This window comes from Mytilus trossulus, unplaced genomic scaffold (genome assembly GCF_036588685.1).
Source record: "Mytilus trossulus isolate FHL-02 unplaced genomic scaffold, PNRI_Mtr1.1.1.hap1 h1tg000398l__unscaffolded, whole genome shotgun sequence".
NCBI classification, from domain to species: Eukaryota; Metazoa; Mollusca; class Bivalvia; order Mytilida; family Mytilidae; genus Mytilus; species Mytilus trossulus.
Window position 1 is genome coordinate 455320 of NW_026963347.1, and position 72089 is coordinate 527408.

General features: G+C 31.8%; 1 protein-coding gene across 1 annotated transcript; it reads left to right on the forward strand.

Moving 5' to 3' along the window:
• Positions 1 to 24753: 24753 nt before the first annotated feature.
• On the forward strand, positions 24754 to 28856 carry LOC134702096 (uncharacterized). Its single transcript, XM_063563188.1, has 5 exons — positions 24754 to 24847; positions 24959 to 25038; positions 25778 to 25942; positions 27543 to 27638; positions 28045 to 28856. Exons 2-5 carry the CDS (start codon positions 25029 to 25031, stop codon positions 28854 to 28856), a joined length of 1083 nt encoding a protein of 360 aa, XP_063419258.1. The 5' UTR covers positions 24754 to 24847; positions 24959 to 25028.
• The last annotated feature ends 43233 nt before the right edge of the window (positions 28857 to 72089 follow it).

Below are 72089 nucleotides of genomic sequence, written 5' to 3' on the forward strand. Positions count from 1 at the left end.
AAACCAAAAAAAAGGTTTTTTTAACAATAAAATTGAAAGTGGGCATGGGGCATATGCCAATAAAACAACAGCCATACCAAAGACCAAAAAAGCCGAAGACCACCAACTGGTTGAACTTTGCGAGTAATCTCGCGCCTGAGACAGCCCTCAGATGGTTCCCCAATAAAAGAAATGTGTACTAGTTTACTTGAATGGACGTAATACCAAAGGATGCTTTAAATTCAATATTTGTTTATTGATTTATTAAAACGCGAATAGGATTAACATAACCAAAGAAATTGTCTCTTCTATTGTAATTAAAGAAGACAGACATGTTGGTTATATTTAAGTCATGTGAGTCGAGTAATCAATTATTTTTCTTTTAATAAAGTTTAAAATATTAATCCGTAAGACAAGTATAAATCAGCAGATGCATGCATGTATTTACACTCTGATCACTTTATGGAATGCACTTTGTAATTATATACAACACAGTACATGACGAAAGACCGAATTAAAATTTTAGCATATTCGATGTATGATTCAACTCACTTTACATTTTAAGAGCACAGTAAACCATTGCAATATAACATACTATATTTGTATGACACGTAGAGCTACACCTTTATTTTTTTATATAAAATAATTTCAAAGGTACCAGGATTATAATTTTGTACGCCAGACGTGCGTTTCGTCTACATAAGACTCATCAGTGACGCTCAAATCAAAATATTAATAAAGCCAAATAAGTACAAAGTGGAAGAGCTTTGAGGATCCAAAATTCCAAAAGTTGTGCCAAATACGGCTAAGGTAATCTATGCCTGGGATAAGAATATAAAAATGAGGTCCAACTGCAGCCGATGTTTTAGTCCATTTTAAACGTAACAACCTAAAGAATAAATTCACACGAATTGCTTGAATTGTAAATGAAGTAGGCCAGTAAGATTGCATCAATCAACCATACCAAAATTTATGCAGTCAAACTAATTCAGTTATAAATATGACATAAACTGGTTATCTTTAAATTGCTTTTCCTGTGTCTGCTTTGACAACTGGTAAAATTGTTGCCGGTTTGACGTGCATTTAGAAAAAATGCACTGACAAATAATTATAACTTATATATATAATTCATCAATATTAATTGCCAGAGCTGCACACTGGGTGCCGAAGCTGTTTGAATAGGAAGTTCTACTCTGTGTATTTTTGTGAATAATGTTTTATGAGAATGAATACAGATGCAAACTGGACTGGTACATATTTAATGGTCCCTACTCGTTTTGATTTAAGATGACAAAATACAAGGAATGTTAGGTCTAGAATTTACTGTAATTCGTTTGTTCAGAATGAGACTACAAACGTCATAAACTTTATATACCGATACAGATAAAAATTGATGTTTAATTTTCAATTTGATTAGATAAATATTATAGATTGAAATATAGAGGAAAATTTTATTAACCATTTTGCAAGTACAATCCATTACAGTTTAAATGAACATTTTTAATTCAATTTGTCTTATACCACGTTCCATTTTTTGTGAATAGTAAATTAACAAAAAATACCAGGTAAAATCAAAAACGAATAAAACACATCTGACCATGATGAGATAGGTTAGAGTTCATTTATTTTGTTAATAATGTTTTTAAAAAAGTTTTAGAATGATTTTATAGAATAAATTTTTGAACTTTTATTCCTGGTTTCTTTGGGTATTTTGTATAACTCCTGACGTTTTGTTCTAATGATTATGCACAATGTTTTATAATTTCATTAATGATACATTTTTACTGGAGTTACAAAAAAGTAAACATAATTTCTGAAAACTTCAAGGAGTATGCCAGCCGGATTTTACAAATATTCTGTGCAGATTAATTCATATATAAAATCACATCTTTTATAATTGCGTTTTATATTTGCATACATTACGACTGTTACGTTATACGTTAATACAATTTATTTTGAATGAAACTGCATTGTCTCGGAGTAATAATCGTGTTATATTTACATTTAATTGTAGAATTACAATTTATAGAAAATTGTATGAAAATTTAAAAGTCCAATGTAGCAAGGGGTAAACAAATATCCCAGTCAACAGACTAACAGTGGGCCAACGTTGGCAAATGGTCGGCTCGTTGGTCGACCGTTGGTGTTGGCTTCACAACATTGGCCCAACGTTGGCAAATTGTCGGTCTGTTGGCCGCAAGTTTATGTTGGCTGCACAACATTGGCCCAACGTTGGCAAATTGTCGGTACATTGGTTGCACGTTGGTGTTGGCTGCACAACATTGGCCCAACGTTGGTCTGTTGTTGTAAATTTATATTATTATCTCATGTTGGTTATAAATAATCGGGCAACTGTTGGCATTATGTTAGTAGCAACATAGGGCCGATATGAAATTTTGTTAATAGAATTGATTATGTAATATTTTACGCTTTATTTCTCTTGGGAGGCAAATAATTTCGATTGCAGCAGGCTTTATAAAAAGTTAATGTTATACCGAAAGTGTTTATCAAATGAAATTACATTTACAACTCTATGTTGGGCCAATGCTGGGCCAACGTTGATCATATATTATACTCTATATATAAGTCAGGTAAAATTTATACTGGAATATCATTACTGTAATAAAAAAATGTATATCGTAAACATAGATTGCCTGGTTAAAAATTATAATTTATTGCAATCATTATTTATAATAACTTTATTCATTTAACTTTGTGAAACATAATAATAGCAATTATATGCAGAGTGATATTTAATACAGCCAGTCTGTTAATCAAGCCCATTCTGATAAGGTTGACCATATGTTCGACAAATTTCAAAGATAGTTGCTATGGTAATTAAGTGTATAGGAAATCTGAATGTAATGAGATGGTCACTTTTGTGATTATTTCCTGTTGTGTATTTGTAAGAAAGCAGTGATACGAAGAAAACAAAAAGAGAAAATCATGTCATCTGAGATTCAAAGAGAAAGAAAGTAACATGTAAGTTGTAACTTTAAAAAATCTTATAAATATATATATATACGATTCAGAATGACAAATACAATATGATTTTTTAATCTGAGGGATGTTGTTAAAAATCAAAACATATATTAATTTCTATCATTTTATAATGCTGATCTTGAAGTTTATACGTTTCGGGCGAAATATTTTGTAGATTTTAAATCATTTCAATCCTATTAATTATTATCAAACATTTGCCACTGAACATTAGTATCTTCAAACAAATTGTAAATTACCAATATTTTTTTTTTTTTTTTTCTAAAATCTATAACGACAAAATGTATGATCATTATTGAAGTTAATTGAATAAAATTGCATGTCTTAAGATGTACCTTATTCCGTAATGTTTCAAAAATGTGGGATAATGATTTCTACTTCATTAAAATATATATGAATTTGTTAGTTTTATTGTTTTATTGTGAAACCTGATCATATACACACTTACATGTGTAACAGTGTTTTATATATCAAATATATAACTGTTCATTAATACACATCGAAACTATTCTTTATATATCATGTATATTACGAATATATAAAGTATGATACCGAATTCTGAAATAATAATAATAAGGGTGTGTTATACCCACAAATCCTTTTATTACTAATGAATTTCTGACCATTAGACAAATAACCAATATTAAAAAAAAAAAAATGGTTATTTAAGATTTTATTTTGTATTAAATAGTGTTTAAAATATTTAGAATATACATTAATTTATATAACATATCTAGAAGGGAGATTACGCACGCATGCATTAGGCAAATACACAATGCAAGTTTACATATAACTTTATTACAGAGTCGGTCAGAAAAAAAACATAGCTGTAAAGAGTCTTCGGATAAGGAGATAGATGATGCAGCTAAAGAGTGGCTGCGCTTAAGCCTTGACAGAGAAGGTGACAAGAAACAGAGAAGGGAAAACAGAATAACATATATAAATAACAATGACACTGTTGAAGTTCAGATTGAGAAGGACACTCCTCGTGGTGACGACCAATACTATCAAATTTGAAATAAATAAACTTTCATCTTCTGAATTATTTAATTTTCATTCTGGATCTGGAACCAATACAACTAAAATTACATCTCCGAAAAAACAATTTGTATGATCGCCTAACCATAAGCCATACGTCATTTGTTCTGTTAAAGGAATAAATGAAATTGATATGAAAAAAGAAGATGTGGTATGATTGCTAATGAGACAACTCTTTACAAGACACCAAATGACACAGAATTTATCTGGTCGATCCATCAAACATTGCCAAAGAAATATCTTAGCGTCACACAATAAATAAAATTAGAGAGGCAAAGTTCAAGAAAAAAAACAAGGACAGTAACAACAATGGGTAATACAAAAATACATAATTGGTACCTTAAACTTTGGCAGTTTGGAACACAAAACAAAATCAAATGTGCTCCGGAGTATTTATCATATCCAGCTCCTCATGCAGCATCCATTGTAATTTGGTTGATACAATAGACCAACGTATTGCCAACACAAAAATGAGAAATATCTACCTTGGACCAACATAGTGCCAACATAAGAAAAGATATTTCTACGTTGGTCCAACGTTGTGCCAACATGGATTTCGTTTTTCATACAATGGGCCAACGTTGGCCCTATGTATTGCATATAACCGTACAACGTTGGGCCAACATGAAGCCATCATGTTGGGCCAACGTAGGCCCACTTTGCACTTATACGTTGGGCCAACGTAAAAATACAACGATGGGCCAATGCAATGAAATACGTTGTGCCAATGTTGGGCCAACATACTCATGTTGTCTGGGATACTAAACCAAATATTAATTACAGCGCTACACAATTATCTTACTTAAACTTCGTTTAACGCTTCCCAAAGTGGGGCGTCCGTTTGGCTGTGCGGGATGTATTAAATTTGCAGCATGTCCGATCGGAATTAGGACGTCAAATTCGATGCCTCGTGTAAAGATTAAAATAAAGAATTTTGTGTTATAATGTCAACATAAAATATAATTTGTATAATTGTTCATATGTATTTAATATTTTCTCATTGGCATTTATACATTGTACCACACATCTTCGTTTAAGTTTATTTTTTCTTTACTTAACCTTTTGATATGTTTCTCATACATATCAAGGACTTATTTAAACTACACATGCTACATTTCTGTAATTTTGTTGCGTAAGTTGTTTTACACATTATTATCAAACTTCCGATAACATATCAATAAACGGGAACTTATACGTATTAGATTGCGTTTTATCACGTTGTAAACATCCTTCGAGGTGTTTATAATAAGTGATAAAGATTGATAATAATGATAAAACTTTGAATTCTCCGAATCGAGGATATATTACATTTAATTTTATATTTTCTGTAATCCATAATTTCTCATTTGATACAACTACTTCCTAAACAAAAATGTCTTTGAAGATAAAAGAAATCGGTCTCTCTTCATAAAGACAAATTTATATATTAACTAAAGAGAATTAAGTACATTAATATTTTTTTGTAATTATCAAATTTGTTAACTTTAAATATGTAATATCAATGGTGTATATGAGTTAAGCAAATCAGTAAATATCAATTATTTCATATATTTTACATGTGGTGTGTTTTTTGTTGTTTTTTTGTTGTTGTTGTTTTGTATTCATGTAATTTTCTATAAGTTTTCATATTTTGATGTTGTCGTTTTTATTGTGATTTTAAAATTAAAGTCCAGAGCTTCACTTGTGACGACGCTCTTAAAAAGATTTAAAATGATTTTGGTTATACTTTAAGGATATATTGTATGTATTAGCATGACATCAAATGGATGTTCTTGAACTGAATCTTAAATAGTATTTCTAATAGTTCCAGGCATAATATTTCCAATTTATTTATATTTTCTGAAATGAACAAAAATCAACACGACAGGTGCTGTATACGGTGCAGGAAATGCTTACCCTTCCGGAGCACCTGATTGCATTCCCGGTTTTTAGTGGAGTTCGTGTTGTTTGTTAATTATTATTTATAACTGATGATGTAAATGTCCTTTGGTTTTGTGAATCTGTGTTTACTCCTTGGTTTTGATTGCTATTGTCTTCCTTTGAATTTAAAATCTAAATAAATATATAGAAATAAACACAAACTTTCAGGTTAAATTTCAACCACCCCTTCTCCCTTTGTCTATGCAGTTGATAGTCAGCTTGACCAACTTACCTATATCGTAAATTTATACAAACGTAAGACATTCGTACATCAGGAGACATATTCATTTATTTGGACTATGTTCATTTGAATAATTGCACTTTGAAATTACATACAACCTACTACTGCATGTTAAAAATTAGAAAAAATATAAATGCATAGACTTTAATGTGACAACAGCTCACCAGTTAAAAGTGTATGCATTAGTGCAAGTGCTTATCCGGCATAAAAAAACAAAAAAAATCGATTAGGAAGGAGTTTGACCAATAAAGTTAAGATTTTATCCAAAACGTGGTATTTTTCAACACTACCAAATGTTATATAACTACATATACAATCTAAAAAAATACTAATTTTAAACATTTTAACATTAGACATTTTGCCTGTCAACTATCTGTGTCCTGTGTCAATCAGTTATTACTGTCTGTTTCTTCTTTACAACGTTGAACAACATTAATTCATTTAAAACATGTTTTTTTAGAAACGAGATCATAACCATATGACCAGCAATGCATGTTTTCGATTAAGTGTAAAGCAAAAACGTAATATATTTCTTAGATTTCCATCGTAAGGTACCAAATCATTCCTCTAAATTGCATCATTCTTACTTTGTGTTTATTGAGTTTGTATCTGTATTAAATATCGTTTTACATATGTTTCCTTCAAATATTTTACAAAATTTCTGAACTTCAATATTATGGAATTTCAAGGTTAGTTACAACTTTGGTGAATGTATTTCTTTTATTAATGGATATTTACAAAAGTAGAATTTATTTTAAACGTTATTCCCATTTTATGTTTTTAACATGTTTAATTTATTATGTTTTTTAGTTTTAAAGTTAATTATGCATTTTGAAATAAATTTGAATTATTTACAAAAGTCTTAGTTGGTCATAGTTAAAAACATCAGACCTGATTTATTTAATTATCGTTTTGAAATATATAAATAAAATAAATTGAAGAATAAAAAGAATAAAAATGGAATTTCAAACAAAAACAAATTAATAAGTAATAAAATTACAGAGTCATATACTTGAATATAAAAAGAACAAGTCGTATATGACATCCCGTTTTGTCAGTTGGCTGCTCATTACGGCAGTACAATTTTTTTTGTATATTTTTATACATTTGCTTCGTTTGCTTATAAAAATAAAATTACATGTATGGTAATTCGGGCATATTAACAAACATTTATTATTAGTTTTGTTTTCTACAATATACAATAACATAAACACAGTTAAAATCATCGTTTAACTTTAACATTGCTTTGTATACAATTTTGGGGACATAGTATTTCAAAAAGATCATTTAGAATTCACATGTGCAATAGGTCCTATTTCTCAAAGTGAGATGTATTTGTTTAATTATATGTTTTATGTATAATCAAAAAAAAATTTATAATAAGATTTAAAAATTATTTTTCAACGTTTTTATAAAAACTTAAAATAATATTCAAATGCATAAACACACCAATACTTGTTCAAAAATGGAACTAATAATTTTGGGTGGTATTTCATTAAACTAATTGCACTGCTATGTTTTAATCGTAATGATAGTTTTTCAGAAGGGCGGGACCAAGTAGTAACTCTCTTATCCTATAAAAACTCTCCAATGTATAATAAGAGGACGTGAAGCGTTGATAATAAGGATAAAGTTATCAGTCTTGTGACTTTATTTATCTTGTTTAATCAATTTAAAGGTAGGAAGAGATGATATTTGACTTTTGCAACAACCATAAAGTGCGTACAAGTGATAATTGGTCCTCAAAAACACCCATGAAATTAAGTAGATGGATATCAGCCTTTGCGGGAACCATTCGCCCACATACATTATTGCGTCATGTGACAGTGTTATTAGTTTAATCTTAATATTTTTTTCATTTGAAGGGAGACGATCCAGATTCTTATTTAACCTTTTACATGTACATATAAGTCAGCAAATCTTTTTCTACATCTTGATACTTTTGCTATCTTTCGATTTTGATTTCGGAATCTGTTGTTGATGGTTTTTTCATTGTTTTGTCTGATCTACGTGCCGGCATTTGTGACATATTAAATTTTGACAAATCTTAAATTACAAAAAATGTATCCATTGTTGATGACTGCACTACAAAATCATTTTTTTTCTAGGGCATAAAATCGTTTCGATGCTGTTTTAATAAATTGGCCCAACATCTCCATATTATCTTATTGATCTAGATGCGCACTTCATTTATGTGTCACTAGGTATTTCCCAAAAAATCATCTCTCAATATCAAAACAGTGGATATTTGTGATAGCATTTTTCGAAAGTAATGATTTTTCACATACATTTGTAAGTTATTAAATTTTCGGGATACGAAGTTTGATTCATTTCCCGTAATTTAACATAATTTGCAAAGCCCTCTGCACTGCTTATCGGGGAAAAAAGCATTTGTTTTTAACAAAGTTTTTCGCATACATTTAGTTATTCCATATTCATTGTGTGTTCCTATGCTTATTAAATCAGCACCACTATGAAGTTCGTTAAAAATTGAAATAATTATGTCTATTGTCACTGCTCAGATATTATGCTATGATAGTAGTTTTTCAATTCGAGATGCATACTGGATATTAACCAATAAATTGTTATAAGAAGATGTGGTTTCAGTGCAAAAGAGTCAACTCTCCATCCAAGTTACAATATGTAAAAGTAAACCATTACAGGCTAAAGTACTGTCTGCAACACGGAGCCTTGGCTAACACCAAAAAGCAAGCTATACATAGCCCTATAAATGACCAGTGTAACACCATTCAAACGGGACAAGATACTCATAACCTATGGTTTAGTAAAAGTTGAATAGATGTTGTACCTACAACATGTACGTTGTTGCTATGAATAATGAATGATAAGGTTAAGAATATTGTAGATATGTTCAATAACGCTGTGTATTTCCTTTGATTCGATCACCGAAAAAAGCGATATACGTGTATAGGATATATATTCTCCCTCGACATTACAGATGTCTTTGTATTTTGATTGACCTGTTGCGACTGTTTGTTATTCACTTGAACGTTCTTACGTGTACCTACAATTATAAAATAAACCGAATCTCGAAATGCATATCCCCAGTGACAAATATTCATTTAGGATAGTCACGACAAAGCATTGCCCATCGTACATGTCTTACAAAAAAATAATGATTTTGTTCTAAGTACCAAGTTCTCAGATATGTATTGAGCAATTTATTATTTCTTTATTTTCATTTTTCTGTGAATCGTTTAGTAAGCTCATGAAAATGGGTTTTTTTCTTTCTTAATATTGTGTAATTAAAATTTTGGTTCCTTCTCATTGTTATTAGAACTCATAGACATTATAAGTATGAGCTATCTCAGAGTCTATAGTTTATTATTAATCTGACAAATTACTTATCTAAATTAATTTGATTATTTAAGGTTTATGTACCCCTCTGTGGCCATTTTTGTACGAATTTTTCAAACCTCAATTGTATCAAAACTACAGATATAATGAATAATAGAGATAGGTCATTTAGTACATATTCCAAGGGGAAACTTGATGCAAAGCATTATTTTTTACTGTTTCATTGCATGTGATAGAAAAAGAGGACTTTGTGACAAATAAATCAAGAATTTTATAGAAAATCCACAGCCTTTAATTCAGAGATTTTTGTTACAAATTTGAAACATATATTACTTACTTGATTTTCTATGATGTGCTAGTGTTTATTTTTTACAAAAAGTTCTAAGCAACCTGTAAATTCCAAAACACCTCATGCTGAGTCACTAAAGTCGAGCGCACCCTAAAAGGTGTACTTGATTTTGGCCAAATTTATTTTTGTTTTAACCAATTACTACATTTATAAACTTTTTTTAAGGAAATCAATGCTAGCAATGCATGAAATAATCCTATATCGATCAGTCATCAAATTGCCAAATATGAGAGTAAAAGGATAAAGGCTGTGGATTTTCTATAAAAATCTTGATTTATTTGCCATAAAGTCCTCTTTTTCTATTAAATGCAATGGAACAGTAAAATATAATGCTTTGCATCAAGTTTCCCCTTGGAATATGTACAAAATGGCTTATCTCTATTATTCATTATATCTGTAGTTTTGATACAATTGAAGTTTGAAAAGTTCGTACAAAAATGGCTACAGAAGGGTACATAAACCTTAAACAAAAAAAGCTTTCTTGTGTTTTATTGAGTTATAACGGATGAAGGGAAATAACCTTAGAATTAATCTAGAGAAATAAAGTTTTGAATATGAATTTGTTTCGATTTAAGATTTGTTTTAATTCAGCTTACTCTGCAAAGCTTGAATCCAAACAGCATGATCAATGCGTTTATTTAAGTACTTATAAACTATCAGACCAAAACAGATCAGCTGTGGGAATCAGTTCTTACATATATTTTTGTCCGAAAGCGAATAAATCTTTTTCCAGTAGTACATTTGAATGAAACGAACCACTTTTTATGTTTAATATATATTATCTGTTTATTAAACTCATTGTTCAAACAGTTATATTCATTGTTAACTTATTGAATATTGGATCCGTTAAAACACTACTAATTAATAAAAGGGTTAAGTGAAACTTTGAATGCTTAGTATACTTTTTCCCTCATATTTTCTGGGCCAAACAATAGTCAATTTGCCAGTTTGTCTTGAGTTTTATACATGAGTTGATTGGGGATTATTAATTTAAGTTTTGAACACAGTTGGTTTACAGATAAATCTGTTTATGCATAGAACTATTGTCATCATGTGTAGTTATCTAATTTCAAACCGCTTTTTTATTCGACTTTCATAATGAAAGTAATGGGACTTAGACCATGTGTTTGCATATGTAACGCAATAACACCTTGTGAATGGAAATCCTCCGAAACCAATTGACAAATAGTCTCGCCAAATTGGTTTGAACAATTTTTAGTTCACCTTAAATTGATGTCTATTTGAGTTGACAATGACACATTGTAAATGTGTGAACTCATCTGATACCATTTTATCAAAAGGCAACTGCTCATGTTTGGTAAGATAGTTTACCAAAACTCGTAATTGAGCATTTCATACCAGTACTGTGATTCAAAACTAATAAAAATAGGGGCGAATTGTACCAAAGAGAAAGTCAAACTCATCATGCTCATAGATCGAAAATAAACGGACAACGCCATTGTTCAAAAGGGAAATGACAAACAGACAAATTATAGTACACGAGACACAACACACAAAACTAGAGACTAAGCAACATTATTTGGAATTTGGAATTTTCATTTTTACAAATCCAGTCGGTATATCAGAATTGGTGTGTTTCGGGTTTGAAGTGTAGTTAGAATTGTCTGTGCTGTCGTTAATTCATTTGATTTCGGTAGTATTTAACATTGCCATGATAGCGGATCATTCAGCTAGCCATACAACTAGGTTCAAACCACCATATGTTCTTAAAATATCATGTAAAAAGTCAGAAATTTGACAGTTGTTATCAAATTGTCCGTTTCTTTGTATGTTAGGATGGTGTTTTTTTGGTGGTTTTTTTGGTGTTTTTTTTTGGCATATCATTGTTTCAAAGTTTTAGTTTGTAACCGGCATTTGTTCTCTCTAAATCGATTTATGACTATTCGACAGCGGTAAAATGTTGCCATTATAAATGATACTTTCGAATACAAAGTACATTTTTCAGTAGTTCAAATGCAGGTCAAAATATGCATGGAATTTAGTGTGGAACTCTTCGGTAACAAATCTCTGTTTTCTGAGAATAAAATCAAACTATACAGAATTACCACATTTTCTCTCTATCCGATTTGAAGAAAGCAGATATGAATGGGAAGGAATATCATATATGTTTGTATTTGTCCTAGGATATATTTTTTTCAAAATCACAAGTCAAACAGCTTCACTAAATTGATTTAAGTTTTCAAGATTCTTGGTTATTTTGCCTTTTTTCTTCTTTCTAATCTCGCAAAATACAACAGAATGAATACATTAAGGACAATTATAAACACATAAAACTGAAACCTTTAACGTAATGACAACCCAATTTGTTTAACCCAACCAATGTTCCTCTCCGAGAAAGGCTTTAAGGTTTTATTTTTTACACCACATCTGTTAAAAGTGTTTGACAATGAATTGTAAGATTGAACTACTTGATGCTTCCAATTTTCAACAAGTACATGTTTTACTGTATGAAAGAGCCTATGGGTTATACAAAAATGGCGGTTATAATCATGACTACAGGTAGGATATGGGTGAATGTGTATAGAAAATATAGATCCTTAAACACTGATATCACTTAATCTTGCCGACATTCAACGTTTGCATTACTTTGCACAATCTGAAGTTCAAATTTGAGATTAACACGCATTTGGCTTCAAACGGTTGAAATTTTGAAAAAATTGTTAGTATAATATCAAAATAAACAACATTTGTTTTAAAACTGTCACACGGAAAACTTGCGTAAACTGGTTGATATTAAAAGTAGGGATTAGTATCAAAATATGTATTTCATACATGTAGATGAGCACCCATTGATCGAAATAGGAATGCAAATAGCATTACGTAAAAGGTTAGGGTTGGATAAAAAAAAAACATAAATCATTTTACGAAAACTTTTAATACGATTAAATTCAATGATTTTGCAAATAAATGTCGACTAAAATATATTATACAAAAAAAGCGCACTTCACGAAATTTTGTTCTTGTTCAGAAATTTTAAAATTCGTTATGAAGGAGACAAGCTTCGAATTCGTAGCCTTCGATATGTTTTTATTTTATAAAAGAACAATTAAAATTTGATGGCTCATGAAAACATTTATTCGGTATATTTTTAAAATACTATTACTAGTTTAAATAAATACATTTTTTTAAATAATAATGATATTATAAAATATAAATTGTATATTTTTTTATTTGTGATTTGTGTAATAAAAAAAGGTGAAATCAAAATAATACTGAAAATTGATATTTTTTCCAATTGGCAAGCGTGCATTGTACCCCACATGTTAATTTAAGTTAATTGTCTTCTATTCTTCACCTTTTAATATGTCCTTCATATATACTGAGGACTGATTTAAAATCAGTATCTGTGTAAATTGTTTACACGTTATAATCAAACTTCCGATAATATATATCAGTAAATGGAAACTTATATGTATAAAATCGCGTTTTATCACGTTGTAAACATCCTTCTTGGTGTTTGTAATAGGTGATAATAATGATAAAATTTTGAATTCCGCGAATCGAGGATATATTTGGTTGAATTTTAAATTTTCTGTAATCCAATTTTCTGATACGATACAGCTACTTCCTTGACCAAAATGTCCTTGAGGATAAACAAAATCGGTCATCCTCTATAAACAAAAATTCATTTATGTACACTAAATTTATGTTTTTTTAACCCTGTATCTGTACCTTTTTTTTTTTTAACTTTTTTTTTTTTACTAAGTCTTCTTTGAGTAAAAAAATGTAAGTATATATGTTTGTCCAATTAAGATTCGGTCGTAGATTGTAACTTTGAATATGTGATATCAATGGTGCGGATGAGTTAAGTATACCATTAAAATAGTAATAATTTTCTGTCTAATATATGTTGGCTTTTTAAGTTTGGATTTTTTCAACTTTCTAATTTTTTCAATATTTCAATATTTTACTTATTGAGTTTTTAAAATTTAGGTCCTGACTTTGACTTGTGATGGCTTCCAGAAAAATGCATATACATTTGTACATGTTTTATGTTTTAAGAGGAGATGTATGTTGACCATAACAGCAAATAAATGTTCTTCAAATTATGATACTAATAGCTTTAATAATAATTCAAAGCATGATATTTTTAACTTTATTGTAAAATCAAAATAAAATATATAAACATCGTCACAAATATTCAATTCCGACCCCACCCCCTCTTTCTTTTAAACATACAGTTGAAAGACGTTACGATTGGCTTGACCTTCTTATCTATCTCGTTTATCTAAAGTTTAGTTAACTGAGAGATGTGTTGAACTAAATCAAAAAGTCTTATAACCAGTGAATAATGAGTTTGTATTTTTATTAAAGATCGCTATTCATAATTTCTTCAAATCCTTAACGTCAAAACTGGTCTTCAGTATCATGATATTTCAAAGTTATCATCAACATAGTTGAATCTACTTCTTTTCTAAAAAATATATCAACAACATTACATGTACAATTTATTCATATATTTTTAGCGTCCAAGAATGAAAAAGTAGATCATAAGTTTTTAGTAATAGATCGTGTGAAATATTGAAATACAAAAAAAATCATTAGTCCTGATGAATTTGTTTTTCGTTTAATTAAAATAATAGTGTTTCAAACTAAAATATAAAGTTATAACCAATAAAAGGTATAGAGTAACACACTTGAGTGTCTAATAAACCAGTCTAATATGTGTTGCTGTATGATCAGTTGGCTGTTTACGGCAATTCATATAATTTTAATTATTCCATATTGCTAAAATATTAGTCGGTTTTTCTATATGAATGGGATTTTGAATAAATAAACATTTTCACCTGCGGAAAAAGGATATTCACCGCGCAATACGTCGCGTGCTTTTACGTGTATAATTTTGGTAAAATCGTTTGATGTACAATTGGTTTTGGTAAATGTTTTCCATTACATTGATTTCTCTCGGAATATGGAGTAAAACATTTACTGTCTTTTGTTTCGGTAAATATGTGGTTTTATTGACTTTTGAAAAACTGATATTCACTTCGGCCGTTGGCCTCAGTGAATATCAGTTTTTCAAAAGGCAATTAAACCACACATTTACCGAAACAAAAGACAGTAATTGTATAATGTTCACTTCGTTTGATTGTTATTATCAAACAACATACAGGTATATGGTAATTCGTGTTTTTATTTATTTTGTTTTCTACAATATTATAAATTTTATAGAAATAAACAATTCTAAAATTGATCAATATTATTAGTAAACAGTGCTTTACATACAATTATCTTTAATAAGTAGTTCCTAATTATCAAAGTTAGAGTTATATGTATATACATTTATTTAAGGTATAATCCAAAATAAATTAATTAAGATAACTCTATTTACCAACGTATTGATCAAAACTAAAATTAATAAATAAATGCACTAAAATCACAAAACTTGATTCAAAGTTACTAAAAATGAGAAGAAGACATTTGGATTGTATTTCAGTTAACAAATAAACTGCTGTGTTTAAACCGTGTTAATATTTTTTCGAAAAGGCGTGGCCAAGTAGTTACTCTTATGTCCAATCAAAACTGTCCAATATCTGATTTAATAATAGGACGTGAAGCGTTGATAATAAGAATAAATTTATCAGTCTTGTGACTTCATTTATCTTGTTTTATCAATTCGAAGGTAGGAAGAGATAATATTTGTTTGATGCAACACCCACAACGTATGTACAAGTGATAAGTGGTCATCAAAAACACCCATGACATAAAGTAGATAGATATCAGTCACCGCTGGACAGTGTTATTAGTTTAGTCTTTATATTTCTTTTTCATTTAAATGGAGACGATTCAGATTCGTATTTAACCATTCTACATAAAAGTCAGCAAATTTGTTAGTGATTGTCTTTTTGCTATATCATGTTTATCTTGATACTTTTACTATCTTTCAAGTTTGAGATTTTCTTGTTGGAGGCTTTTTCCTTTTATTTTGTCCGATCTCCAAGTCTACATTTTGGACAGATTTGACATTGAAAAATCTTAAATTATCAATTGTTGATGACTGACTATACAATCTATATTTTCCAGGACATGAATTGTTTCGATGCTGTTTTAATGAGATGACCAAACATCTCCATTTTATTGTTTTGTTAGAGATGCACATTTCATTTCTGGTAGGCTGCTTCCAAACATTTATCTCTCCTTATCGAAAATGTGGATCATTGTGATAGCTTTTTCGAAAGTAAATTAAAGCTTTTTCACATTCATTTGCATATTCATAAATGTTGGGGTTTTTTTTGGCAAAGTTTCTCACATATATTTAGTTATTCCGTAGTTTACAACTTAATTGTATGTTCCTCGTTGCTCGTTTAATCAGCATAACTATGATGATTGTTAAAAATTGAAATATGTACAATATCACTGCTCAGCGATTATTTATTTCAGTACTATAGCAATTTATCAATTGAGAGGCATAATGAATGTTGACCTATATATAGCTAAAAGAAGATGTGGAATAAGTGCTAATGAGACAACTCGCCATCCAAGTGAACAATTACAGGTCAAAGTACGGTCTTCAATATGATGCCTTGGCTCACTTCGAACCACAAGCTATAAAGAGCCCAAAAAATAACCTCCAGTGTAAAACCATTCAAAAGTGTAGACATTATACTTATATATCTATATATATTTATAAACGAGTCTAAATTGAAAACTACGTTCAAACCTATGACTGTGTTGGATAAAAACCGCAATTTTTATACGTGTGCATGTCAAACAAATTTCGTTGTAGAAGGGTCTAAAAACAGCACAAACAACATTTTCCAAAAGACCAAAAGAGTGAAAAAGTATATTTAAACAAAACGCATTTGACTAACAGGTCGAACAACTGATGTTCTTTAACCCTGCTGACTGCCATTGGCGATTGCCAAATAAAATTGATCACAAGATGTAACAAAATGGATTCTCATATAAATTTAATACGTCACAGAAAGAAAAAAAATTGTTAACTAGTGGACAGGATGTTTTGCCACAAACATTCGGTGTCAATATTTCTTTAGTACACCATATCCGGATTTCGACAATAAATGTCTCTTCAGTGATGTTATGGATCGAAACGGTATTTGGAAGGCCATATAAAAAGTACCCTCATTTTTAGAGAAAGTACCCTCATTTTTAGATTAACTCTTGAATTTTAAGAGTCAATATATAGGATGAACGGATCATATAAACCGGAGGGAAAATATGATACATGCCCAAACAAAAAATATAAACGAGTCTAAATTGAAAACTACGTTCAAACCTATGACTGCGTTGGATAAAAACCGCAATTTTTATACGTGTGCATGTCAAACAAATTTCGTTGTAGAAGGGTCTAAAAACAGCACAAACAACATTTTCCAAAAGACCAAAAGAGTGAAAAAGTATATTTAAACAAAACGCATTTGACTAACAGGTCGAACAACTGATGTTCTTTAACCCTGCTGACTGCCATTGGCGATTGCCAAATAAAATTGATCACAAGATGTAACAAAATGGATTCTCATATAAATTTAATACGTCACAGAAAGAAAAAAAATTGTTAACTAGTGGACAGGATGTTGTGCCACAAACATTCGGTGTCAATATTTCTTTAGTACACCATATCCGGATTTCGACAATAAATGTCTCTTCAGTGATGTTATGGATCGAAACGGTATTTGGAAGGCCATATAAAAAGTACCCTCATTTTTAGAGAAAGTACCCTCATTTTTAGATTAACTCTTGAATTTTAAGAGTCAATATATAGGATGAACGGATCATATAAACCGGAGGGAAAATATGATACATGCCCAAACAAAAAATATAAACGAGTCTAAATTGAAAACTACGTTCAAACCTATGACTGCGTTGGATAAAAACCGCAATTTTTATACGTGTGCATGTCAAACAAATTTCGTTGTAGAAGGGTCTAAAAACAGCACAAACAACATTTTCCAAAAGACCAAAAGAGTGAAAAAGTATATTTAAACAAAACGCATTTGACTAACAGGTCGAACAACTGATGTTCTTTAACCCTGCTGACTGCCATTGGCGATTGCCAAATAAAATTGATCACAAGATGTAACAAAATGGATTCTCATATAAATTTAATACGTCACAGAAAGAAAAAAAATTGTTAACTAGTGGACAGGATGTTGTGCCACAAACATTCGGTGTCAATATTTCTTTAGTACACCATATCCGGATTTCGACAATAAATGTCTCTTCAGTGATGTTATGGATCGAAACGGTATTTGGAAGGCCATATAAAAAGTACCCTCATTTTTAGAGAAAGTACCCTCATTTTTAGATTAACTCTTGAATTTTAAGAGTCAATATATAGGATGAACGGATCATATAAACCGGAGGGAAAATATGATACATGCCCAAACAAAAAATATAAACGAGTCTAAATTGAAAACTACGTTCAAACCTATGACTGCGTTGGATAAAAACCGCAATTTTTATACGTGTGCATGTCAAACAAATTTCGTTGTAGAAGGGTCTAAAAACAGCACAAACAACATTTTCCAAAAGACCAAAAGAGTGAAAAAGTATATTTAAACAAAACGCATTTGACTAACAGGTCGAACAACTGATGTTCTTTAACCCTGCTGACTGCCATTGGCGATTGCCAAATAAAATTGATCACAAGATGTAACAAAATGGATTCTCATATAAATTTAATACGTCACAGAAAGAAAAAAAATTGTTAACTAGTGGACAGGATGTTGTGCCACAAACATTCGGTGTCAATATTTCTTTAGTACACCATATCCGGATTTCGACAATAAATGTCTCTTCAGTGATGTTATGGATCGAAACGGTATTTGGAAGGCCATATAAAAAGTACCCTCATTTTTAGAGAAAGTACCCTCATTTTTAGATTAACTCTTGAATTTTAAGAGTCAATATATAGGATGAACGGATCATATAAACCGGAGGGAAAATATGATACATGCCCAAACAAAAAATATAAACGAGTCTAAATTGAAAACTACGTTCAAACCTATGACTGCGTTGGATAAAAACCGCAATTTTTATACGTGTGCATGTCAAACAAATTTCGTTGTAGAAGGGTCTAAAAACAGCACAAACAACATTTTCCAAAAGACCAAAAGAGTGAAAAAGTATATTTAAACAAAACGCATTTGACTAACAGGTCGAACAACTGATGTTCTTTAACCCTGCTGACTGCCATTGGCGATTGCCAAATAAAATTGATCACAAGATGTAACAAAATGGATTCTCATATAAATTTAATACGTCACAGAAAGAAAAAAAATTGTTAACTAGTGGACAGGATGTTGTGCCACAAACATTCGGTGTCAATATTTCTTTAGTACACCATATCCGGATTTCGACAATAAATGTCTCTTCAGTGATGTTATGGATCGAAACGGTATTTGGAAGGCCATATAAAAAGTACCCTCATTTTTAGAGAAAGTACCCTCATTTTTAGATTAACTCTTGAATTTTAAGAGTCAATATATAGGATGAACGGATCATATAAACCGGAGGGAAAATATGATACATGCCCAAACAAAAAATATAAACGAGTCTAAATTGAAAACTACGTTCAAACCTATGACTGCGTTGGATAAAAACCGCAATTTTTATACGTGTGCATGTCAAACAAATTTCGTTGTAGAAGGGTCTAAAAACAGCACAAACAACATTTTCCAAAAGACCAAAAGAGTGAAAAAGTATATTTAAACAAAACGCATTTGACTAACAGGTCGAACAACTGATGTTCTTTAACCCTGCTGACTGCCATTGGCGATTGCCAAATAAAATTGATCACTTATAGATATATAAGTAAAATGTCTTCACATATATATCATTTACATATATACTGAGTGCCAATGAAAACACAAAACTTGTAAATATCAAATATTTAAAAATATAAATATGTTTTTTTTAATATGATTACCTATATCGGTTTGAAAATGAATCGTCAGACTTCTTTCAACAACTTTACGCTTGAATGATTTTAGAAAAAAATTAAGTGCTTGGTTACAGAAAAGGAGGTGAGTCGAGTGCACCGATTTTTTATGCACAAGTGATTTTCTAATAGATATAGGAAGATCTTATGTTTGTTTCAGAAAGACTTGCTTAAGAATTGAACATTCAAATCCTTTTTCGTAAGCCACTGCAATAAACTTAGCCGTAAATGTCAAGACTTTCAGACAACCATAGACATGAAGTTTGGGGCATGGTGCAAGGAGACATTACAAGTCGTGAAATTTCACGCAGAATGAAATGTTCAGCCCCAACAATTACCAGACTTATCCAAGGATTCAACCAAATTGGATCTTTAAATCATACACCACGTCCCGGAAGAAAGAGAGCAACTACTGCCCAACAGGACCGATACACTCGTCTTCAGCTTCAGCGAGATCGTTTCCGTACGGCTGTCCAAACAGCACGTAAGACAGTCGGCTCTCATAGGAGACAAATTGGAGCAAACACAGTAACACGTCGTTTGCGCGGCAGTTTCTTAAGGATACGGAAGCCTTTCCGTGGTAACATGCTGACAGCAGTATGACGCCAAAATTGCCTTAGATGGACACAGCGTCAGATATGTCACACAGTCAATTGACAATTGTCGTATGCATGTTATGGACGGCACAATCAAGATTCCATATACGCCGTAGTGATTGACTAACTCGTATGTGCAGACAAGTTGGAAAATTCTATGCAGATTCGTGTTCTAGTATCTTAGAGACAGATTGTTTGGGTAGTATTAGTGTCATGGTATGGGAGGAATATCGTTCAACCCTGAAACTCAACTCATTACTATCATTGGCAAGTCAAACGCTCAACGCTACATTGATAAGAAGTTTTCCGGTCGACCGTTATCAGGTTATATCGTTTATGGCTAGACATCAAGATGTGAATATTTTTCAGCAAGATAACGCTCGTGCACATTCCGCACGACCCACAACTTCGTTTATTAACAATTACCATGTTCAAACATTTCCATGGCCAGCCTTTGCGCCGGATTTGAGTCCAATTGAACACTTTTGGGATCAATATGGACAAGCAGTGAGACAACGACAGCAACCACCAGTTACGATGCGCCAACTAGAAATTGCATTTCGGGAAGAATGGAAAACATTCCACAACACCGTATCCGACGTCTGGTCAGGTCAATGTAGCGTCGTTGTAGAGATTGAGTGGCAGCACGCGGTGGACACATTTGTTATTTAGACTGTAAGTTAGTGAATTTTAGCGTTGTGTTGCATAAACGTATTGAATTCGAAACGAGGTTATTGAACATTTTTGTTTGACTTTTATCTTTAGATAAACCCTTTAACTGTCATTAACAATTACTGTACAGAAAATATTATTTTGTATTGAAAATGTTTTTTTTTTAAACTTAGTGTTGCGTTTTCATTGGCACTCAGTATATTAAGTTTTAATAAAGGCTGAACAGATGCTGTACTTTCAAAATGTACTATGTTGCCATCAATGATGATTAATTACACTACGAGTATTGCAGATACGTTCAATAAGGCTGTGTTTTTATTTGTTTCGATCACTAAGAAAACGGTATACGTGCATATAAAACTATAAATAGGGTAAAGGTTCAGAACAAACAACATTTCTGTGATAAAAAGTGATATATACTGGTATTAAAACAGGATATCTGTACTCTCTCGATATAACTGATGAATATGTTTTTTTTACTTAACTTTTGCGACTGTTTGTTATTCACTTGTCACTTTTGTATTTTCAATTATGAAATAAACTGAATCTCGTAATGCATATCTTCGTTGATAAGTATTGATTTAGGATAATCATGAAAAAAGCAGATCTGAACGAATGAAAAAATAATAATTCTTTCGTCCTACATGTAAGTACAAAGTTCTCAGATATGTATTGATCATTCTATTGTTCCACTGCTTTACTTTTCCTGTATATCGTATTTTGGAACTTTGATATGTTTTATTACATGTAACTCATATTTACGTCTTTGTTCTTATTGTTGTATAATTTAAACTGTGGTTCCTTCTCATTGTTTATAAGACATCGAAGACATCAAAAGTATGAGCTATTTTAGATTTTATTTTATTGCTAAAAAAGAGGGTCGAATGATAAAAGAGTGACATTCAAACTCATCAATCGAAAATAAACTGATGACGCCACTGCTAAAATAGAAGAAAGACAACACACATATAATAATTCACAAGACATAACAAAGAAAACTAGAGACTAATCAAACTAAACCATAACACTTGGCTAGATCTCAGGTACGCCGGATCAGTAATCAGATCTTGTTCTACATGTGGCACCATTCGTCTTCATGTTAACGTTAATCTGACATGATATCCATATAACTTAATTTGATTATTTTACGAACCTTTTCAATTGTAAAAGCTGTCCTGTGTTTTATTGAGATGTAATGGATAAAGGGGAATAACTTTAGAAAAATAAATGTGAGACTTTACAGTCATGTGTTGCGTCTGTGGTGGTTTTTTGATTCATTAATCCGGTAGGCTTAACACTGAACAACATTACAGTTTATATAACAGATAACGCTAAAAGTACTGGAGGAACTAAAGGACCAACATGTACTAGCAGTGGGGACAATTTCTAACTTCGCAGCAAACTGCCAAAAATATAAAAAAAAATGTTTGTTTTAATATTTCAAATGTCTCGTCACTCTAAAATATAGTTTGTATCAGTATGTTCAATTAGAGGGGAAACAATCGTGTGGATTCCACAGGTTCATTAAAATGTTCAGATTTGATTTGAAAGAATGATGTTATCTGTACATTTGTATTATTGATGGGCGATGATGGATATGTGGACATTTTATTTTTATAATTTACCTCATATACTAGTACATAAAATGTGTTTTTTTTTATTTTAATCCGAAGGCGAATACATATTCGTTCTAGATTTACAATTTTTTGAAGTAAACTGCTTGTATTTCATTATCACGTTTTAAGAAACATTATTTGAATAATACGCTCACATTTCACATACATGTAGTTATATTAACGATTGCATCATTGTGGTGAATACTGACATTTGTTTGCTTTATAAAGAATATTTCCATACAAAAAACGGGAATTGAAATACCTGAAAGTATAAGAAGTCTGCATGTTAAGCTATATTTACCAAATATGGCCTTATACCGATGATAAACTTTAATAAATTTGTTTACTAGTTTGTGATATCGAAAACCCTGGTGTAATAATTTTTCAGTAATACATAAATTTCTCTCGTTAAAATCTAAAAAATCGTTACATATCCGAGCAAATCGTACACGTTGAGATATATAAACACCGTAAGATGGTAGGTCACCGTCTTAAAATTGATAATTTACAATAGGAAATGAAAAATCACCTCTTCTATCATACATTTTAGTATTAAGCATTCCTTTACTCGTATTAATGATAAAGATATCAAGATCGAGGAATGGGCATTGTATTAGCTTTATTTAAAGTACGTTCAACAGGATAAATTTCTATAGTATACATACTGAACTCGTCATTTTGTAGAGCCAAAATATCATCCAATATCTAAAAGTATTGTTAAATTTGTGTATCAGATATTGTTTCGATAGTTCTTTGCTGATTTTTTGTCATAACTTGTAACTCATAGCAATACAAAAACGGGTCCACAATGAGTGGTTCACAGCTAGTCCCCATTGGAATTCCTATTTCTTGACGATAAACGGAATCTTCAAAGCGAACAAAAATGTTATCTAGTAAATATTCAAGAGCAGATATAGTATCAAAGCATGTCCATTTGACATATTTGTCATCTGTCATCCCTCTTTTATTTCCAATTTAGCCCTCAGAGAGCAAGTTGGTTTGGTTATTCCTTTGTGACTCCAAAACTATTGCTTCAAATATATATGTTTATCTACTGTCACGATCATGCTCTATTTAATGAATTGCTATAAAAAAAAAAGTCCCGTCATTTTGTAGAAAGCAGAATATTCAATAAAAAAAAACCAGAAACGTTATAAACAGCGTTATTTTTTAATTTGCTTCATTGCAAGCTCGCTAAGTTGGTAGCATATGAAAACAACGCGTTATAAAGGCTAGGATTCTGGATTTACCTCATCTTAAAGAGGCTCTTGGGTATAAGATTTTCAGAAAAAAAATTAAACATTTATTTTTCATTACAAATTTTATTCATTACCTTTAGTAGTTGTGACATTATCATATGGCACAAAACTCATTCCCAAAAATCCATTCGTGTTGGTCCAAGATGACTTTTAAAATGTAAATACATGTATCATTGAAAATGCTCCAAATTATCTGCCTTAAGTGCAAAAATACCATTTTGTGGCATTAAGATTGAAAGAACTTTTTTAACTCATCGGTGACCCGTATTTTTTATTGTCGTTTTCAAAGGAGCTGCACATAAACTAAATAATTGTAAAATTTAAGCGATTTCTGTAATTTGTTCATTTTTTTTTAATTTCGATATAACCGCTATTTCTGCTAGTTGTTCAACAGAAAAAAGGGACATTAACAAAAATGTATGCTTCTTTCGAAGGCAGATTGTGAGCGTAAATAAACGGTGATCTAATTAGTTAATTTTATTTTTCTATTAGGTATAAAATAAAGATTATTTATAGAAAAATATAGAGAAATCAAATATTTAATAAGAAAAAAAAGGATTTAGACCCGCGAGCCCCCTTAAACGCTCAATGCCAAATATCAAGAAAACAAATGAAACAGTTGAAGAGCAATATAACCTTAAAGTAACAAAACACAATAAACAATTGCATGAACGATGAACTTTGCATGATGGATTTAAAAGCATCATACATTTCACAGGATTATTTGCATGTAAAGGGAAAGGGGAAGTTTTTAAATTAAAATTATATATTAAATTATAAGAGAAACACCCAAAGTTTATTTCCGGTCATGAATAGTTTTTTTAATAATGGATTATAGTTTAATGGTTGTAGCAGTAACATATTTGTTGCAGATATCAAGTACTCTGAGTCCGACCTCGGACAACGTTTGCCCTGAGAAGTTGCCATCAATAAATGAGTACGTAAAACTTTATTTTCATTAGTCATATGTAGCTATTTTATCAATATATTTGTCTTTATTTCTACTATTTTACACATAACAAATCGATTTATTTCTTCCTTTTTTTAGTGAATTTCGAAACATTTCAAAGGATGCGTTTGGAGTAAAATGCTGTCCAAACTTCTTGGAAATAAACGGCATGTGTAAACGTAAGTATTATCGGGCTTTTACATGGTAAAATAACGGGGAATCAAATAAAATAGTTTATGTTCAAATGACGAGTTAAGGAGAACAAAAAATATACAATGATATATAAAATAACTGTTTCATTGTCTTTTAAATCAAAATGAACTATGGTAATAATATGATATTCAAATAGTAAACAAAAGAGGGACGAAAGATACCAGCGGGAGAGTCAAACACGTAGATAGAAAAAAAAACTGACAACGCCATGGCTGAAAATTAAAAAAAGGACATACAAACAAACAATAGTACAGAAAAGACAACATAGAAAACTAAAGATTAAGCAACACTATGCCCACCAAAAACCGGGGGTGATCTCAGGTGCTCCGGAAGGGTAAACAAATCCTGCTCCAGATGTGACACCCGTCGTGTTGCTTCTCCATGTATATGTTTATTAGGTATGGTGATAGTTTCAATATAAGTCTAATTTGTTTGAAGATCATTTTGGAGTAAGGAACCAGACATTCGTTAAGAATTTTGCAATAGGTTAACTATTTCAAACGCCTGTTGGTACGTTTCGTTTCTCAATTAGGTATTCGTTGAAATTGAGGGATCGATGAACATATGTATATAACATTATCAACATGGGCATTGTTATGATATTAACCTATTCTAGATCTAGATCATGAGAGAGAGGGGGAAATAGAGGAAGAGATATGGGTTTGGAAGGAGTTTAAATTTCATCACAATGTTTTATGTTTTCAGCATGTCCAGCGGGAACTTACGGAAAGTCCTGTATAAACCAGTGCTTACCGGGTTCTTATGGAATGCTATGCAAAGCTAAATGCAATTGTAGTTCAGTCCAAGAATGTCACAATATATTCGGATGTGTTTGTAAAACAGGTCATAGAGGAGACAATTGTGATCAAGGTAATATCGTCAATGTCCTCTGGCCTTTGTTAGTCTTGTATGATTTTAAATTTATTTTTTTGTGTATAGTTCGGAGTTTAGTATGCCGTCTTTTATCACAACACTAGTATACATTTAATTAAGCGGCCAGCTGAAGTACACCTCCTTGTGCAGGAGCTTCTTTTTGTTTTGAAGACCCATTGTTGGACGTCGGCTGTTGTTTTCTCTTTGGATTGGTTGTTGGCTCTTTGGCACACTTCCCATTTCCATTGTCAATTTAAATGTAAGATCCTAACACAATGAAGGTTGTCACAATAGCTGCATAGTTTAGTGCCGAAACTGATAATATTGAAATTAATTTTTTTCTTTTTCATAGTTCTGATACATGTACTTAAGACCAAATGATTAAACAATTAACAACTAAAGGTCACTTCATCAATGAGTAATAGGTTTATTAATTACTCTGGATGAAAAATCATTAGCATACATGTACCATGCATTTAAATTTACATACCGGATTACATTTATATTATGGAATTAATTATTTCCGGAAATCCACTATCGTGTTACTATGAAAAGTGAATATAGTGGAACTCGTCTCAAACTAAACAAAATGCACATTTGTAATATCACTGCGTTAACGCATAATAGCCAGTTGTTCAGTTCCGAACATTATTTACTGGGAATGCCAGTTTTATTCTCCAAAGAAACCTGGCTTTCATTTACATTAAACACCTTCTCGATGATATAGGAAATTGCTCTACAAGGGGCTTTAAACATTGACAATCACTCATATTCTGAAATAGTTCAACAATTAGCATCACAAAGCAAAAATGTATCAACTCTACAAAAATTTTGAGGAGGTAACGATCAAACATGAACACGAATTATATTTTCCTGAGGAGGATATACACAAACAAGAAAAACAAACATTGTTTGGGGTAATAACTCTTAAAAAAAGGTCCTCGGCTAAAAAGGATGAGTTTCAAAGCGTAATATAAATGTTTGATATAATATTCAAAACATATTAAAGACATCTTGCGATACCCCTATAAACTGCATGAAAAATAGTTGGTGGAAAATTTAAAAAAAATATAGTTTAAACAGAATCTATGGATCTTCCTACATATAAGAGGTAAGACCGAATAAACGGGTTGGAAATTCGGGAATAATGCCATGTATTTTGGATAAGCAAGGAGAGTATGCATAGATAAGGGAAGAAAACATGCCTCGCAAATGGATAAATCTGGACTCTATAATATTTTAGAGTTGTACTATGGGTTCTGTAACGAACAGAGAGTGCAACAGACCAGGCTTCGGATTTAACGTTCCCCATCAGACCACGAATCGACACATCCAGCACAACAAATGAACGCCTATATTTATCAATGTTTTTTCTGCATTAACGGAAAGAGTCAAGGGCTCATCATATTTCTATATTCGTTTACTCTTTTTTTCTCCCCCCCCCCCCAAAAGTTAATTAAATCGTATATGCTTATAATTACTGAATTTGACAATTTAAACATAATAACGTCTAATGATCTTCTTTGGTATACGACAGTAATCCATGTGAAACCTACACAGATAAAAAAAAAAATAATTCTTAAGAATTTTATTGCAGATATATCCTATGAAGACAGTACTGCCACATTAATAATTTCTACTAGCATTCCGAGTAAATGTATCATTATTGGAGAGACAACAATAAAATACAATGGTAGGTAGTAGCAACAATTTGTTTATTTCAAATAATAGCAAAAGTAACTGCCATGTTATTTGCAATAAGCAGATCCAATTTAAAAAAAAAATGCGATATATAGGTTGGGTAGAGGTCAATCGGTGCAACCGATGTCATCGAACAATTGATTCTTATAGTGACTATATCAAATCCGCATGTTTTTGGAGTTGCACGATTTGGAAAGTTGTCTGTTAATCACATGGTACCGGTTGGGGTTATATGTGTGTATAAAAGTCAAAGAAAAGTATACTCACTATACCGTTTCTTTTAATTCTGATTAAGTTACAATAGTGATGCAAAGTTTCGTGAATCGCAGTTCTGTGTCTTTTAGTAAATTGTACACTTGTATATCTACTGCCGTGATAAATTGATTTCACTTTTGTAGGATCATCAAATATGGATTGGCTTTTGTATACACTTTGTATAGCTGCCGTTATAGTGTTGACTGCGTTTACTCATTTATTGCGTTCTTACCAACAGCGAAAATCAACTAAAAGATCTAAAAGCGAAAAAGTAGTTTGGGAATCGACTACAACTTCTCCGTATACTGGCACTTACGACGAAATTGACGAAAATGTATTAACAGATATCACGCCAGGTTTATGCGTGACAGCACAGCAATCTAGGATGGAAGCTGTATATTTTGTTCCACAAGAAAGTACTTATAGCACAACAATCACTGGACAAGTTAAAACCGATTATCTTGATCCTGTTTTCGAAGCTGAAATAGAAGAGGGAGAAAAATCGGAGGATCAAATTTTAACTTGCTCCTCATCTATAGGTAGCGAAAGTGTAAGTTCTTCTACATCTAAGGAAAATACGCATGAACATTCACATGGAAATAGAGTACCAGTGACGATTCATCAGTTTATCAAAAGTTCATCGGGTGATGGTGAAGATACTAGCGAAAATTTATGTTCTCATACGTATCAATCCCTACAAAAAGACAGTCAGATTTCAAGTAACAAGTATGAACAATTTCAGAAACCAGAAAGTATGATCGCACATGATACAAAATTACAGGCAGTTACTCAATTTATGTATGGAACCAGTGATTTACCGAATGTAATAAACAAGTATGCCGAACCTGACACACCAATAAACGGTTGTGATGAAAAGCCGCCAAATCACAACAAGCTGAAGAAAGGCGAAGAGAACCCTTGTGTTGATTTTAGTGTCCAGCAAACTAACAATTAAATAAAGCTGTCTGTTCACAAGAAGACAACAATAGTAACAGTTAAGCTGGTCGAAACCGTTGTTATTACAAAATATTATGCAATATGCTGACAAAAAGGACAAAAGTAGTGTTCCGATGTTCAAGTTTCACAAACATATATACAAATTAGAATAAAAATCAAAATTAAGATAATTGTATGAGCGTCTCCTGTTAAGCTGGTATCACCGGCCATGCACATTCAAGCTAAATTTAAAAAAAAGTGCTCAAGAGTAGGACACAATCGGAAAAATTTATATTCTAATCTGGTGTCTTAAGAGCGCATTTGTTTTCTTAAACGATGTAAATGGTTATGCGCGAAGTCATTTAATCCATTTGTTACTTATATGAATAATTAAATTGGGTGTCAATGTTGCCATCGGTCTTAAAACTATGAATGTGTAAAATAGTCATTAAACCGTTGGTCGTTGTTCATGCAGACGTAAAAACAACGCATTTGCTTATTCATCTGTCATTTATTTAATTGTGATAACTTGTTGGTTTCGCTAATGTCTGATCATTCAATTCCCGCGCTTGTACTTTTTTACAGTACTTGTCTGGATTCTTTGTTAGTCTCACTGCACAGGGTCACGATGTTTTTGTTTCTACAACTGACACCCACTTAACGAAAGTCCCCGGTGACAAAATTGCAGTTTTGGAACAAATGCACTATATAGCAGTAACCACTTCAATCAATATAAACAAGCGGCTACAATTGAATCTGCCATTAGAATGAATTATGTCTTAAACAGTTAAGTCGATAAAGTAAAATCACGAAAATAATGTCAATACATTCGTGAATTGGGTCGGAGAGCTTTGATTTGATACAGGGGAATATAATTGATAACAACATAATGGACATATGCAAAAGTTGAATTTTCATACAGGATGTAGTTAAAACACTTTTTATGCGTATGACCGGACGGGATGTCCCGTACGAAATAAGAAGTATAATAATTAACCTAGACAATAGTAGGAATGAAGTAGAAATCTACCTAGAACAAAGATTCCATATAGAAAGTAGGCGGACATCGTAAATGAACAAAATTCTGACTGGATTTTTTTTCTAATCCTACTACCACAATCCTACCTACTACCTAGGTCGAATTTTAAAAGTCTGTACGGATTTGTATCTGTTTTGAAAATCTGATTTGATTATTTATTTTCCTACTACAAGTACAAGCTTCCTACAAGAATTAATTTATAAATTTCTACTAGAAAGTCTTTCTTCCTGGTAACTAATCTTTGTCAATGTTTTGTTTGCTAATGACATGCGTTTTGCGCTGTTAAATGCAAGCAAGTTCCAGTTCACAAATTTTGGAAGGGAAAGAATGGAATGTTGTGTTGGAACACAATGCTGCAAGCTCGGGTCACACAACTACAATATAGATTCCTACTACTTTCTGACTGAAATATTACTCTTTTCTGGTAGGAATTCAAAGCAATTTTCCTACTATATTCCGTGTACATTACATATGGAACATTTCATACAGGGTATTAACACGTGACCACTGGCATGTGGTAAAATTGTGTAGTATTACAAAAATATATAATAAATAGATATATCATATCCCCCTGCAATACAGTAAGTTGTTTCAATAAATTGCATTAGATTTTTGTGTGTTGAAAGACGGACATGTTTTTATTTGTCAAAATGTGTTCCTGTTTCAATATTTATATTTCTTTTTGTTTAACGCACGCATTTTAAAATAATAAAAAATCATAAAGAAGATGAAGCCAGTTAAAACATCCCTATAGTTATTCACATTAGAATATTACAAGACCGTGAAAATTCCTGAATTAGAGCTTGCAGAAATAATTATTTTTTATCCATACACATTGTTTATTGCTCGTGTTTATTTCATCAGCATTACAAGCAGCAAAATGAATCAAACGTGTGTCTTTCCTACTAATTAACGTCATATATATTTTCAGTTATCCAAACATATATGCTCTAGTTGACAAATGGTTGATAAGTTTAGGTTTGCTGTCACGTTATACAATTAACTGGCAAAGATTTCATTTTATATATTTAATGAATTAATGACTCTGAATAGTAGGAGTTTTATAAACCAGTTCCTCCCAATATGTAGTTTGTCTTAACAATTACTTGTTACTTTTGTTATACATTTTTGTTCATTGGTTTTCTATTATTTACCATATAAAGGCAGCAATAATGCACCACACGTCATCTCGGTTTTCGAGTATAACTCATGTATTAAATATCGTTTAAAACGTAAACTCACAATAATATTGAACTTCGAGGAAAATTAAAAACGGGAAGTCTCTCATCAAATGGCAAAATTAAAAGCTCGTACACATCAAACGAATGGATAACAGCTTCAAAATTAGTTTTGCAATTTTATACAGGTATGTGATGCATTACAAGTGCAAATGCAGATAAGAGTGAATATATTCGCAAATCAGTTACAAGTTTAACCTTTGCACAAACCTTCTTTTAAAAATGCACGATAACAATTACTAGTAATCACGAATTAGTGTGTGCTTTGCTTTTCTTTTTCTTTTTTATGTTCAAAACAAGGAACATTTAGTTAAGTATTCTTTCTTGTTCAAGCTGATGTGTTGATTTTATATTTTTACAGCTTTTCTCCTTTTTCTTTTGTTCCGCCTCATTATTCTGAATATGACTGTACCAAGTCAGTAATATGACAGCAGTTGTCCATTCGTTTGATGTGTTGTGTCATTTGATTTTGACATGTAATTAAGGACTTCCCGATTGAACTTTCCTCGATGCTCAGTATTTTGGTGGTTTTACTCTGTATCAGTATCCTGTTACTAAATTATGTAGTTGTCTCTGACTGTTACATTTCATAGGTTTCTGAAATATAGTTTATAATTCAAATATAATATGTTTACAAGTTCTATCGCATATTACCGATATACAATTCTATCAAAGACAACATAAGTAAAGCGGTCTTCCTGTAAGTTAAGTGAGGTGATGAGGTCAAACAACTTTTGTTAAATATCAGGTCAGTAAATGCATAGAATGAAATTGAATAATAAAAATGTTAACATTTTGACGAACCTTGAATATGTGACCGTATTTAGAAAACACATTGGAAGAATATATTAATATGTCAAACTTTTATTTATAGGTTTTGGTCCTTGAACACTAATAACTCAAACAATGATATTTCCTATCGGTTATAGTATGTTAATTCATATATTTCCGTTTATGCTTAACAAATAAATTTAAAAAAAGGAAATTATTATAAACGAAAGTTTTGCATGTGAGGTTAACTCTCGTGTTACTTAGGAGTACAACTGAAAAATGTTTCATAATCAATTCTTACCAGTACTACACATAATCTATTTCGGAAAAGCATCACCAAATTGAAAAGAACATATCAATTTAATAAACCAGAGTTACGTATAGATAAATTTGCATTATGTAATATTACAGGACACAGATATTTCCTTTCGGTATTCTCGGATTTTTTTTATCAAACAACGTTTAAAATTATATGAACATAGCTCAGGGGAGTATTTCTTGTATTCATTTCATGCTGATAAATATGAATATGGAAAAAACTATTAATGCAACACTGAAGTCACGACTTCCTTTTATCCATTTTTGGGGGATATAAAACAAATTGAAGTTCCATTGATGTCTGATGTATCGTTTTCATGTAATTGAATAATGCATTTTGAATAGAGTGATGTCTTCTTCATTTTGACAACATGCATATGTATATAGAAAGAGACGATTGTTATTTAATATACACACAAAACTCTACAAGTTGATGTTTTACACTATTACTATGATTAATTCTTATATGACGTTCTTCTTTAGCTTTGGGTACAAAGCCATGTTCTAATTCGAATAGAACATGGGCTGCACGTGATTGACGTCACAATTGAAATTGCAACGTCAGATGAATTTTGAACAACCTCAGAGATCAAAATGGACATTTTTGTTGGTGTTACTCGCTACGAAATTAAATAAAAACATTCTAAACGTAAGTTTAAATGTTTCTGTTCTTTTTTTATTGATAAACTGTTGATTTTTCTATAACGTTTTTGTTCATCAAATCAAAATGGCGACATTTCGAGCGTCTACTTTGGGTCCGCCTCGAAGTACAAAAGTTCAAAATATTCCTATTAGAATCGAAATAATTCTATCATGCCATGCTCTATGCTAATTTTAACATGGGTAGGCATTATATTTGTAAACATTTAATACCTCGCTAACGCTCGGTATTAAGATATTAACAAATATAATGCCTACCCATGTTAAAATGAGCATAGAGCATGGCATGAAAGAATTATTTCTTAAGTATTAATTTATATAAAATAATTAGAAAAAATAAAAATAAAAGAACTTTGGCACTAGTGTATAAAAAAGTATTTGATAATGTAAATCAATAAACTATATTATTATACCTCAGTATGTTTTTTCTATATAAAAAATAATGAAATAGTTGTGCTATTTCATTCCACAGACTATTTGTCAGTCAATAGTTTCAAAGACTATTACCCCGGTTAATAGTTTCATAATCATCTTTCCCGTACTTTTCATGCTTATTTTTCATTGGACAATAATGATGTCATTGACTATTTTGCTTGGCAACGTCATACCCTAATATTGTAAATATAAACTGTTTGTGTCGATTGACTTACAAGAAGCAATTGTAAAAGAGAGAAAATCTTAGCACGCATTTTTAAAGATCTAAGATATAGTACCTTGTTCATAATATGGGTTTTGTAGTAGTATTCTAAAAGTGAATTTGCATTTGGTGTATCTTAGCTAAAATGTATCATATGCACGGAAAATTTAACAGAAGTATTTCTAGACTAGTCTTGATTGCAATTAATGAAATATTTACAAATACAAGAAGAACTATAAAAAATGTTTAGTTCATCTTGTGCATGTCAACACATGTGACATATTTTTCTTTTCTTTCAGATGATACTTGTACACTTTAGAAAATTAGTTAATTTGGTATATAAAAAACACCTAATGACTGGTGGTGCGAATAATAGTAAGTTTGTTGTCCCTTCGCATACCAACTATTGCTCTCGGCTTTGCCTTGAGCAATAATTGATATCTCAGGAACAACAAACTTGCTATTACCCTCACACCCAGTCAATAGGTGTATACTATTACTGTTTACGGCTATACTAATTATTGCTTGTTGCTATATCAGGTAACTGATCACGGCAACACTTGTTTAGTGACTAATTACTGCTTCTTCTTATTAATACGTTATGTAGCGGGAAAACACAATAATCCTTTCCTTTAGTATTAAAATCACCATTAATGCCTATAGAAAATACATTATCCTTGAGTTATCTCAAAATCAGCCATATTAACTGTTCAATGGATGTGTACTAGGGTGCTCAGTTTTTGATAATTCTTAAATCTTATTGATGAGTACCTTCATCTAAAAAGCTCGAAAGGCCTTTTCATAACATCTAATCAAACGAATGGCACTAGGATGACTTTTTCTTGTTCTTCTCAGTCTTGATAAATGTATTAATATAATGTAGAACAAGCTGAAATATTACGCAATCGGTTACAAAAATGTCAGTAAAATTGAAGAACTGCTGCCTAGTGATCGAGGCGTACTTAATTATAATCCTGGTACCTTTGATAACTATTTGTTCACACTCATAAAACACGGTGAATTGGATTACATGTAAGAAAGAAATTTTGCTTTTCAACAGCCGCATATGGACCACCAAATAGTTGTTGCAAGGGTTTTAATCGTTCAAAGAGCGTGGGGCTCTATACGGCATTTATCGGATTTAACATCCTCCTTTTGACCCGACGTGGCAGCGAACTTGAACATCCCTCAGTCAAACGGGTGCTCAACTTTTGCAAAAGTTTTTACAGTCGGTCTTAAAAAGACCTGAAGTGACCATATTCATATTACCAAGTCACCATTATGTGTGACACAATTAAAGTTCTAATCACAAATTATAAACTATATCTCCAACGCTGAAAGATGACAACAGTGTGCATGTCATGAATGCACTATTAGACATACTCTGCAGTTAATTATAAAGCAAGAACAAATTAGTGGTCTTTTGAAATTGATACATCTTAAACAATTTAGAACTATTTTCACTTATCAAAATCAAATTTCTCTATATAGAAAAAACTAACCGATTGCATATTAAGAACGTTAAGGTTTTGTAGAAATGAACACCCGATATATTGGTTTGATAAAGACAAAAAGACAAAGCCAAATGAATCGTGTATTTGTGCATTTTCTGTGCAAATCATTGCAGTTGATTGGTCAATAAACATTCTTCACAGGATATTCTCCAAATAGCAAAAAGGAAGTAATTGAATAATAATTCATAACATAATATAAATATTTGTATCACAGAATTGTGTAATTGATATTAAGGTTTAATCTATTCTCAAAATGTACAGTTTAATTATAGTATACATAACAGCATATCAGTTGTTGCAGATATCCAGGACTCTGAATTTGACTTCGACGAATATTTGTCCTAGAAATTTGCAAACTGTTGAAAAGTAAGAAATTTTAAAACAACCATCACAACTAAAGCACACGTATATCATTTTGTTTTTTCATATTTTTACGGGTAACGTTTTGGTGTATTTCTATTTATAGCGTGGTTCGTAACATTTCAAAAGATGTATTGATAGTGGAGTGTTGTCCGAACTATATAGAAAAGAACGGCATATGTGAACGTAAGTACAAGATTAATTGAGATGCATGATATTTAATACTAAGAATGTAAGCCTCTACCAAATTTAGGTAGATCGGGATTATTTTTTAAGCCTCTCTTCTAGGTATGATGCAAAAATACCGTAATGCTTTCACATATTTTGCCGAATATTATCCAAGACACAACAGAAACATCTAAATTCTGTAATTGATTTTTTAAATAAACTATGTGCCGTAAATATTATATCAAAGTAAAAAAAATCAATTGAATTTGATTTATTACAGGAACACTTTTCAACAAATAAGCCCCCCTTCCAATATAGGGCCAAGTGGCTAGAGGTATAGGGGGAGGGTTGGAATATAAAATAAAACATGTTCAACCCCGACGCATTTTTGCGCCTGTCCCAGGTTAGGAGCCTCTGACCTTTGAAAGTCTTTTTGATTTTATTTTCTTGTGTATAATTTGAAGTTAAGTATGACGTCCATTATCATGATTATCATTTAACTAGTATATATATTTGTTAAGAGGCCAGCTGAAGAACACCTCCGAGTGTGAGAGTTTCTCGCTGCGTTGAAGACCTATTGGTGACCTTCTGCTGTTATCTGTCTATGGTCGGGTAGTTGTCTCTTTAAAAAAACATTCTCTCTTTCCATTCTCAATTTTATTCTCGACATGTTGCTTCAGTCTTCAGTCGTTGCCGTCGTCCATCGTTGTTTACTTTTATAAAAATCTTCTCCTTTGAAACTACGTGGCCAAATTTAACCATACTTGGCCACACTCATCATCGGGGTATATATTTTTAAAATGTGTCCGATTACCTGGCCAACCAAGGAGTTATTGCTCTCTAAAGTCAAATTTAATTACTCATACATGTTTGTAATCGTTTACAAACGTCTTCTGCAGAAACAACTGAGACAAATTCAACAAAACTTGGCCACAATAAGCATTATAGAACCTAGTTAAAGAAATGTTTCTGGTGACCCTTCTCCGCCAACCAACATGGCAGACATGGCTTAAAATATAACAAAGGGGGGAAATGCAGGGGCTTTTTTTACATCTCTGAAACAAAAGCAAAAGTATAACGGTTGCATTATTGCATGCATCAATTGTAAATTAGAATATCAGGTAAGCAACACAGGCGCCTTACATGTAGTTCATCTTGTTCTTTTTCTTTTGCTTAAGAAAATATGAAAGTAACTGTTATTGTTTCCTGTTTACAAAACTTTGAATTCTTCGGAAAACTAAAGATTGTCATATCCCAGGCATACAACAAAATGTAGATTACTATTTGGAACTTTGGATCTTCAATGCTCTTTAACTTTGTACTTGTTTGGCTTTATAAATATATTTAAATGAGCGTCACTGATGAGTCTTATGTAGACGAAACGCTCATCTGGCGTACAAATTTATAATCCTGCTACCTTTGAACTATTATTGAAAGTTACATGATGGTGTAGATATAACTAAAAAACATTTTGTTCAACTATAATTGATAGGGCGTGGTAAAATTTCACATTAAATGTGTTACAAAAACTTGAATATATGTAATTAGAATTTCTTTTATGATTGTCTACCTTAGGAATAGCTGTGGATGTTGCCAATACTTTCGGAAATTCGGTTCCTTTGTTGTTGTTTTTTATTACTTTGAGGTCTGCTGTGAACAAAGTTAATTTGGTATACTAGTATACATGTATGATGGGTTCATATAATTGAGAATGGAAATGGGGAATGATTAAAAGCGAAATCAAGCTGACAAAAGAGCAGGAAACACATAAAGACCACAAATGCATATTCAAAACATCTTAAATTTACGCACCCAGAGGTGTGTGTGCTTAAGATGGCCCCTAAACAAAAAATATGTTCTATTAGTTCAGGCCAAAACATAAAATTTCACTAAAACTCAAAACAAATACAAATCTGTCAAAGGCCAGATGCTCCTAACTTGGTACAGGCACAACAATGTGGAGGGGATACACATGTTGTGTGAGATCTCGATACTCCCAAATACCTCGAGCCAAGGGGGAATGAACAAACAAACAGCAATATGAATAGTTAAGCTCATTTTCAAAAAATTCCGAGTCTGATGTCAGAATTGGTAACAAAATAAACTAAGTAAAATTTCAATGATACATAAATTAACAAAGGACTTCTAGCAGTTATCAATTACTGATATGCTTCCTCAAGACCTCAATTAAAGGGATTGAAAGATTATGTCCTCCAAAGGGGGGTTGTGTATCATACCGTCATTAAATATATAAAAAGACCACAACCTGTACAATACCAAAAACTGGTCCTAGAATGAATGTAAAATTTTAAATTTGAAAATTGGGAATGTGTCAAAGAGACAAGCAGTCGGCCAACTAACACAAAACATCCAACGGCTACCGATGTGTCTTCAACCAAGCGCACTTATGTTTCTTATTCAAAGACCCTATGTGTTAATCAATATTAATACCAAAATATTCCATCTTTGATGACCGGACGCACAGTATTGTAACTATATCCCTTCTCAGTAAGTTTGTTAAAAGGTTTGTCTGCTTTGTATATATAGAATATCACCATAAAAGAATGGATGTGAAATATCGGAAAGTATAAGATGTCTGCATGTTGATTTATATTTTATTGCAAACTTATCTTTAAATATTTTAATTGGTTTGTAATTTCGAAAAACAATTTTTCAGGAATAGAGACATTTTTTTTGCAAAAATCTAAATTTATTTTTATAAACAGGTTGAAATTAAAAAAGCATTATAACGCTTTCACATTTTTGTTTTCAAAAATTTCATTTTGTTGATTGTATGTTTTGAGTAAACCATTATAAATTAACCCATCTGTCTACATTTTCTTTTCTACGTGTTGGAGTCGGGAAGGAATTTATAAATTAGAGACTCGTCCAAATTTTGGCTATAAATCATAATTGCAGTATGCAAAAAATAACAAACAAAGAACGAACGAACGAGAGTGCACATGAAAAACATATAGTCGGATGATTTTATTATTGTCTATAGCATGTCCAGCAGGAACTTTCGGGAAGTCCTGTGCGATTTCCTGCATATCTGGTCAGTATGGTAAAATGTGCAACTCTACATGCAATTGCAGTTCAGTTCAGGTATGCAACGATATATTTGGATGTGTTTGTCCAGAGGGATTAACAGGAAACAAATGTGATAAAGGTAATATTGTAACTGATACATTTAATTTTGAGGAATGTAGTCCCTTACTTGAATTAAAGATTAAAACCGAAATTAGCAAACTCAGATTCAATAGTTATCGTTTTCACTCGTTATTGGCATAATATTGTTATTTACACAGTGTGCTAGTGACCTAATACGGTATATATGGGTTCAGTAATTTACATATTGTAATTTACTGACCCAATATTTACCGTATTACGTCACTTGCACACTATGTAACGAATTTATCCTACCGACTATCTTAAAATGTGAAATTTAGACTAGTAAACTATCAAAATGAGCAAGTGGTCGATACTGTTAGCATTAAGAAATTAGCTACTTCCATTTATGATACAAAAACAGATGCCAATGATGACAACTTGTTAATTTTAAATGCGTTTTATGAATTTATTTCTGTCTGAATCTTGTAATTTTTATCTCAGTAACGATTTGTTTTTACAAAAGGAATAACACCACTAAGTTTAATAACCGTGTTTGAAATAAGCGCCGCCTCCCTACTAACCTAATATCAAATATACACGGTCTCCACGAGGACTCTTTTAACCAATCATATTCTTAGAAATGTATAGGAGGTAAGATAAATTTGAGAACAAGGATTGATTGAGAAACTCTAGGTTGTTTAAATGTTTCCGCTTTGTCCATGATTGGACAAAAAAGACGTCAATATTATAAGAAGGCCCTATAATAGGGGTTCGACTAGGATGAAGGGCGAAATATGTGTAATGCCACTTTAAAATCAGATCTTGATAGATAAGAACAGACATGTATCATAAGTTAAAATGATACCTACTGTCGCTTCACAAGTGTTGCAATGTTTATTTAACATACGGAGAGTCTGACACTCTCTCTTCCTATCCGTAGCAATGAATTTTAAATCTCCAATCTGACCAAACGTAGCTGCAAATTTATTCATGTTGCTCAGCCAAATGGACGCCTTACTTTAGCAAGTTGTTTTTTAACGTCGTTCGGACAAATACCAACGATTAAAGAATCGGTCATTTCTTTGGAATATTTTTTTTATCTTTTTTAAATGTACATATACAGTGTAATTCTTATACGTGGTTTTTGTTGAAATTGATTGTTCGTAGTTGTTTGCTTGACATCAGTTGGCAAATAGTTCATGCATATTTAGGATGAGAAAAACTCAAATTGCTAGATTTATTTTGAAATATGGGTCGACGTTTGTGAAAAATTGTGACTGGCAGTGTAAGATGAAGAAATGTTAAGATTAAAGTCCACAAAAGTATATCAAAGAAAAGCAAAGGGCCTTTTTCTAAAACATTGCATTTACTTAGTTAAAAAAATGTGTGCACATTTTCCAAATATTCCGTTATTCTGCAAATGTAAGCTTTAAAGGTACTAAATTAATATGTAAATCTTTGAAGGTATAATGATAAGGCGACAATTTGTGTTAGGACCCCATATAAGGGACATATACTATATAACTGTTTAAAGTCTTTAGATATCGGCTGTATAAGAAACAGGTGTAATGCGGGCTTTATTACTCCTTTTTCGAGCCGAAAGCAAAAACTCACAGTACACATATATATGCATTTACGTGTGCACAGCTTTTCTCATGTATAGAGTACAATAAAACTCATCATCGATACCAGGATAAAAATTTCTTCTTTACGACATGTACAGACGCGCGTTTCGTCAACAAAGGACTCATCAGTGACTCTCGAATCAATACATGTTTAAAAAGGCCAAATAAAATACGAAGTTGAAGAGTATTTAGGACCAACAATTCCTTAAAGTTTTGCCAAATACAGCTAAGGTATTCTATTAATCAAATGCATTATATTTTTTCCCCAAAAATGTATTGTATATTGTTTTTTTACGCAACAATCTTTATCCGGCACTTTAACCTTTAGGGGTTTCAATCCTAAATATGGTCTCTGTTTTTTTCACAGATATCTACATCGTTAAAACTAGTAGGGACCAAAAACAAGATGCTACGCAAACACAAATACTCACATTACTGCTTGCTCAACCTATACACGTGTATACCTACTTAAAATTAATAAGAATACACCTTCATGACGAATTTTTCCTGCATTTCTCGTCATATGAATATATTAAAGCAGGAACATGTATTAACGATCATGACAAAATAAGGAGATGGGATATGATTGCCAGTGATACATTTATCCATTAAAGTGTATGGAACGCCTGAACTGTCTTATAGTGTAAATATTTAAAGTGTGTTGTCGCTTTGCATTTACGTCCTGTCATTTCTTCTTCAAGGCCAAAACTATGCATCTTATTTTAGTGATGCTAACTCATTGAGCCGAGCCGAGGGTATGAAATGGAATGGGCAAAATCCAGCATTTTAGGCAGTTTTAGAGAGTTTGAATATGTTTGGAATTTGGACACTTTTTATATAAATTTTTCATATTTTAAGACTTTTACTAACACCAAATTTTTAACAACTTTATTTAAATTTATATGTAAGATAATCATCCAAATATCATTGATTTGAGTCTGCTGCCAGAACATAGAAAAAACATCGATTCAGTAGAATAAAATCTATAAATAAGTGTTATACATAACGTAATAGGTGTTTGCACTTATCGGTATTTGTGTTTACACAAAATGTAATAGGCATTTGCACATGATGTAATAGGTGTTTGCATAACGTTAAAAGTGTTTGCACATAATGTATAACGTGTTTGAACAAGATGTAAAAGGCATGTGTAGATGACGTAATGAATGCTAACAGTGAGTATCAATCACTCGCAAAACGTATATAAACTATACCATGATGTATTATGTTTTTCACTGGAGATACATATGTATAAACACAAAATAAAGCCGTTATACTATAATAGCATGAGGTTTTTATAGAACAAAGATGCATCAAAATAAAAAGTTTAGAACATTCAGCATAATAATCAAATTTGAGACAGGACATAATTATTAAATGACGTACGTAGGAAGAATAGACAAAACATAGAGACAATATGAAAGAATGCAAAGTTGGTTGATAATAAAGATTGGAGATATTCACAAAATATTTATAACAGTTACAGCATAATATAATGCCTATGGCACACACCAAAGTTCAGCATTGACATATCATACAATTGTATGATCAAATAAATAATGAATTTGACATAACATAGAGATGCAGTGTCAGAAAATAAAGGCACCTGCACATAACATAAAGAAGAAATGACAAGACGTAAAGGCGAAGCGACAAAACACATTATATATTTACACTATAAGACAGTTCTGGCGTTCCATAAAAGATCAATTAGGGTGGATACAAGAAATTATCGGCAACCGTATGGCCGTATTAACAATAACGAAAATAAATAATGTGTTGTCAACTTTCAAAGGCCCCGACATAAAAAATAAGAAACAAATCCATGGAGAAAACTTACGGTAATATATATAATAAAACAGTCAACGAAGAAAAATTGACAGAGTGACATGAACTTACAACAAACAATGCACTACAGACTCCTTTTTTTCTCTTTATATCTCTCTCTCTCTTTTAAAGATGGTAATCAGTGACATTTGTGTTGATTTCATGTTAATGTACAAAGCGAATCTATGTGCTTATTATATACATATATTTATATGTATCGGTTAATGGGAGACAACCAAAGGAATATTTCAAAGATTTGAATCCAGATCAAATGGCTTGGTACATGGTAAACGTTGGTGAAATTTTGCTCAATCTAACCGTCAGATAATCCCAATCTTCAAATAGGAAATTAACAAATAACGGAAAATTCGAAGTCATTTGTCATTGGACAGAACGTCAACAGTTCTAGATCTGTTTATTATGAATCGGTGTCTCTCTCACTAGTGAGACAAATTGTTTAATCTTAATTACATACTGTCACAATCCGATTGTTGTATTTTATAAGCAAGTGCGACACAAAAAATTTAAAACGATATTTATATATCTTGCTTTGTATCAGACCGACCCTGTAAGTCATATTTTAAATGTGCCAACTCATGAAGGAATCGTTTGACCCTACTGCCATACCAACTTTAGTCTTTTGATTGACCGCTCTTAATTGTTTTATCTCTATATACTGTGTCTATGACAGACAGAGAAACAGCCAACGAATGTACAACCCAAGTCGTTCACGAGAGGTGATAATGAATTGGTACTTAACGTCAAGCGGCAAATATTACAAGAATGTAAGATAAGATTATATTTAGGCAAAAAAAAGATACCTTATTTTTTACTATATCGACACGCTTAAGTTAGCATGATATAGTCAATATTCACCTTTTATATTTTCGTGCAATATTTTAACTTTAAGGTATGACTGTTATCATAATATAATTCCTCATACCATGAAAACGAGGTCGCTTTTTTTCTTTTTGGTTTCCCATATTTGTAACTTCTGTTATCCGGTGTATACATTATACATATTTGAAATAACTTATATTGTAGCATGCTCGGATGGAAAGTATGGTGAGGATTGTAATAGTGACTGTAATTGTTCAACATGTAGTACCTGTGATAATGCTACAGGCAACTGTTTATGTTATGAGCAATCGATTCCTCTGGAAAAATTAACAACAAAAGAATACACATCAGGTTGCAATTTTAGTTTATAATTTGGATTTCTGAAAATCTTATTGATTTGTAACTTGTCAAAGGCACATTTCATGTGGTATTATTTTAACAAATTACTTCAATTGGTGCATGCTGACATTATTTTGATGGAAAATATAAGTTTATATCGTTGATGTTTGGAATATTAAAAAGAAGATGTGGTATGACCGCCAATGAGACAACTCTCCACAAAAGACAAAATGACACAGAAATTAAAATCTATAAATCACCGTACGGCCTTCAACAAGAGCAATTAAAGCCTTTCATCATTGCAAAAGACGAACTGAAAGCGCTAAGTCAATTGATCAGTGGTATTACATGATAACAAATTAAATATCACTCTTGCAAAACTGCTGACTTTGGTACTTCCATTTATCTTTTAGAAGATGTGAAGGTGTAACGTTTATGCTAGAACAAACAGACATAAAGAGCTCGATCAGTTGATATGGAATAACTTGTAATAAAAGTTTAATTTGCATTTGTTCAAAACTTGAATTCAATTGATATTAAACAGTATGCCATAAAAGGCTAACCGTAATACATGTGTAATATATATCAATCATAGGTATGAACGTAGTTTTCAATTTAGACTCGTTTATATTTTTTGTTTGGGCATGTATCATATTTTCCCTTCGGTTTATATGATCCGTTCGTCCTATATTGTCTCTTAAATTCAAGAGTCAATCTTAAATTGAGAGTAAATTATATGGCCTTCCAAATACCGTTTCGATCCCTAACATCACTGAAGAGACATATATTGTCGAAATCTAGATCTGGTGTAAAAAAAATATTGACACCGAATGTTTGTGGCACAACATCGTGGCCACAAGTTAACATATTTTTTTTTCTGTGACGTATTAAATTTATGTTAAGATCCATTTTGTTACATCTTGTGATCAATTTTATTTGGCAATCGCCAATGGCGATCAGCAGGGTTAAAGAACATCAGTTGTTCGACCTGTTAGTTAAATGCGTTTTGTTTAGATAAACTTTTTCACTTTTTTGGTCTTTTGAAAAATGTTGTTTGTGCTGTTTTTATACCCTTCTACAACGAAATTTGTTTGACATGCACACGTATAAAAATTGCGGTTTTTATCCAACGCAATCATAGGTTTGAACGTAGTTTTCATTTTAGACTCATATATATATACAACTCGTCTAAACATCAACCCAACAATGTTAGATCTGTTAATTGGCGTTCGCAAATTTTTGGTTCTTCCCTCGCCGGGATTCGAACCCATGCTACTGTGATATCGTGACACCAAATCGCCTGCACTGCAGCCGTCCCGCTAGACCACACGACCACCTGGGCTCTCAAAAAAAAGCTTTCGCTGGCCATGTGTTACCTTTCCACGCCAGTTTTAATCTAGCGGCGTACTACAGTACATGATATATAAGGCATGAAGATGTTATTGTTACAGATCAGCTAAATTATCTATAGTAAAGGATCCTACAAATTAATGTAAGATACAGTCACAGAAAATAATTATATTCATAAGTACGTCTGAGTCAGTGACAACCCTACAACAGATGTATCCATCGGATCGCCATCAATGATTGTGATACATGGCTGTGTACATAAAGTATAAACAACTCGTCTAAACATCAACCCAACAATGTTAGATCTGTGAATTTGCTTTCGCAAATTTTTGGTTCTTCCCTCGCCGGGATTCGAACCCATGCTACTGTGATATCGTGACACAAAATCGCCTGCACTGCAGCCGTCCCGCTAGACCACACGACCACCTGGGCTCTCAAAAAAAGAGCTTTCGCTGGCCATGTGTTACCTTTTCACGTCAGTTTTAATCTAGCGGCGTACTACAGTACATGATATATAAGGCATGAAGATGTTATTGTTACAGATCAGCTAAATTATCTATAGTAAAGGATCCTACAAATTAATGTAAGATACAGTCACAGAACATAATTATATTCATAAGTACGTCTGATTCAGTGACAACACTACAACAGATGTATTCATCGGATCGCCATCAATGATGGTGATACATGGATGTGTACATAAATATATATATATACATTTTAAACTGTGGCAGTGGCTGTTTCAAGCTAATCTGCATTTGTGTACCTATAGTTATCAAATGATCAACACGTAGTTGGGGTATTTTTTCTTGACATGCGTACTGTCCAATAATTGTTTGTTATTTTTGCAAGAGCCTTTTAACGCGTGTATTAATCAATTTCAAATAGCTTATTTCGAAAATTAAATTTGTTAAAATAAATGAATTTCATTTCAGAGAAGAACCATTCATCACATTTTATTGCAGTATATGTCGGCATGGCTTCGGCGTTGATGGTTCTTGTTTGTATAGTTGCTGTTATTGTAAGAGTTCAGCAGAAAGTTTACAGATTTTTTAGGTCAGGCAAAAGGAAATGTCCCAATGTGAAACATAAAGTACGAAAAATCATTCCGAAAAAGTCTAACGACCATACACACAATGAATCTGTCGAAGCTGTTCCCAATATTTTTGAAGCGCATGCGCAACCGTTTCTGTGTGAACTTGGTGATGGCTACTGCGAGGTATCCAATGTAATTAGCGCTCCAAATCATACTAGACATACTGGTATTGATCATATTGACATTACAAGTTAATTTTTATAACACTTTTCATTGGGCAAGTCTATCCTTGTATATATATATGCTTTAATTAATTCACCACATTATTGTTTCTTTAAGATTGAAGTTCATTTACTGGAAATTTTGTTACGTATTGTACATTGATTTAATTAACAATGTGTTGATTTAATTAACAATGTGTTGATTTAATTAACAATGTGTGTTTTAGAAAACGAATTCATTTATATTTAAAGTACTAGATAAATACATTTTAGTCGGGTTTGTGGAAAGGTGAGAGTAAGAAATGTATAATATTTATCATAATGCATCCCAAACATATTTCTAAGAAATTTATAATATCTATCATAATGCATCCCAAACATATTTCTAAGAAATGCATAATATTTATCATAATGCATCCCAAATATATTTCTAAGAAATGCATAATATTTATCATAATGCATCCCAAACATATTTCTAAGAAATGTATAATATTTATCATAATGCATACTAAACATATTTCTAAGAAATGTATAATATTTATCATAATGCATCCAAAACATATTTCTAAGAAATGTATAATATTTATTATAATGCATACTAAACATATTTCCAGGAAAAAATTGAATACACTAGGGTATCCAAATAACACCTTTATTTCCGTGTGTTATTATCTTCGTTTATTTGGAAACAAGACAAAACAATCATTCTGTTTTAGTTTTGTAGATGTACAATGTATCCTCATATATATATAGTTCCACAAAAATATTTTTTAATCATAGTAAATTGGTGTGGAACTTATCTTTAAATGGTCCTTTTTTAATGATGAGTACTTAGAAACCATATCAGCCATGCTAAACTTCACATCCGTCCAAGTCAATCAAGAGATGTAATGTTTTTATTCCTCAAAATTGTAAAATCAAAACACGACAATTGGCTGCACTTCAGGATGTATGAATTTAACACTGGTTTAAAATTCTCTACAGCCCTGGTTACACCAAGATAACTAATATCACTTTGTCACCTAAAAAAAGGGATTCTTGCAAATCATAAGTAATCGGTACGCTACTATCTCTGTCTGAACTGTCTAATTCGTGTATGTTTACCTGGAAAAAGCATTACAACACTTCCATTGAAAACAATCTAAAATAACATGATCGTAGAATGTGTCTAATTTGGGTATTACCAAATAGTTTTCATCCGTTTATGGTTTAAAATTGAATTTGTGATATTAAACTACATTCAAAAAGTTTTGAATGAATTCAATGCATGCATAAACCATTTGTAAACATCTGTTTTTGTTGCAGAACCAATGTTTTGGAAAAAATGAGTCCTGCAAAGTTGGCATTTTTTTTTTAAATAGCGCGAAAAACTTTTTCAGTGCCGCTGTTATGTCGTAACCATGTAGCATTGGTATGAGATGAAAAATAAGTTAATACCATGAATTCGACTTTAAATCATTAACGAATCAAAAGTATTTAGCTGAACCCAAATTATACTTATTCTAAAACATGTCATTTTACATTGTTTTCAATGGAAGTGTTACAATACTTTTTCCAGGTGTATATTTAACGGGATGGATTGTACTTGATTTTTGATATGATAAAGACATATATAATCTTTCAATCAGTTTAATTGAGTTCTGGAGCTGGTGTGTCAGTAACTGCTACATTGTAGATCATTGTAACTAGTAGCACTCGGCCACGTCCACTTGTATTTTTGTCCATCTGATGAGTTAAGCCTTTTTCAACTGATTTTTATAGTCTGTTCTTATGTTGTACTGTTATACCACTGTCCCAGGTTAGGGGAGGGTTGTGATGCCGCTAGTATGTTTAACCCCGCCACATTATTTGTGTATGTGCCTGTCCCAAGTCAGGAGCCTGTAATTCAGTGGTTGTCTTTTATTTATGTGTTACATTTTTGTTTTTCGTTCATTTTTTTTTACATAAATAAGGCCGTTAGTTTTCTCGTTTGAATTGTTTTACATTGTTTTATCGGGGTCGTTTATAGCTGACTATGCGGTATGGTGTTTGCTCATTGTTGAAGGCCGTACGTTGACCTATAGTTGTTAATGTATGTGTCATTTTGGTCGTTTGTGGATAGTTGTCTCATTGGCAATCATACCAAATCTTCTTTTTTATATTTTGTTGATTTATGTTTCATTGTCATTTTGTTTACTTGTTCTGACATCGGATTCGAACCTTTTTTAAACTGGATTTAACTGTACACATTGCTATGTTTTTGTTTATTCAACATTGGCTAGAGGTAACGGGGGAAGTTTGAGATCTCACAAAACATGTTTAACCCCGCAGCATTTTTGCGCCGGTCCCAAGTCAAGAGCCTGTGGTCTTTGTTAGTCTTGTTTATATTTTAATTTTAGTTCATTTATATGTTTTGGAGTTAAGTGTTACATTGTACGTCCATTTTCACTGAATAAGTACACAATTTTATTTAGGGGCCAGCTGAGAACCGAACCACTTCGGATGCGGGATTTTCTCGCTGCATTGAAGACCCATTACCTAAGGCTATTGTCTGCATTTTGGTCGGGTTGTTGTCTCTTTGCCATATTCCCAATTTTCATTCTCACTTGTATTTGATATGCTATAATATAACTTGTATTCACCTAAAACAGATTATTTCATATTAATTTTTGTAATATTGTCGCATGATGCTGCATTAAAGGCAACAAATATTCAATATTTTAAAATATGTTTGAGATTATTACTGTTTTTGAACTGTTAAAATAGCCATTTGAAATACAGATCTGTTGTAGTGTATGTTATTATCTTTTTATTTGGACATTTTTTAAGAAGAACAAATGTGAAGAATTTTTTTTACCGTAATTATTATGTTTCTGTGATACAGTTAATTGATTAAAGTAGACTTTTCATAGCCTTAATTATGAAGTGTTATGAAAGAACGTTTTCGAATAAAATATATTTTCCGTTCTGTACAATTTGAAAGTTGTTTGTGTTCATTTAATGTTGTTTAAATAAGTTATGTGATCATATTAATATTCCCATTGCACAGTATTATAATTTATCTATAATCTCACTAAAGCCCCAGTCCCACTAGACCACGCGTACGATCGCACCACGCTCACTGCGATCTAAAATAAATTTAGATCGTGGTGAGGTCGCAGTATGAGCGACATGAAAAAAAGTTATCCGTTAGGCGTCCGTTTGTGCTATCCGGTAAGGTGTGTCCGAGGCTGAACGAAGGAGTGTGCATGACTGCCAATTCGAACATTCACATTATTCGCTAATTTAAACTGAATCTCTGTATTATACTTGACTGTACTTTTCTGTGAAATAGAATAAAATCAAAAGATACAAAAACTGAAATGATAGTCTAGGTCAAACTACATGATTTTTTGGTATACGGTTTTCAACAACTGCATGTCTATTAAAATATCTTATAAATCAAAAGCTCTTCAATTCCAATAATTATGTGAATAATATGAACATTTATACTTTGGTACGGATGACGAAAGGATTGATGTTAAACGTCACAGCCAGTGGCAAATCTAATTCAAATTCAGGACGAAAACATGATAACGTGGTATGAATATTAATCATACTTGTTCCAGACCGACACGCTTTAGGTAACAGTCCGGTAGAACACATGTCAACCTTCCTTGACACATTATTTTGTCTCCTGGCAAACAGCTGTCTTTGATCAATTCCCTAATGCCAGGTGCTCAGCGTAGAGGAAGCTCACATCATACTATATTATATATACTAATTATATATAATGCATTAAATATACACAAAGAAAAAGGTTAAGCACCCCCAGATATATTTCATTATACTTTTTTTTACAAAAATGTTAATTTGAATATAAAAATATATTTTAACAAGACCAAAATATGTGACCATACAGGTTTGAACGGTTATAAAGATTTCGACGTATCATGCACGTGAACCATGCCTTCCATGCACAGTACAAAATGCAGTTCTCTGCGCATTAATTTGAGTATTCAAGTCCGGCGATTTGTAAATTTTATTCACACTCTATGAACATGGTACGAATACGAATATCGGAGGCTCAAAGACGGCAGATTATCGGCATATGGTTATCATGGTTATCTTATAAATCTATTGGACGTCAGATGGGCTTCCATTTTACTGTAGGCAGCAGGCTTGTGCGGAAACACATCCAAACCAATAACGTGTAAGACTTACTAAGATCCGGTAGACCATTGGTAACATTGCACCGTGAGGACAGAGTACTGCAACGCCGCATGGCTAGACGAATGCCATCGCAACATCGAAATCAGGAGGAATGAATTCAACAATGGTAATCAGACGTCCCATGTTAACTGACTAATGTTAACTGGTGCAAGATCCATTGGTCAGACGAGAACCGGTTTCTTCTGCATGTAACAGATTGAAGATTGAGTTTGGAGACATAAAACTTTCAGCATATACCACAAGGAACATCAAAGCAATTGTTCCTTACGGTGGAGGATCTGTGATGGTATGGTGATGCGTCTCTCATGACTGCAAATTGGACTTGGTAACTATACGAGGAAACCTTAATGGTGTCATAAGAGACGTTTTTCGGTTAGCAGTTGTACCTCATTTTTTATAACCACCCATTACCTGCGAGACCTGTGTTTATGGATGACAACGATAGGCCGCGTCGTTTAAGGGCGGTTACCGCAACTATAACAGGTAAAGCAGTAACTGCTTTTCCATGGCCTGCCATGAGCCCGGATTTAAATCCGATAAAGCATATTTGGGACATGTTTGGCTGTAGGGTACAGGCAACCGAACCACTTGAACAAAATGTACGTCAGTTTGGAGCAGCGTTGCACCGGGAATGGCGGCAAATACCATATCAGAAAATTCGACGACTAACTGGAGAGATGAGACGCAGGTTAAGGTGGTGGTTTTCACCCGATATTGAATACTTAATTATGGATAACGTTAAAAGACTTACAGTGGATGTTTTCTAAGGGAAATGATATTAGTATCATTCATAACGAACCCAGAAGGTCCATACTTAAAATGGATACGTTTTAGTGTTTAAACTGGCTTTGTGGTTTTGTGACAATCTATTCATTAATTTATCATTTTTTTTGCACTTTGTTGTGTATTTATTAAAGCTAATGTAATGTCCTTACAGTCTGCATTACTAATTATGGCACCAAATTGTCCCAGGATCCAATGTCCCTTATTGTAATTTTGTCAATTCGAAAAAAGGTGGGGTGCTTAACTTTTTTCTTTGTGTATATAATCGAACCCAAGACATTCACTAGATAATGTAATGTTAAGCATTTTAATTTGAAAAATATCCATGACAAAATATTCATTTATATTTAAAATATACTTCTAACGACATGAAATTAGAAATTTTGAAGTTTTAATTCAGTAAGAATATTATTCCCTCAAACAAAATGTATGGAAAAAATTACAGGTGGAAATAAGTAGGCTTAACTTTTTACATACTTTAGATATATTATATCATTATCAAGAAAAAGTGTGGATGTGTTGTACAAACATAAATAATAATGGATTAAAAATCAAAGAATAAAGAAAAAAATGAGACGAAAATAAGAAGAATAATGGAATGTTTAAATTTGAAATCAATAGAGAATAATGGGCGAACATAAAGAAAAGAAAAAAAAAATAGCTAGCATTTAAAGAATACAGAACTTAAGACCCCACCAGCCAGAACCTCGTGGAATTTAAACTTCTTTGTTCAAACAATATTTAAACACGTCAGTCACTGGTGAATGTAACTGATAAGGAAATTGTATGTTTTGAAACATAACAGTAATGGAGAACTATCAAGTTGGTATGTTAATGTCTGTATTTGTTCTGCTTGGTGCAGTATATGAACACACTGTAAATAAAAACATAGACCAAATAAAAGACGAGTTACTTCAAAACGGAAATGAAATAATGAAAGGAAAAGAAGGATTAAAATCGACCTACAAGGCATTTGTACAAGTGAAAGTAGAAAACGAATTGGTCAGAAAGGAACTTACACAAGTGAAAGTTGAATTGGATACGACGAAAAAGGAAGTTAAACAAGTGAAAGTAGGACTAGAGTCGACGACAAATGAAGTTAAACAAGTGAAAGTAGAGTTGGAGTCGACGAAAAGGGAACTTAAACAAGTTCAAGTAGAATTGGAAAATATTAAAACAGGTAAATAAACCATGTCAAGACCATATTTTAGCTATACCATGATACTAGTATTGGCAAATTTTAGTTTTAGCTCACATGGCCTGAAAGGGTCAATTGAACTTTTCGCATCACTTGACATCCGTCGTACGTCGTCGTCCGTTGTCTCCCGTGGTCCGTTGTCGTCGGTTAACTTTTAGAAAAATCTTCTCTTCTGAAAACTTCTTGGCCAAATTGAACCGAACTTGGGCTAAATCATCCTTATGGTATCTTGTTTCAAACATGTATCCGATAACCCCTTCCATCAATCAAGATGGTCAATATGGCTTAAGATAGAGCATGGGATAAAATGCAGTATTTGGCATATAGCTCTGAAACTAAAAGCATTTAAATCAAAACTGACGTGATAAAAATGTTCATCAGGTTTAGACACATTTTCCCTGAAATTTTAAACAGACTAAAATATCAGTGATGCAAGATCAACGAAGCAGAGATTTTTGGCATGGTCTATTCTCGTCTACAATGTTGTAAAGTGTGCTTTGTTTAATAGTCCCGTAGACTAATGTGAGCGACAACAGACTTTTAAGAGGCTCTAGTTTATAAAGCGCAAACGTGTTCTATAAATTGAAGCGCAAATAGTCTTACAAAGCGCAAATGTCCTATTGAAAAGCGTTCCGCGCCGACTTGTAAAAAACAAAAAATAAAAAATGTAAAGGAATTTGATGCGACTTTCACAAAAGTGAGAGATTAAGCTACCTTAAAAACAAGGTTTAATGCACATTTTTGTTAATAAAAATTCCGTATAAGATTAACAAATAATACATGATGATCTTGTTGTGTTAATTATTGGTACTGACGTTGTTTGTCATCTCGATAACGTGTTACAGTGTTCTTTTATTTGTCTTTTTGAACATGTCTTTTACTTTTTAGTCTGTTTTTGATGATATCCATATATCATGACTATGTACTTATGATCCCGACATTGTGTTAATATTTTATGATAAATGTTTGATTTTTTACTATCATTCTTGCTTATGTTTTTGGTCCATATACCTTTTAGTAATTAATTGATACATTTTACGCTGCTCTATACTTATACATCCAGTCATTATGTTATTGTTCTATGTTATTTTTTGAATACTTGTCTTTCATTTTTGCCTTCATTAATACCTAATGGTAGCATTCATTAAACATGATTAAATGACTAACTTATAAACTAATTCTGTAAACAAGATTATTAGATCATCCTTAACAGCGATTCAACCTTGATATTTTTCAGAACTTCACACACAAAGACCAGGGTTTTATGTAACTCTATCGGCCCATACTCTCCTACATCAGACTCAAAAAATAGAGTTCGACCTGGTGAAAACTGATGTTACAAATAATTATAATAGAATTACCGGAATATTTACAGTTCCAAAGGACGGACTATATCATTTTTCGTTTACAATGTTGTCTTCAAAGGACAGACTACATGCTGAGATTGTGCATAATCAACAAGTGATTGGACGAAATGTTGGAACTGCCATCTTCGTGTCAGCAACAATTAACGCTGTAATTTCCTGTAAACAGGGAGATTTAGTTTTTGTACGGCACCTTGCAGGGGAAGGGACCGAGACAATCACTGGGGCAGGATATTCAGCATTTTCGGGCTTTTTAATTGACTGATATTGCAATCATGAAAGAGTGTAAATCTGTACTGTAACAAAGAGTTTCATGTTCAAGCTGAAGCGGTATTAACTTATGAGTTTGAACGGCTCTTTGATATCCTTCACTTCTTTTATAGTAGATACAATTAATATTGTTACGTCAGTACTTTGACTGAATTATGTATCTCATCTGAAGCTCTATTATTCCATCTAGATATATCTACCAGAAGCATGATAGTTAAGGGGGAAACATGACGATATCCCTTGAAAATAGCAGTATGTGTACAATGATAACACATTGGTGCAGATTGCTTTTAGATAAAACTAGCTCGCATCCGTTTTATATCAATTTTCATATTGTAGGTAGCATACATACAACGATGATATTGTATAGATACAATACAGTAGACCATATTAAGCACAGATAGATTCACAAACATATTTCGAGGAATTCCACACCTAGAGACGGGCCTCAGATGGTCCCTCAATAAAAATGCGTACTAGTTTAGTTACCTGGACGTTATACTTAACGATTCTTTTAGTTTAACATTTGTTTACTAATTCAGTGGAAAGCCAATAGAACTAACTAAACCAAAGAAATTATCTAATTTATTTTAATTAAAGTAGACAGACATGTTTGTTATATTTAAATCATGTGAGTCGAAAAACCTATAATTGTTCTTTTAATATAGTTTAAACTATAAATCCATAAGACAATTATAAATCAGCAGATGCATACATGTATTTGAACTTTGATCACTTTATTGGATGCACTTTGTAGTTATATACTACATTGTATATGACGGAAGGCCAAATTGATATGTTATTTTAGCATATTTGATGTATAATTACTTGAATACGTTTAACGCTTGCAAAAGTGGGGCGTCCGTTTGGCTGTGCGGGATGTATTAAGATTGCGGCCACGTCCAGTCGATGCCTCGTGTAAAGATAGTGCCACGATCTGTGCACGTTAAGAACCCTTGCTACAACACTTTAGGGTGAACGTAGGTGGCCTTTTGCAAGGCAAAATTGCTGTTCCTATCCAATGTACCCTAATTCTCTAGTTGAAATTTCTGCGACAATCATCCCATATGGCCTCTTCCACTACAAAACCCACCTATTGTTTTATTGTTAACTTGTTCTCGTCCTGAACATACATTAAATATTTGCCAATGGACGTTAAGCAACAAACAATCAATCAATTCGTTAAAAAAAGATAGAAAATTCGGTATCGATGACACAATTTTTGTAGCCAGCATAATCATTTTATGAACTAAGTACTTAAAACAGATAAAAATATGAGGTTTTACAAAAACGTTTATTATATGAATTTCATTTTGTTTTAAATATTGTCGTGTAGATTAAAATAACTAATTGGACATTTTTTTGATTTTTTGGGGAATTTTGAATCCTCAATGCTCTTCAACTTTGTACTTGTTTGGCTCTATGAATATTTTGATATGGGCGTCACTGAGTCTTATGTAGACGTCACGCGCGTCTGGCGTATTTATTTTAATCCTGGTACCTTTGATAAATATTCAAAATATAAATTGTATAATTGTTCATATTGAATTGATATTTTTTCATCAAATTTGGCAATCATTCATTGTACGACAACTCTTTGTTTAAGTTTATTTCCTTTGTAATTAGACTTTTCTATGTTTCTCATACATATCAAGGACAGATTTTAACTCAGTATATGCAATGTTGTTGCGTAAGTTGTTTACACGTTATTATCAAACTTCCGATAACATACATCAATAAACTGGAACTTATATGTATAAGATCGCGTTTTATCACATTGTAAACATCCTTCGAGGTGTTTATAATAAGTGATAACGATTGATAAAAATGATAAAATTTTGAATTCCGCGAATCGAGGATACATATTAAATTAAATTTTATATTTTCTGTGATCCATAATTTCTGATTTGATACAGATACCTCCTGAACAGAAATGTCCTTGAAGATAAAAGAAATCGGTCTCTCTTCATAAAGAAATATTTATATATTAATATACCTAAATGGAATTAAGTACATTAATATTTTTTTTGTAATTATCACAATTTTGTAAACTTTCAATATGTAATATCAATGGTGTATATGAAAGAGTTAAGCAAATCAGTAAAATATCAATTATTTCATATCTTTTACAATGTTTTACATGTGGTGTGTTTTTTGTTGTTGTTGGGTTTTTTTTTTTTTTTTTCATATTTTGATGGTTTTTTTTTCAATTTTTTTATTTTAAAATTCAAGTCCAGAACTTTACTTGTGACGACGCTCTTAAAAATATTGAATTTGTGTTTTTGGTTATACTTTTAAGGATATATTGTATTAGCATAACAGCAAATAGATGTTTTTGAACTGAATCTCGTGTATTTCTTTCTACCAATGTTGACCATTTTTTTGGTCAAACATCTGTTTATGGACAAGATCCTGACTCCATAGCAAGCCATGCATGTTGTCTTTAACGTTTTCAGCAGATACTACAATTTCGTAGAATATCATCGAAAAGATGTCAAGTTAATACCTATTCATTGATAGATTTCAAGTACTGCTACTTTTTGAAGGAAATAAATATGTTGTAACTTTTGTTTATTAAAGATCGCTCTGCAGGATTTCCTTGAACCTTTAACAACAAATCTAACCTTCAATATCATGGATTTTTTTTTACGAAAATCAACAACATAAGAGTTATTCTTAACAACTTCTATACAAGTATGTGATGTCCAAGAATGAGAAAGTAGATTATGATATTTTAGTGTTAAACCATATGCAATATTTAATAAATTAAAATTAAAAGTAATTCAGAAGAAGAAAAAAAAAACGCCGGACCAGATTTAGTATCGTTAAAAACACAACTTCAAACAAAAATATGAGTTATAACTTATAAGGATTCGGTATCGTATACTCGAATTTCAATTAAACGAGTCTAGTATGATTTTCCGCCCGTTGGCTACTCACAGCAATCCAATGTTTTAAATTTTTATATCAATACTTCGATTAATTATAATTATCAAATTACTTAAATGGTAATTCGTGTTCTAAATCTAAGTAATGTTCTGTATTCATTTTATTTAACAAAATAAACATAATTAAACATTAATATACTGTATCATTGCCACGAATACAATTTTGGGGATACAGTATAAAAAAAGATTATTTCAATGTAAAATACATATGTACAGAAGTTCTTAACTCTCAAAGTGGGAGCTATTTGTATATATTTAACGTAATATCTAAAATAAAAGTAAACAAGATAAATACTTATTTTACAAAGTATTTAAAGAAATTGAAAATAATCATAAAGTACTCTAAAACAACAATACTTGATTCAAAATAGTTTCTGAAAATTATAAGCCTTCGGATGATTTTGGATGGTTTTCAGTAAACTAAATGAAAGTGTAACCGTGTTAATGATTAACAAAAAAGGCGGGCTAAGTAGTCACTTTCTTGTCCTATCAAAACTGTCCAATGTCTAATTTAATAAGAGGACGTCAAGCGTTGATAATAAGAATAAAGTTATCAGTCTGGTGACTTTCTTTATCTTGTTTTATCAAGTGGAAGCTAGAAAGAGATTGTATTTAACATAAGGAATAACCACAAAGTATGTACAAGTGATAATTGGTCCTCTAAAACACTCATGAAATAAAGTAGATAGATATCAGTCAGCGCGGGAATCATTTGCCAACATACATAAGTGTGTCATGTGACAGTGTTATTAATTTAATCATTATGTTATTTTCATTTGAACGGAGACGATTCAGATTCGTATTTAACCCTTCTTCATGTACATATAAGTCATCAAATTTGTTAGTGATTGTCTTTTTCGATATCTTGATACTTTTGCTTCCTTTCGATTTCGGAATCTGTTGTTGATGGTTTTTTCATTGTTTTTGTCTGATCTACGTGCCGGCATTTGGGACAGCTTTAATTTTGTAAAATCTTAAATTATCCATTGCTGATGACTGCACTACAAAATATTTTTTTCTAGGGCATAAAATCGTTTCGATACTGTTTTGATAAGTTGGTCCAACATTTCCATATTATCTTATTGATCTAAATGCACACTTCATTTTATGTAGGGATTTCTCAAAAATTCATCTATCCATATCAAAAATCTGGATATTTGTGATAGCTTTTTTCGAAACGAATGCTTTTTCACATACATTTGTACGTTCTTAAATTTTCGAAATACGAAGTATAACCCATTTCCCGTAATTTAACATAATACCCAAAAGCCCTATGCACTGTTTGTCGGGGTAACAAATCATTTATTTTTCACAAAGTTTTCTGCATACATTTAGTTAATTAATTTAGATGGGTATTCATTGTGTGTTCCTCTGTTCATTAAATCAGCACCACTATAAAGTTGCTCAGATAATATATGTTTAGATACTATAATTGTTATAGTAGTTTTTCAATTCGAGATGTATATTGGATATTAACCCATAAATAGTTGTATGAAGTTGTGGCATTAGTGCGAAGGAATCTACTCTCCAGTCAAATTCCAATTTGTAAAAGTTAACCATTACAGACTAAAGTACTGTCTGCCACACGGAGCCTTGGCTAACACCAACATGAAAGCTATACAGAGTCTTATAAATGATCAGTGTAACACCATTTAAACGGGAAGACCCATTACTCATAACTTATGGTTTAGTAAAAGTGGAATAGATGTTGTACCTACAACATGTAGATTGTTGCTATCAATAATGACTGATAAGTCTAAGAATATTGCAGATACGTTCAATAACGCTGTGTATTTCATTTGATTCGATCACCGAAAAAGCGATTTACGTGTATAGGATATATATACTCACTCGACATTACATAATTATGTCTTTGTATTTTGATTGAGCTGTTGCGACTGTTTGTTATTCACTTGAACGTTCATACATGTATCTACAATTATGAAATAAACCAAATTTCACAATGCATATTCCCAGTGATAAATATTCATTGAGGATAGTCACTACAAATCATTGCCCATCGTACATGTGTTACAAAAAATAATGCTTTTGTTCTAAGTACAAAGTTCTCAGATATGTATTAAGCAATTCATTATTTCTTTATTTTATTTTTTTCTGTGAATCGTATTTTTTGGAATTTGATAAGTGTTATTGGTACCTTTGATAGCTATTGATCATGAAATTTTGTTTTTGTTCTTAATTCTGTGTATTTAAAACTGTGGCTCCTTCTCATTGTTATTAGAAACATAGACATTAAAAGTATGAGCTATCTTAGAGTCTAGTTTATTATTAATCTGACATAATACCCATCTAAATTAATTTGATTATTTAAAAAAAAAAGCTTTCTTGTGTGTTATTGAGTTATAATGAATGATTGGGAATAACCTTAGAATTTATCTAGAGAAATAAAGTTCTGAAAATAAATTTGTTTCGATTTAACCTGGTTTTTTTAATTCACCTTACTCTGCAAAGCTTAAACCCAAACAACATGATCAATGCGTTTATTTAAGTACTTGTAAACTATTACACTAAAACAGATTATTTGAGGGAATCAGTTCTTACATATATTTTAGTCCGAAAGGGAAGAAATCTTTTTCCAGTAGGACATTTGAATGAAACCAACCACTTTTTATGTTTAATATATATTATCTGTGTATTAAACTCAATGTTCAAACAGTTATATTTATTGTTAACTTATTGAATATTGGATCAGTTAAAACACTACTAACCAATAAAAGAGTAAAACGAAACTTTGAATTCTAAGTAGAATTACTCTCCTCATTTTTTCTGGGCCAAATAATAGCCAATTTGTCAGTTTGTCCTATTTATTAAACTGGAGTTAATTGGGGTATTCTTGATTTTACTTTTGAACACAGTTGGTTTACAGATAGCACTTGTTATGCATAGAACTATTGTCATCATGTGTAGTTATCTAATTTAAACCGCTTTTTTATTCGACTTTCATCATGAGAGTAATGGGACTTGGACCATGTGTTTTACTTGTGTAGCACTATAACACCTTGTAATTGCAAATCTCTCGTGACCATTTGACAAATAGTTGCGCCAGATTTAAGCAATATATAGTTCACCATTTGAATTGATGTCTATTTGATTTGACAATGACACATTGTAAATGTGTGAACTCATCTGATACCATTTTATCAAAAGGCAACAGCTCATGTTTGGTATGATAGTTTACCAAAACTTGTAATTGAGGATTCCCTACCAGTACTGTGATTCAAAACTAATAAGACAAGGGGCGAATTGTACCAAAGAGAAAGTCAAACTCATCATGCTCATAGATCGAAAATAAACGGACAACGCCATTGTTTAAAAGGAAAATGACAAACAGACAAATTATAGTACACGAGACACAACACACAAAACTAGAGACTAAGCAACATTATTTGTAATTTGGAGTTTTCATTTTTACAAATCCAGTAGGTATATCAGAATTGGTGTGTTTCGGGTTTGAAGTGTAGTTAGAATTGTCTGTGCTGTCGTTAATTCATTTGATTTCGGTAGTATTTAACATTGCCATATAAGTGGGTCATTCAGCTAGCCATACAACTAGGTTCAAACCACCATATGTTCTTACAATATCATGTAAAAAGTCCGAAATGTGATAGTTGTTATCAAATTGTCCGTTTCTTTGTATGTTAGGATGGTGGTTTTTTTGGTGTTTTTTTTTTTTTTGGCAGATCATTGTTTTAAAGTTCTAGTTTGTAACCGGCATTTGTTCTCTCTAAATCGATTAATGACTATTCGACAGCGGTGAACTGTTGCCATTATAAATGACTTTTCCGAATACAAAGTAGTTTATATTATCATTCGGGGTGGAACTAAATTGGAAAAAAATCGGTGCTATACAAAATGTTTACTCTTTTGAGATTTTATTGTAAGTATACGACATTTTTCAGTAGTTCAAATGCAGGTCAAAACTTGCATGGAATTTAGTGTGGAACTCTTCGATAACAAATCTCTGTTTTCTGAGAATAAAATCAAACTATACAGTATTACCACATTTTCTCTCTATCCGATTTAAATAAAGCAGATATGAATGGGAAGGAATATCATATATGTTTTTATTTGTCCTAGGATAGATTTTTTTTTCAAAATCACAAGTCAAACCGCTTCACTAAATTGATTTATGTTGTCAAGATTCTTGGTTATTCTGCTTTTTTTTTTCCTTCTTATTTCGCAAAATACAACAGAATGAATACATTAAGCATTGTTAAGGACAATTATAAACACATAAAACTGAAACCTTTAACGTAATGACAACCCAATTTGTTAACCCCAACCAATGTTCCTCTCCGAGAAAGGCTTTAAGGTTTTAATTTACACCACATCTGTTAAAAGTTTTTGACAATGAATTGTAAAATTGAACTACTTGCTGCTTCCAATTTTCAACAAGTACATGTGTTACTGTATGGAAGAGCCTATGGATTATACAAGAATTGCGGTTATAATCATGACTACAGGTAAGATATGGGTGAATGTGTATATAAAATATAGATCCTTAAATAATGATATCACTTAATCTTGACGACATTCTAACGTTTGCATTACTATGCACAATCTGAAGTTCAAATTTGAGATTAACACGCATTTGGCTTCAAACGGATGAAATTTTGAAAATTGTTAGTATAATATCAAAATAAACAACATTTGTTTTAAAACTGTCACACGGAAAGCTTGCGTAAACTGGTTGATATTAAAAGTAGGGATTAGTATCAAAATATGCATTTCATACATGTAGATGAGCACCCATTGATCGAAATAGGAATGCAAATAGCATTACGTAAAAGGTTAGGGTTGGATAAAAAAAACATAAATCATTTTACGAAAACTTGTTATACGATTAAATTCAATGATTTTGCAAATAAATGCCGACTAAAATATATTATACAAAAAAAGCGCACTTCACGAAATTTTGTTCTTGTTCAGAAATTTTAAAATTCGTTATGAAGGAGACAACCTTCGAATTCGTAGCCTTCGATATCTTTTCGTTTTATAGAAGAACAATTAAAATTTGGTGTTTCATCAAAACATTTATTCGGTATATTTTTAAAATACTATCACTAGTTTGAATAAATAGATTTTTTAAATAATAATGATATTATAAAATATAAATTGTATATTTTGTTATTTGTTATTTGTTTTATAAAACAAAAGGTGAAATCAACAAAATACTGAAAATTGATATTTTTGCCAATTGGCAATCGTGCATTGTACTCCACATCTTAATTTAAGTTAATTGTCTTCTATTCTTCACCTTTTAATATGTCCTTCATATATACTGAGGACTGATTTAAAATCAGTATCTGTGTAAATTGTTTACACGTTATAATCAAACTTCCGATAATATATATCAGTAAATGGGAACGTAAATGTATCAAATCGCGTTTTATCACGTTGTAAACATCCTTCTTGGTGTTTGTAATAGGTGATAATAATGATAAAATTTTGAATTCCGCGAAACGAGGATATATTTAATTGAATTTTAAATTTTCTGTAATCCAATTTTTCTGATTCGATACTGCTACTTCCTTGACCAAAATGTCCTTGAAGATACACAAAATCGGTCATCCTTTATAAAAAAAAAATTCATTTATGTACACTAAATTTATATGTTTTTTAACCCTGTATCTGTACCTTTATTTAACTTTTTTGTTGTCTTTCTTGAGTAAAAAAAATGAAAGTATATGATTGTTTTTGTCCAGTTAAGATTCGGTCGTAGATTGTAACTATGAATATGTAATATCAATGGTGCGGATGAGTTTAGTATACCATTAAAATAGTAATAATTTTCTCTGTAATATATGTTGGCTTTTAAAGTTTGGATTTTTTCAACTTTCTAATTTTTTCAATATTTCAATATTTTACTTATTGCGTTTTTAAAATTAAGGTCCTGACTTTGACTTGTGATGGCTTCCCGAAAAATGCATATACATTTGTACATGTTTTATGTTTTATGAGGATATGTATGTTGACCATAACAGCAAATGAATGTTCTTCAAATTATGATACTAAAAGCTTTAATAATAATTCAAAGCATGATATTTTTAACTTTATTGTAAAATCAAAATAAAATATATAAACATCGTCACAAATGTTTAATTCCGACCCCACCCCCCTCTTTCTTTTAAACATACAGTTGAAAGACGTTACGAATGGCTTGACCTTCTTATCTATCTCGTTTATCTAAAGTTAAGTTAACTGAGAGATGTGTTGTACTAAATCAAAAAGTCTAGTAACCAGTAAACAATGAGTTTGTATTTTTATTTAAGATCGCTATACATAATTTCTTCAAATCCTTTACATCAAATCTGGTCTTCAGTATCATGGAATTTCAAAGTAATTATCAACATAGTTGAATCTATTTCTTTTCTTAAACTATATCAACAACATTACATGTACAATTTATTCATATATTTTTAGCGTCGAAGAATGAAAAAGTAAATCATAAGTTTTTAGTTATAAATCGTATGAAATATTGAAATACAAAAAAATCTATAGTCCTGATGAATTTAATTGTCGTTTAATTAAAGCAATAGTATTTCAAACAAAAATATAAAGTTATAACCAATAAAAGGTATAGGGTAACATACTTGAGTGTCTAATAAACCAGTCTAATATGTGTTGCTGTATGATCAGTTGGCCGTTTACGGCAATTCATATAATTTTAATTATTCCATATTGCTAAAATATTAGTCGGTTTTTCTATATGAATGGGATTTTGAATAAATAAGCATATTCACCTGCGGAAAAAGGATATTCACCGCGCAAAACGTCGCGTGCTTTTACGTGTATAGTTTTGGTAAAAAACGTTTGATGTACAATTGGTTTTGGTAAATATTTTCCATTACATTAATTTCTCTCGGAATATGGAGTAAAACATTTACTGTCTTTTGTTTCGGTAAATATGTGGTTTTATTGACTTTTGAAAAACTGATATCAAACAACATACAGGTACTAGTATATGGTAATTCGTGTTTACTAGAAGGTATTATTTTGTTTTCTACAATATTATAAATTTTATAGAAATAAACAATTTTAAAATTGATCAATATTATTAGTAAACAGTGCTTTACATTCAATTGTCTTTAATTAGTAGTTTCTTATTATCAAGGTGACAGTTATATGTATATACATTTATTTAAGGTATAATCCAAAATAAATCAATTAAGATAAATCTTTTTTACCAACGTATTGATCAAAACTAAAATTAATAATTAAAGGCACTAATATTACAAAACTTGATTCAAAATAGTTACTAATAATGAGAGTAAGAATTTTGGATGGCATTTCAATAAACAAATTGGGTTTAAACCGTGTTAACAATTTTTCGAAAAGGCGTGACCAAGTAGTTACTCTCTTGTCCTATCAAAACTGTTCAAAATCTGATTTAATAAAAGGACGTAAAGCGTTGATAATAAGAATAAATTTATCAGTCTTGTGACTCATTTATCTTGTTTTATCAATTCGAAGGTAGGAAGAGATAATATTTGTTTGATGCACCACCCACAACGTATGTGCAAGTGATAAGTGGTCATCAAAAACACCCATAACATAAAGTAGATAAATATCAGTCAGCGCGGGACAGTGTTATTAGTTTATATTTCTGTTTCATTTAAAGGGAGACGATTCAGATTCATATTTAACCATTCTACATAAAAGTCAGCGAATTTGTTAGTGATTGTCTTTTTGCTATATCTTGATACTTTTACTATCTTTCAAGTTTGAGATTTTCTTGTTGGAGGCTTTTTCCTTTTATTTTGTCTGATCTCCATGTCTACATTTTGGACAGATTTGACATTGAAAAATCTTAAATTATCAAATGTTGATGACTGACTATACAATCTACATTTTCCAGGACATGAATAGTTTCGATGCTGTTTTAATGAGATGACCAAACATCTCCATTTCATCGTTTTGTTAGAGATGCACATTACATTTCTGGTAGGCTGCTTTCAAAAATTTATCTATCCTTATCGAAAATGTGGATCAATGTGATAACTTTTTCGAAAGTAAGTTTCTCACATATATTTAGTTATTCCATAGTTTACAAATTCATTGTATGTTCCTCGTTGCTCGTTAAATCAGCATAACTATAAAGATTGTTAAAAATTGAAGTATGTATAATATCACTGCTCAGCGAATATTTATTTCAGTACTATAGCAATTTATCAATTTAGAGGCATTATGAATGTTTACCTATATATAGCTATAAGAAGATGTGGAATAGGTGCTAATGAGACACCTCGCCATCAAAGTGAACCATTACAGGTCAAAATACGGTCTTCAATATGATGCCTTGGCTCACATCGAACAACAAGCCCAAAAAATAACCAGTGTAAAACCATTCAAAAGTTTAGACATTATATTTATATATGTATATATCAACACCATACGCGCAAATGGTATGGAACATACGATACATATATATCATATACATATATACTGAGTGCCAATGAAAACACAAAACTTGTAAATTTCAAATATTTAAAAAATAGAAATATTTGTTTTAATATGATTACTTATAATGGTTTGAAATTGAATCGTCTGACTCCTTTCGACAACTTTACGCTTAAATGATTTTAGAAAAAAATTAAGTGCTTGGTTACAGAAAAGGAGGTGAGTCGAATGCACCGATTTTTTATGCACAAGTGATTTTCTCATGTTTGTTTTAGAAAGACTTGCTTAAGAATTGAACATTCAAATCCTTTTTTGTAAGCCACTGCAATAAACTTAGCCGTAGATGCCAAGACTGTCAGACAACCATAGACATGAAGTTTGGCATGGTGCAAGGAGACATTACAAGTCGTGAAATTGCACGCAGAATGCAATGTTCAGCCTCAACAATTACCAGACTTATCCAAGGATTCAACCAAATTGGATCTTTAAATGATACACCACGTCCCGGAAGACAGAGAGAAACTACTGCCCAACAGGACCGATACATTCGTCTTCAGCTTCAGCGAGATCGTTTCCGTACGGCTGCCCAAACAGCACGGAAGACTGTCGGCTTCCATAGGAGACAAATTGGAGCAAACACGGTAACACGTCGTTTGCGTAGCATTTTTTTAAGGGCACAGAAGCCTTTCCGTGGTAACATGCTGACAACAGTATGACGCCAAAATTGCCTTAGATGGACACAGCGTCAGAGATGTCACACAGTCAATAGACAGTTATATTATGCATGTTATGGACGGCACAATCAAGATTCCATAAACGCCGTAGTGATGGACTAACTCGTATGTTCAAACGAGTAGGAAAATTCTATGCAGATTCGTATATCTTAGAGGCAGATCGTTTGGGTAGTATTAGTGTCATGGTATGGAGAGGAATATCGTTCAACCCTAAAACTCAACTCATTATTATCATTGGCAATTCAAACGCTCAACGCGTCATTGATGAGAAGTTTTCCGGCCGACCGTTATATCGTTTATGGCTAGACATCAAGATGTGAATATTTTTCAGCGAGATAACGCTCGTGCACATTCCGCACGACCCACAACTTCGTTTATTAATAACAACCATGTTCAAACATTTCCATGAGCAGCCTTTTCGCTGGATTTGAGTCCAATTGAACACTTTTGGGATCAATTTGGACAAGCAGTGAGACGACGACAGCCACCACCAGTTACGATGCGCGAACTAGAAACTGCATTTCGGGAAGAATGGAAAACATTCCACAACACCGTATCCGACGTCTGGTCAGGTCAATGAAGCGTCGTTGTAGAGATTGAGTTGCAGCACGTGGTGGACACATTCGTAATTGAGACTGTAAGTTAGTGAATTTTAGCGTTGTGTTGCATAAACGTATTAAATTCGAAACGAGGTAATTGATCTTTTTTGTTTGACTTTTATCTTTATATAAGCCCTTTAACTGTCATTAACAATTACTGTACACAAATATTTTTTTGCATAAAAATGTTATTTTTAAAAACTAAGTGTTGAGTTTTCAATGGCACTCAGTATATTAAGGTTAATAAAGGTTGAACAGATGCTGTACTTTCAAAATATACGATGTTGCCATAAAGAATATTGCAGAAACGTTCAATAAGGCTGTGTTTTTTGTGTTTCGATCATCAAGAAAACGATATACGTGCATAGAAATCAATAAATAGGATAAAGGTTCAGATCAAACAACATTTCCGTTATGAAATACATACTGGTATAAAAACAGGATATATGTACTCTCTCGATATAACTGATGTATATGTATTTTTACTAAACTGTTGCGACTGTTTTTTATTCACTTGTCACTTTTGTATTTTCAATTATGAAATAAACTGAATCTCGTAATGCACATCTTCGTTGATGAGTATTGATTTAGGATAATCATGAAAAGAAGGTTTGAACGAATAAAAAAAAAAATGCTTTCGTCCTACATGTAAGTACAAAGTTCTCAGATATGTATTGATCATTATATTGTTCCACTGATTTACTTTTCCTGTATATCGTATTATGGGACTCTGATATGTTTTATTACATAAAACTCATATTAACGTGATTTTGTTCTTATAATTGTATAATTAAAACTGTGGTTCCTTCTCATTGTTTATAAGAAATAGAAGACATCAAAAGTATGAGCTATCTTAGATTTTATTTTATTGTTAAAAAAGGGGGTCGAAAGATAATAAAAATTAACGGTACCAATTTTCTTGCACCAGATGCACATTTCAACAATACATGTCTCTTCAGTGATGCTCGTGGCCAAAATATTTGACATCCAAAGCTTATATAAAAGATGAAGAGCTATAATCGAAAGGTCCAAAAAGTATAGCCAAATCCGTGAAAGGAATCAGAGCTTTGCATGAGGAAGAGACATTCCTTAATTTATAACTATTTTTTAATATTTTGTAACAGCAAATTTTAATAACACAAACAAAAATCCGTATTATCATACCAGTACCGAAGTACTGGCTACCTGGGGACATTCAAACTCATAAATCGAAAATAAACTGATGACGCCACGGCTAAAATAGAAGAAAGAAAACACACAAATAATAATACACAAGACATAACATAGAAAACTAGAGACTTATCAACCTAAACCATAAAAAACTGGTTTGATCTCAGGTACGCCGGATCAATATTCAGATCATGTTCTACATGTGGCACCCGTCGTGCTCATGTTAACGTTAATTTGACATGACACCCATATTACTTAATTTGATTATTTTACGAAATTTTTCAATTTTACAAAGCTATCTTGTGTTTTATTGAGATGTAACGGATTAAGGGGAATAACTCTAGAAAAAAAAATTAAGAAACATTAATATGAGACTATACATGTGTTGCTTCTGTAGTGGTATTTTGATTCATTAATCATGAAGGCTTAACACTGAACATCATTACAGTTGCGTTCATATAACAGATTACGCTAAAAGTACTGGTGGAACCAAAGGACCAAAATGGACTAGCAGTGGTGACCAGTTCTATTTCTCAGCAAACTGCCAAACATAAAAAAAACTTTTTTTTTTTCATATTTCAAATTGTCTCGTTACTCTGCAATATAGTATGTTTCAGTATGTTCTATTAGAGAACAAAATATTCGTGTGGATTCAACACGTTCATATTTTATTTGAAAGAATGATGTTTACCTCTGTACATTTGTATTCTTGATGGGCGATGACTTTTTTTTTTATAATTTACCTCATGTACATTTATTATTTTTTTTTAAATTTTAATCCGAAGGCGAATACATATTTTTTCAAGAATTACAATTTTATGAAATAAACTGCTTGTATTTCATTATCACGTTTTAAGAAACATTATTTGAATAATACACTCACATTTCACACAGTTATATTAACGTTTACGTCATTGTTAACGCATTGAATAATTTAAATACTGCAATACTTAGAAAACGACTTAGCGAATCGAAATATTGCATACAAAGAAAAAGTATTACGTCATATTTTCTTGGGCATACATTCTCAGGGTATTTTACGGTTGAGTTGGTAAAATTATTTACCGCTTTTTTATTCAACGTTATGGTTCTTAGACCATTTGTTTTACGGTTGTACTGCAATGACACCGTCTGGATACAAATGCTCTGAGAGCGTTTGACAAAAGGTTTAGCCAGATTAGTTTAAACAATATTTAGTTCGCCTTGAATTGCTTTCAATAAGAATTGACAACGTGTACCACAAAGACACATTGTAAATGTGCAAACGCCGCGATGCCATTTCTTCAAACTGCTCATATTTGGTGTAATTGTTTGCTTAAAAATTAAATTGACCATTGTTTACCAGTACTGCGATTTAACACTAATTATGTGTATTTAGAATTTTACAGTATTGTCCTTCGACTTGGAAGGGTTGTATTCTGTTAATTTATAGCTGACTTCATTGTACTGCCATTATGATACGACCGTTTTTGCGAAAATTATGAGAACTTTTGCCATTTTACAAGGTCATTGACCGAAAGCTGTTTGACACATATGTATCATACACATGATTCCTGTCACACCTGTTTGCAAACGAATGTTTAATTGGTAACATTATTTTATTTTTGTAATATTTTATATTAGACTCGAAGATTTGAAATAGAGTCCTTATGAATCAATCATGTTCACAGGAGAAATGCAACTACTTTTTACTATTCTACAAAAGTATATGCTTTAAATACACGTTCATGACGTTTTCGCGGTGTTTCTGTTGTATGTGTTATACCACGGTAATTACGAACTGTGTATTTTTTTTTCAATTTAGTCCTCGCGGAGCAGGTTGGTTTGATTATTTATTTCCGACACATACATTTAAAATTTGTAAAATGCTCGTTTCAAAATAGAATCGTATATCTAGTGTCACGCTCGTGCTCTATTAATAACTCATCATATATATACCAGGGAAAAATTGTATTTACGCCAGATGCGCGTTTCGTCTACGAAAGACTCACCAGGGACGCTCGAAAAAGCTAAAAAGGACAAATTAAGAACGAAGTTGAAGAGCATGAAATTGATTGCTCACAAATGAGTCACGTCTTTTTTGTAAAAAGCAGCATATTCAATAAAAATAAAACAGAAACGTTATAAAATGGACCTTCATTTAAAACGACAAATATTAAAAAAGGATGTATGAGAACTGAAACAGTTGAACTATACAAACTAAAAATACACAAACACAATAAACAATTGCATCAACGATGAACTTTGCTTGATAGAATTAAAAGCATCATACATTTCGCAGGATTATTTGCATGTAAAGGGAAAGGGGAAGTATTTAAATTTAAATTATATTATAAATAATAAGAGAAGTACACAAAGTTTATTTCCGGTCATGTGAACTTTGTTTTAGTTATGCATTATAGTTTGATGCTTGTAGCAGTTGCATATTTGTTACAAATATCAAATACTCTGAATCCAAACTCGAAGAACGTATGCCCTGAAAAGTTGCCACCAATAAATGAGTACGTAAAATTTTATTTTCATAATTCATATGTAGCTATATTATCAATATATATTCTTTATTTCCACTATTTTACAAATAATCAATCGATTTATTTCTTCCTTTTTTTAGTGAATTTCGAAACATTTCAAAGGATGCGTATGGAGTAAAATGCTGTCCAAACTTCTTGGAAATAAACGGCATGTGTGAATGTAAGTATTATCGGGCTTTTACAAGGTAAAATACCCGGGGAATCAAATAAAATAGTTTACATTCAGATGACGAGTTAAGAAGAACAAGAGATATACAACGATATATAAAATAACTGTTTCATTTCTTTTAAAACAAAATGAACTATGTTAATAACATGATGTTCAAATAGCAAACAAAAGAGGGACAAACGACACCAGAGAGAGAGTCAAATACATAGATAGAAAAAAAAACTGACAACGCCGTGGCTTCAAATTTAAAAAAAGACATACAGACAAACAATAGTACAGAAAACACAACGTAGAAAACTAAAGACTAAGCAACACTTTACCCGCCAAAAAATGGTGGAGATCTGGAAGGGTTCATAGATCCTGCTCCAGATGTGACACCCGTCTTGTTGCTTATCCATGAATATGTTTATTAGGTATGGTGAAATTTTCAATATAAGTCTTATTTGTTTAGAGATTATTTTGAAGTTAGGAACCAAACATTCGTTCAGAATTTTGCAATATGTTAACTATTTCAAACGCCTGCCTGTTGGTACGTTTCGTTTCTCAATTAGGTGTTCGTTGAAATTGAGGGATCGATGAACATATGTATATAACATTATCAACATGGGCATTGTTATGATATTAACCTATTCTAGATCTAGATCATGAGAGAGAGGGGGAAATAGAGGAAGAGATATGGGTTTGGAAGGAGTTTAAATTTCATCACAATGTTTTATGTTTTCAGCATGTCCAGCGGGAACTTACGGAAAGTCCTGTATAAACCAGTGCTTACCGGGTTCTTATGGAATGCTATGCAAAGCTAAATGCAATTGTAGTTCAGTCCAAGAATGTCACAATATATTCGGATGTGTTTGTAAAACAGGTCATAGAGGAGACAATTGTGATCAAGGTAATATCGTCAATGTCCTCTGGCCTTTGTTAGTCTTGTATGATTTTAAATTTAATTTTTTGTGTATAGTTCGGAGTTTAGTATGCCGTCTTTTATCAAAGAACTAGTATACATTTAATTAAGCGGCCAGCTGAAGTACACCTCCTTGTGCAGGAGCTTCTTTTTGTTTTGAAGACCCATTGGTGGACTTCGGCTGTTGTTTTCTCTTTGGATGGGTTGTTGGCTCTTTGGCAAATTCCCCATTTCCATTGTCAATTTAAATGTAAGATCCTAACACAATGAAGGTTGTCACAATAGCTGCATAGTTTAGTGCCGAAACTGATAATATTGAAATTAAAATTTTTCTTTTTCATAGTTCTGATACATGTACTTAAGACCAAATGATTAAACAATTAACAACTAAAGGTCACTTCATCAATGAGTAATAGGTTTATTAATTACTCTGGATGAAAAAGCATTAGCATACCATGCATTTAAATTTACATACCGGATTACATTTATATTATGGAATTAATTATTTCCGGAAATCCGCTATCGTGTTACTATGAAAAGTGAATAAAGTGGAACTCGTCTCAAACTAAACAAAATGCACATTTGTAATATCACTGCGTTAACGCATAATAGCAAGTTGTTCAGTTCCGAACATTATTTACTGGGAATGCCAGTTTTATTCTCCAAAGAAACCTGGCTTTCATTTACATTAACAACCTTCTCGATGATATAGGAAATTGCTCTACAAGGGGCTTTAAACATTGACAATCACTCGTATTCTCAAATAGTTCAACAATTAGCATCACAAAGAAAAAATGTATCAACTCTACAAAAATTTTGAGGAGGTAACGAACAAACATGATAGTCCATCAGCTAGGTCTCAAAAGCGCTCTAGTTAAGGAGTTTGTGTTACACCTCAGGGTACCGCGATTTTTTTGGA

Coding starts and splice junctions, on each gene's coding strand:
- LOC134702096 (XM_063563188.1), top strand. Junction 25,943..27,542: donor AGGAGACAATTGTGATCAAG/GTAATATCGTCA, acceptor ATTTTATTGCAG/ATATATCCTATGAAGACAGT. Junction 27,639..28,044: donor GACAACAATAAAATACAATG/GTAGGTAGTAGC, acceptor TCACTTTTGTAG/GATCATCAAATATGGATTGG.